A 72,089-nucleotide genomic window follows, 5' to 3' on the forward strand; every position below is an offset into this window, starting at 1 on the left:
TTGTCTTCTGTGTTGTACTGTACTGTACTGTACTGTAGCAGTTATTTCTATGTATGGTCCAAGTTTCACCGAGCTGTGTTAGTTGGCAGTAACGCATGACACGCGAGTTACTTTCGCCCTTAAGTTTTGCTTACAAGTGTATAATTTCCGACCGCGGTCTAGACTCCAGGCTGCCACCAACAATGGAGGAAGAAGCTCTGTCAATGCCAGCCACTCTTACGGGTGAAACGTCAGAAAAATCGTCAGACATCGGCCGAAGAACCCGAGACAGAACACAAAAGCCAATATGTCAACAAGTGGCCAGGAAAAGCTCAATAATTATACTGAATGCTTGCAGAGAGTTCATCCCAGCGACTCCCCTGCGTTCTTCGAAAATATACGAGAATAAGCGAGCGTCGAAGGTCATCCTTACGCTTCTCTCGTTTAGCAGTAATAATAACAGTGGACACTTCACACACTCTAACCACAGTCATCCAGACTGAACTAATAAGAGATGTAACACCGCACATGGACTGGGCACTTATTGCCTTTCAGTCTGATGAAAATGACTGCATTATAATTTGCAGCACGTAACACTGAGACCTTTCCGCGACTACACACAGGTTTCTGCCCTGTAATCACGATAGGCGGCACACCACCGTACTCCAGGGAAACAACGCTTTTTTACTGTTCCCAAACCAATATCAAATACTATTTGCCTTGTGTAAAGTGAAATCTGCTACAAAGAATGTCGCAAGTCTTTTCTTCATTTTGGTCAGCAGTCTTTCTTTTCTTTATAAAGCCTCATAATTTCATGAAATCAGCTCAGTTATTATAGTCAGGTTCCTCAGTAATCTGCGTCTGGCACTCCCGTCTCCATCTGCCCTACAATTTCGTCTTTTCCTCTTCCTGTTCCTCTCATTATCAAATTAACTGCTCGTTATAGATTCAGAACGTATATCAACATCCTGTCTCTTATTCCGCCAATTTTTTTATTCCTGTTTCTTATTTTGCACAGCCTTCTAAACCAGATTTCTTGATATCAGGTATCTAGATTACAGTGACTTTGCGCGAAACTGTGTGGTTAGATAAAAAAAGGCGTTTAGTGATGTTATAAGAAATTTTTTTATTTGGCTCTTTCTAGAGAAAGAGATGCAAACCGATTTGGACGAAGTTAGCGCCGACAGTGTACTAGCAATAAGGATTATTTATTGCTGACGTCAAAGTTCATTTCAGTTAGACAACAGAAAGCAGAAATTCAAGAAGCAGAAGAGAGGAAAGTGAACGACGTAACACATACTGCAAGCATTTCAACAGTACGCAAAGCCTGCACGTGATTTGGCTAAGAAGGCATCCACAAAATGAAGATGGTTATGTTTAGGTGCAAATAATTGGACGTTAACGACTACTGATTATCATATCCGAAACATCCGGTCAGACACTTGACTTCAAGCATACATCAAAACCACAGCGCGAACTTTGAGAGCCCGCATCTCGTGGTCGTGCGGTAGCGTTCTGGCTTCCCACGCCCGGGTTCCCGGGTTCGATTCCCGGCGGGGTCAGGGATTTCCTCTGCCTCGTGATGGCTGGGTGTTGTGTGATGTCCTTAGGTTAGTTAGGTTTAAGTAGTTCTAAGTTCTAGGGGACTGATGGCCTAAGATGTTAAGTCCCATAGTCCTCAGAGCCATTTGAACCATTTGAACTGTGAGAGAGTTCACCAAACAGTGCAACGACGGTTGCGTCTTGGAGCTGATTGTCTAATTCTTCTTCGTCAATACACTACGTTGTCACAAAACTGAGATACCTCAAATCTTCTCAGCTTGATTGATCAATAGAGTGCTTCCTGGTGTTCAGCCGCAATATTTCCATTTTATGCACAATATTTCAATGACTAGTAGAAATCCTCGGGTAACAGAAGAAATATTGAATTTAATTGATGAAAGGAGAAAATATAAAAACGCAGTAAATGAAGCAGACAAAAGGAATACAAACGTCTCTAAAATGAGATCGACAGGAAGTGCAAAATGGCTAAGCAGGGATGGCTACAGGACAAATGTAAGGATGTAGAGGATTATCTCACCAGGGGTAAGATAGATACTGCCTACAGTAAAATTAAAGAGACCTTTGGAGAAAAGAGAGCCACTTGTATGAATATCAAGAGCTCAGATGGAAATCCAGTTCTAAGCATGAAGGGAAAGCAGAAAGGTGGAAGGAGTATATAGATGGTCTATACAAGGGCGATGTACTTGAGGACAATATTATGGTAATGGAAGAGGATGTATATGAAGATGAAATGGGAGATACGATACTGCGTGAAGAGTTTGACAGAGCACTGAAAGACCTGAGTCGAAACAAGCCCCCTTGAGCAGACAACATTCCATTGGAACTACTGACGGCCTTGGGAGAGCCAGTCCTGACAAAAGTCTACCATCTGGTGAGCAAGATGTATGAAACAGGCGAAATACCCTCAAACTTCAAGAAGAATTTAATAATTCCAATCCCAAAGAAAGTATGCATTGACAGATGTGAAAATTACCGAACTATCAGTTACATAAGTCACAGCTGCAAAATACTAACGCAAATTCTTTACAGACGAATGGAAAAACTGGTAGAAACCGACCTGGGGGATCAGTTTGGATTCCGTAGAAATGTTGGAATACGTGAGGCAATTCTGACCCTACGACTTATCTTAGAAGAAAGATTAAGGAAAGGCAAACCTACGTTTCTAGCATATGTAGACTTAGAGAAAGCTTTTGACAATGTTGACTGGAATACTCTCTTTCAAATTCTAAAAGTGGCAGGGGTAAAACACAGGGAGCGAAAGGCTATTTACAATTTGTACATAAATCAGATGGCAGTTATAAGAATCGAGGGGCATGAAAGGGAAGCAGTGGTTCGGAAGAGAGTGAGACAGGGTTGTAGCCTATCCCCGATGTTATTCACTCTGTATATTGAGCAAGCAGTAAAGGAAACAAAAGAAAAATTCGTAGTAGGTATTAAAATCCATGGAGAAGAAATAAAAACTCTACGGTTCGCCGATGACATTGTAATACTGTCAGAGACAGCAAAGGGCTTGGAAGAGCAGTTGAACGGAATGGACAGTGTCTTGAAGGGAGGATGTAAGATGAACATCAACAAAAGCAAAACGAGGATAATGGAAAGTAGTCGAATTAAGTCGGGTGATGCTGAGGGAATTAGATTAGGAAATGAGACACTTAAAGTAGTAAAGGAGTTTTGCTATTTGGGGAGCAAGATGTAGGGAGGATATAAAATGTAGACTGGCAATGGCAAGGAAAGCGTTTCTGAACAAGAGAATTTTGTTAACATCGAGTATAGATTTAAGTGTCAGGAAGTCGTTTCTGAAAGTATTTGTATGGAGTGTAGCCATGTATGGAAGTGAAACATGGACGATAAATAGTTTAGACAAGAAGAGAATAGAAGCTTTCGAAATGTGGTGGTACAAAAGAATGCTGAAGATTAGATGGGTAGATCACGTAACTAATGATGAGGTATTGAATAGAATTGGGAAGAAGAGGAGTTTGTGGCACAGCTTGACTAGAAGAAGGGATCGATTGGTAGGACATGTGCTGAGGCATCAAGGGCTCACCAATTTAGTATTGGAGGGCAGCGTGGAGGGTAAAAATCGTAGAGGGAGACCAAGAGATGAATACACTAAGAAGAATGTAGTTTGCAGTAAGTACTGGGAGATCAAGAAGCTTGCACAGGATAGAGTAGCATGGAGAGCTGCATCAAACCAGTCTCAGGCCCGAAGACTACAACAACAACAACAACGTTTCGATGACCGATCCAGCTGTCTTCCTTAGGTGCTGAGAGCTCTTTTCTTGTTACCACTCAGTTTATTAATATCGCGGCAGCCATACCATCCAAAAGTCGATACAATGTGCCTTCCATGCAATAACAATGCGGTCTCTGAAAAAGAGCTGAGCATCAAATAGCGTAGCAGCCGCCGGGAGTCGACCTCGGCTAGAAATAGCAGCACGTTTCAAACAGTGCAAAAACCTAACGAAGACATCAAATTACGAAACATAACTGGATACCGGACCAAGAGACAACAAGGATATGACGGAGGCACACCAACCTTCGAACGGAAATCACTCACAACCAGCAAATAATTCAACCAGCCGAACACACTAAAGCACCATCGACCTCGGCACGTTACCTTCATCACTGCCTACTTGAGCCCAAACTAGCCCCTTCTAGAAGTAGTCCCACAAACAATAGCTTCATTCGGGAAAATTCTTATGGGAGCAAATTAAACACAAGGACAGCTTGGAACTATGGACTAACAAATCCAAAACACAAATTACTCAAAGTAAAAGACATGTTATCAACATCAGTCTATGAGCTCAAACACCTAAGCACATTCCAGAAACCCAAATTTCTGTTCTAATACCACTTAGATTCTTCTAGCAGCAGCGTAGCTTAAGTCTCTTGACGAGCGAAGCGTTCACAGTGATTGGAAAGAAGCACAGGTCATTTCTATTTTCAACAAGGTTCGTCGAGCAGACGCACAAAATTATAGGCCTGTATCTCTGAAGTTGATCTGTTACCGTATTTTAGAACATGTTTTACGCTCGCGTATTATGGCATTTCTGCAGACCGAGAATCTCCTCTGTGTAGAAAGTAACATGGATTTCGAAAACAACGATGGTGTGAAACCCAGATCGCTCTGTTTGTCTACGAGACAAAGAAAGTAGTAAATACATGCGCCCTGGTAGATGCTGTGTTCCTTGACTTCCGAAAGGCATTAGATACAGTTCCACTCTGCCACCTAATAAACGAAATGCGAGAGTATGGAATATCAGGCCAACTATACAACTAGACTGAAGTGCTTCTATCTAACAGATGTCATTCTCAACGGAGAGAAGCCTTCAGACTTCAGGAGTGCCCAGGGGAGCGTTATAGGACCATTACTTGTCACAATATACACACACCATAAAAGTTTTGCATCACCCCGGTTCCCAGAACTCCTGAAAATAGACGTTGACTGTGGATAGTGTATCACAAACACAGTCCCTTTGACAGCTCAGAGATGTCACTCAACCCGCCCAAAGATGTAAACAACCAAGCATGAGCAACGCCTGTTAGACGGAGGGGTTCCGACAGCCGATCAGTTCCAGTCATTCCACCAGGAAGGAGGTACAGGCCTCGTGTTGCCTATAGTTCAACCATGCCTAGACGGTCAATACCGCGGTTCGATCGCGTCCGCATTGTTACTTTGTGCCATTAAGGGCTCCCGACAAGGGAAGTGTCCAGACGCCTTGGAGTGAACCAAAGCGATGTTGTTCGGACATAGAGGAGATACAGAGAGACAGGAACTGTCGATGATATGCCTCGCTCAGGCCGCCAAGGACTACTACTGCAGTGAATGACCGCTACCCACGGATTATGGCTCGGAGGAACCCTGACAGCAACGCCACCAAGTTCAATAATACTTTTCTTGCAGCCACAGGACGCCGTGTTACGACTCAAACAGTGCGCAATAGGCTGCATGATGCGCAACTTCACTCCCGGTGTCCGTGGCGAGGTCCATCTTTGTGACCTTGACACCATGCGGCGCGGTACAGATGGGCCCAACAACAAGCCGAATGGACTGCTCAGGATTGGATCACGTTCTCTTCACCGATGAGTGTCGTATATGCCTTCAACCAGACAATCGTCTGAGACGTATTTGGAGACAACCCCGTCAGCCGGAACGCCTTAGACGCTCTGTCCAGCGAGTGCATCAAGGTGAAGGTTCCCTGGTGTTTTGGGGTGGCATTATGTGGGGCCGACGTACGCCACTGGTGGTCATGGAAGGCGCTGTAGCGGCTGTAACGCTGTACGATACGTGAATGCCATCCTCCGGCCAATAGTGCAACCATATCGGCAGCATATTCGCGAGGCAATCGCCTTCATGGACGACAATTCGCGCCCCAATCGTGCACATCGTGTGAATGACTTCCTTCAAGATAACGACATCACTCGTCTAGAGTGGCGAGCGTGTTCTGCAGACATGAACCCTATCGAACATACCTGGGTAGATTGAAAAGGGCTGTTTATGGACGACGTGAAGCCCGCCGCTGTGGCCGAGCGGTTCTAGGCGATTCAGTCCGGAACCACGCGGCTACTACGGTCGCAGGTTCGAATCCTGCCTCGGGCTTGGATGTGTGTGATGTCCTTAGTTAGGTTTAAGTAGTTCTAAGTCTAGCGGACTGATGACCTCAGATGTTAAGTCCCATAGTGCGTGGAGCCATTTGAAACGTTTTTTGACGACGTGACGCACCAACCACTCTGAGGGATATACGAGGAATCGACGTTGAGGAGTGGGACAATCTGGACCAACAGTGCCTTGGTGAACTTGTGGATAGTATGCTACGACGAATACAGGCATGCATCAATGAAAGAGGACGTGTTACTGGATATTAGAGGTACCGGTGCGTACAGCGATCTGGACCACCACTTTTGAAGGTCTCGCTGTATGGTGGTACAACATGCAATGTGTGGCTTTCAAGAACAGTAAAAAGGGCGGAAATGATGTTTATGTTGATCTCTATTCCAATTTTCTGTACAGATTCGGGAACCCTCGGATGCAAAACTTTTTTGATGTCTGTATATATAAATTACCTAGTGGATAACGTCGAAAGTTCCATGAGGCATTTCTCGGATGATGCTATTGAATACAGAGAAGGCGCGACGCTAGAAAATGATAGTGAAATGCAGGAAGAGCTGCAGAGGATCGGCGCTTGGTGCAGAGAGTGGCAATTGACGCTCAACATGAACAGATGTAAGGTATTGCGAACCCATACACAGAGAGCCCCTATAATACACGATTACAAAATTGCAGAACAGTCACTGGATAAAATATCTAAAGGTATGCGAACGGAGCGATCTGAAGCGGACCGCCGACATAAAGTTAGCCGCGAGTAAGGCAGATGGCAGACACAGGTTTATTGGAAGAACCCTCGGGAACAGTAGTCTATCATCAAAGGAAGTAGCTTACAAAACACTAGTTCGACCAGTACACTAGTTCGACCAGTACTTCAATACTGCTCGTTAATGTGGGATCCATACCAGATAGGACTGGTAGAGGAAATACAGAATATCCAAAGAAAGGCAGCACCTTCCTTTACAGGTGTATTTAAAAGAGCGGAAGTGTCACGGAAATCCTCAGTCAACTCCAGTGGCAGACGCTACACGAGAGGCGTTCTGGATTATGTTATGGTCTACTGTTAAAGTTCCGAGAGCGTACATTCCTAGAAGTGTCAACCAACACACTGCTTCAACCAACTGGAATGGAGACAGCATCAGCAGGGACCACCTCACGATAATAATAAAATACATTTTGTGTAACAAAGTTCAGCTTAAAGAACGATCAAAATCATATACGACCAAAAGAACACGGACATAAAAAAAAAAATACCAGCAGACACAGACCAGACAACATCACATCTGAACCGTCAATTAGGGCGGATCACAAACAACAACTCAAGTACACATGTTATTCAAAAAACGTTATCGTGGAAGTAGGCGCCAGGAGGTGCTGGTGAAATAACACACACTGCTAAGGTTATCTTTTTATTTTAAAAGGCTTTCTCAATAATAAATTTTTAAGTCTGGCATTTAAAAAAAAACTGAAAAACAATTTCGAATAGCTGACAAATTTTCTTTATGAAAAGGAGATTGCCAGGTAAGACGTTAACAACTTCCCAATAATAAGATTTTAAACTTTTTATACCTATAAGAGAAAAATTCCTTAAAAAAACACCTTGAAGTAGCTAGTTTGTACTAAAGCTAAAATAGTTGTCTCTCGGCAGTTAAATAAGTTATATTACACCTGTCAGTTGTTACGAGATAAACGTGAGTAGGCCAGCACACAAACCTTCACATTTAAGGCAGTTCCCAAAAAAAAAAAATTCCTTAGTTCGGTGAGGGAGTGACACCTCTAAAGGGGCCCAGATCACAATAGTAGGAATAGTTATTGGTGCTCTACAGGGCCACAGCAGATCAGCCCCAAAATTTCCATTACAAGCCGCCACCTCCCCGAGTTACTCAAAACCAGAAGATGTAGCAAGCGCGGTGCCTGCACAGACTCCGAACCACAGAGACCCGCGACACCGACCCTAAATCACCCAATCGGGGTGTGAATGAAAACGGCCTGACCAAGGAGCAATTATCACATTCCCGCGGACAGGCAAACGAAAACTGTGGTGGGACGACCCCAAAAAACCCAATGGTGAAGAAACTCATACACTTCATTAGAACCCCGCTCGCGCCGCCACCTCTCTCGGTCACCGCCCAGTACGTACTCCTCGATCGTCACGAAACCGTACACTTGCTCCACCTCCCGCCAGAGGGCGGTAGCGACCCAAACAGCGCGCCTAACCGAAAGCGCCACTGCAAACGCTAGACTCGAAGCGAAAGCACTTCGCCTGGCGCGCTTTTCGAAGAGCCGGACACAACTACGGCTCAACATCAATAAAAGAATGGAAACAGCACAAATAAAGATCGTCACAGCAATAAAACATGCAGAAACAGAGAGCACCCCAATAAACAGATTCAAATAAGGCTCAATCAGGCAACTAGCTGAATGCCGAGCCCAAAAATGGACACAATTACGCGAAACGCTGGACCGTAAACAATCTACCAGATTCTGGAACACCTTCAAACACACAGCGGCTCCAATATAAAAACAGAATCACTATTACAACATAGGGGCAATATTATCACTGACAGACAAACAGAAGCTCAAATCTTTCGCAAAGTTCTCTAGGAAAACCCACAAACTACCAGACGACCCACTTTTCAACAACGAACTGACGAAATGACGAACAACCTGGAATGAATCTTAATAGAACTAGAAGTCCTCAACGACGAACAAACCACACTCATAAAAAGCATTCGAGAGGAAGAAGTAGATCAAGCCCTTGACACCGGGAAAACTCTGCCCCAGGCGTCAAGACCGGAGATCAACAGGGCACTCTACTGCCTATTCAACGCTACACTGACACTGTGGCAAATACCGATTCAATGGCAACTGGTTAAGTAATAATGCTACCAAAACCGGGGAAACCCCTAAACAACCCCACGTCATATAGACCCATCGCACTTCTTCCAGTAAGAGGCAAATGCTTTGAAACCATTCTTAACAGACGCGTACAACAATACACAGAAGACCAGAAAATTATTTCCAATATTCAAGCTGGATTAACTACCACAGCAGTCGACCACGGACCAAATCCTAAGGATTTGCAGCAGCGTAACGAGAGCAATAAACATCATACAATCAGCATCACACAAGTTCCATTAAGTTCATCATGACCTTCTTCTTCGACTGTAGGAGCCCTATGCTCGTCGAGTTCCTCGAGCTTTGAACTACAGTCAATGCGGAGCGCTACGGAGAAACTTTGCAGAAACTGCGACCCGCAGTATGTGTCTGACAACTATTCTCGGTGGCACTATCCACACAGCCTATAGCCTTGCAAGTTCCGGAGGAACCTCAACATAAACGGGGCAAGTAAAGAGTTCAAAACTATGTAACATCGCAAGTGTCCTCAGAGACGAATGCGGTTTATTTATCTTAATTAACCCTCAGCAATCCTTCTTACCGATCATCGTAGGTCGTACCACTCGTTCCTTCCGGCTTCTGGATTTCTCCCTTACCGTCTTGGCCCGTCCTGTCCGCCTCTCCCCCCCACCCACCCTCACCGACCTTGACCTCACCATTGACCGTCACACCTGAATCCCTCATCTCTGCTCCATCCAATCCAAAGCCCACAACCGCCTCCGACTCCTCAAACTCCTCTCTGGCCGGATTTGGGGGTTGCACCCCTCTACCATCCTCCACACCTACAAATCCTTAATCTGTCCCATCCTCTGTTATGCCAGTCCCGCCTGGGTATCTGCCCCCCCCCCCAAATTCTATAAGTCTGTCCACATCCTTGAGCGTCATGCACTCCGCCTCGCCTTCCGTATACGCCTACCGTCCCCAACGCGGATCCTCTATGACCTCATTCCTTTCCCCCATCTGCTCCTGTTCCTCAATCATATCCGCATACTCTACACCTCCCACCGCCTTGATCCCCCTCACCCCGTGGTTGCTCCTCTCCTCTCCCATCCCCGCCCACTGCCACGTCTTCACTGTTGTGTCCCACCTACCCTCCATCTCTGCACCCTTCATCTCCTTTCCCAAGGTGGCTTCCATCAACTCCCCCTCCTGGATGATGCCCTCTCTCCCTCCATTTATCCCTCCTATCAACTCTGATCCTCACCCCCCCTCCTTTTCTCCGTCCTTTTCCTGGGCTCCCTCTGCCCCCTTCCATCCTCTTTTTTTTCCCCACCTGCCCTCTCTCTGTCCCCCTTCTCTCCCCAGAGTCCTTTTGCATTTCCCTCCTCTGACTTTTCCCATTCCTTTCGTGTCTGCCCTGCCCCTCCCCCCCTTATGAGTGCTCTCCCTCCTTTGGTTCCCCCCTTTCGGTTTTCCTCTCCTCCCTCCTTGTTCCCCCCCCCCCCCCATCTGCCCAGGTCCCTGTCCCCCATCTGCCCTCGGCTATGGTGTGTTATCTTTGTGCCGACATTTTAGTACAGTGTTTACAGTGGGTGTTCAGTATTGCGTGTCTTCTCCGAAGTGTTGCGAACGGACATCATACTGTCGCTGGGTGTGATTTTTATATTTCTTGCGAACAGAAACCAGACTGTCGCCATGTTTTTTTAATTGTCTGTCTACTATGTTCCCTGTCTGCTTCCTGTGTATTTTATTAGCTTTGCCACCCCTTTGCTTTATGTTTTAACTTTCCACAATTTTCTGCCGTTTTTACAATTTCAGTCACCGTTTTATCGCCTGCTTTTATTGTTTCTTATCATCTTTCTTACGTTTTAAAAAGTCTGTAGGCTGCAGAGCAGCGTAATAAGCTGCTGCCAGCCCGCACCCTTCGGGGGGAATCGAAATACAATAAAGAAAAAAAAAACTTCTTACAGAAACTTGCTGGCGGAATGAAACCGTGCTGTGCCGGACGCGGACTTGAACCTTGGACTTTTGCCTTTCCCGGGCACGTGCTCTACCGACCGAGGTATCCATGACCCGCCTTCACAGCTTCTGAATTCGTCTTAAGGTCAATAGCTTCTCCAGCTAGATAGCCCCCCACGATCTAACACAACCCCTGACAATCACGCTCGTATGTTCTAAGAATTGGCTATATAAATGAGAAAGCATCTGATCCGAATTCCACGACTACATCCGCAAACGGACTTGCAGATTCTTAAAACACAGAACAGAATGTGAGACTCTGCGTAGAATAGTTCATGGATACTGTTTCAAGATACATCAACCAAATCTATAAGCTCCAGCAAGCAGGGGAAAGATCACTATCTTAAATCAGAGTGAAAGGAAAAAAAATTGCTAAGAAAACAAGACTTAGCATCGCAAGTTTGAGCGCGTAAATATAATGGTGAAGTGCCTGGGAGACTGAAATAACGGCCCGACAAAATAACAGCGATACGAATCAAGCTGGCAAGCCGACGAGCAGAATTGCTTCCTGAAGCGGCGCAGCCAGTTCGCAACTTTGCCGGCATCGTTCCGTGACCTGCTTGCCGATGCAGCCATCCCGTGTACACACAGCGGCTACGCCGACAGATACATCGCCTGCTTGAGTAACGGTAATGCCGGACGTACGTAGCCTGCAGCCCAGTTTACATAGCGGCGCGGCGCTGAGGTAGACGGAGTAGCTTTATGTATCTCCCTTTTGATATAGTGAAGGCTTTTTTCCATTACAGTTTTTTTACTGTGTGCAGTATACTTCCTTGTTCAAAAAACTCTTTTTATCAATTGCGCTTTTTTTATTTACGTGCATTATTTACACCGTCGGCCCCCGGTAGCTGAGTGGTCAGCGCGTTAGAATGTCAATCCTGATTGCCTGGGTTCGATTCCCTGCTGGGTCGGAGATTTTCTTCGCTCGGGGACTGGCTATTGTGAAAGGTCTCGGTTGGATTCCTTTCATGTTAATCTCTTAAATATGTTGTCATTTACGGCATAAATTCCTCTTCTAATTTTACTGTGGTGTTTGACTATCTGGGAGGAGACTGAGCAGTGAAACGTGTTACTTTACACATAAACAAGAACGCTCTGTCACACTACTACACTTTAAAGCACAGTTTATATGTAATTCATGTCACACAGTCTCATACGGAACCTACATCCGCGTTCTTTTATATACTGTATATGATAAGATACTGTCATCCCCCTTCCCTTCTGTGTGAGAGGATGAATAAGCAAATGTATTTGTAGTTGCATGCTGGATGGTAGCAGACAAGCCTGTCTGCTAGAGAACAGTAGGACCAACGTCGGAACAGGTAGCTACGCTTTCTAAAAGCAGAGAGGTTTCTATGTTTAGTATAATCCTGTCCGTCCCTTGTCATGTTGGTATAGGAAGCTGCCCCTCTGGCCACTTCCGTTTGTATTTGTGAGCCACCCTCAAGGAGGGACCTGGTCAGTCGGTCCGTGGCGAGCGTCTGAAGTGGTAAGCTCTCCGGCTAAGCGCGTGTCTGCTAAGTCCGTTGGACAATGGATTTCTTAAATTCAGCCTAACTGAAAATTTAATCACCTTTATTTCTGGTTTAGTTCTAAAACATCTAATGTTATCTTAAATTGCAACGCAGTGTAATTCGAGTGTGAAGTTCAGAATATATTCCGGTAGTTGCTTTGTAACTACTTTGTGAGTAAAGTGCAACCACGTGTTGATCAGTAACTCTAACTAAGTTCATCAATCTTAAATGCGAATGTGCGTGAGATTATAACGTCTCGTCTTGAAAATATTTTTCAATATAGCAACTTTTCTTTATGTTCAACCCACGTGGGGTGTACTTTGTGAGATCAGTACCACGAGCTTATACAATTGTTTGACCCATCAGGTTAATAGTAAGACGATAGTAACCAGTTCGAGGTTTTTCTTTTGTAAATTGCTTTTCGATCTAATTTATTTTAACTATCAAAATTATTGTGGAGTTACACTCTTTGTGTAAATCAAGGTGACCACGTGAAGCATGTGGTGTAATCATCAAAGTAGCCCTCAGCTATTCTTTTCGGGAAGATTTCACAGAGAGTTAGTATCAATTTAGTATACCAGTGTGTGGTAATTACATGACGGACAGGATTGTGCTACGAACGTAACTTCTTTGGGTGAAAATTGAATCGGTTGGTTGTGGTTAATTTCCTCTTGCACATGTTTCAACGTTCCTCGTGTGTTATTTTATGAATGCAGTGTTGTATGCCGTCTCCCAATCTTGGCTCCATATTTGATGTGTTCCGTAAGATTACAATCTCACATTTTCACAATCCTAAATAAGGCACCAGTTTAGTTATGAATCTAGTTTAAGATGCTGAAATTTCAATGATCAATGTTAAAATAAATTTCCAAATACAAACTGATTTATTTCTTTTTATTTAAATTCTCTTTTTTTATGTATATATCACCGGTTGTCATATGACTATTAAAAGATTATAATTAATGTTACTCTGGTTGGGAATTTGGTAAGCTGGACTGGATACAGAGGTGAAACAGTTGCGCAGTAATGCAAGGTTAACTTCTCCAGACAGCTCACAGCTTTTAACCCGCTTATATTGTCCATCAGCACCGCTTACACCACAAATTAAACAAACAACATTACAATTGTGTTGTCCTAATCATCATCATCATTTCATCATCATCGACGCGCAAGTCGCCGAAGTGGCATCAAATCGAAAGACTTGCACCAGGCGAACGGTTTACCCGACGGGATAGTTCTTCGCAATGTTAATACCATAGCAAATCAGGAAACTACAATAAATCATTTTTAATGTACTAAAACATAAATAAAAGGCTTGGGGTTAGACTTTCGGTCAGTCCTTGCACCTTATTTCCCACTAGTCATTCCTTTGACTTCTGGAACTCCTTGCGAATGTAAATAACGCGCATTTGTACACCATGGTTCACAGACCACACTCAACTGTAAGTCCCCTTTAGTTGGTCGGGTGCGTCAGTTCAGAGAGCGGAGGAAGGCAAATAACATAATACCTTCAATAGGACAATGCCTAGTAAAGCACTGAGATGTTCAAAACAGTCTTTTGGATAGTATTGGGCAGCAGACTGAATCAGACAAGAATTGTTTCTAAACTCAAGCGCTTGGGAAAACATCCTTTCCTCACATACTTGTCTACGGCTACACGACATGATGTTGTAGACTCTTTATCTCATAGTTATTTGTTGTATGGTATTCCAATCTCTGTCTTCCTCAACTTACATCTCCTTCCCTCTAGTACCATGGAAGTTAACGCTTGATGTCTTAACACGTGTCCTATCAACCTGTCCCGTATTCTTACCAGTATTTACATACGTTCCTTTCTTAGCTAATTTTACGGAGAACCTCCTCATTCCATACCTTATCAGCCCACCTAATTTTCTGCATTCTTCTGTAGTATCACACCTCAAATGCTTCGATTCTCTTCTGTTCCGGCTTTCCCACAATCCATGGTTTGCTACCGTACGGTGCTGTGCCCCAAATGTACATTCCCAGAAATTTTTTCCTCAAATTAAGGCATATGTTTGGTACTAGTAGACTTCTATTGCCAAGGAATGCCCTGTCTGCCAGTGCTGGTCTGCTTTCTACGTCTGTCATTGGTTATTTCTGATCGAAGATTGCAAAATTCCTTAACTGCATCTACTTCTTGATCAACAATTTTGATGTTCGGTTTCTCACTGTTGTCATTTCTGCTACTCCTTAGTACTTTCATCTTCCTTCGGTTTACTCTTAGTCCATATCCTGTACTCGTCAAAATATTCCACTCAACACATGCCGTAATTCTTCACGTTCAGTGAGTGTAACAATGTCACGTACAGTTCCTACTGTGGTTCTTGAGCAGAGTATTCGCTTTCCTAAGTGAAATTTATTACACAATTCTCCTCTCTCTTTCCTGCTATGAAGCCTATATTTTCCCGTAACCTTTTCTTCCATGCAACAGCATTCTACTCACCCATGCGTATCAGATTTTCGTCTCCTTTTACGTGCTGAACTACCAGTTCAACGTCCTCATATAGATTCTTTATTTCTTCATCTTCTGCCTACGATGTCGGCATGTGTACCTGAACTATTGTTGCCAGTGTTGGTTTGCTGTTGATTCGACAAGAGCAACTCTATCACCGAACTGTTCACAGTAACTGACTCTCTGCCTTTCCTACTAATAAAGAAGCCTGCTCCTGTTATACCATTTTCTGCTGCTGTTGATATTGCTGGAAAGGTAAAGCAAAGGAAAGACTAAACATAGGAAGACTCAAAGAGGTAGGAAAGGCATCAGATTTGGAGAACAGATTTATGGATAAATGGTAATGAGTTAGTGTTGATGAAAGTGTTAATGATAAATGGATAAAAATGAGGGAAGAACTCACGGACTCTGGCAAGGAAGTACTAGGAATTAAAGTATCCCAAAGCACCAGGAAAGAATGGATAACAGAAAATATGTTGAAAAATGTGGAAGGGCGGAGAAAGTGAAAAAGTGTAGAGACTGAAGAAGGCAAAAACAGGTACGGGGAACTGAATAATGAATTAACAAGAGAAACTGAAGAAGCAAGGGAAAAATAGATAAAACAGAAATGCGACGAAATAGAGAAAATGGAGAAAGAGGGAAAGTATAAAATGAGGTATAGACTGGCTAGTGAGATAGTTTTTGAACGTAAAAGAAAGAGGAATAACAAAAATAGAAAGAGCGGATGGTACTCTAGCAGAAGAACTACAGGAGGTTTTGAACAGATGGCAAGAATATATTGAATGTCTGTATAAGGGGGATGAAATGCACAGCGAAATTAAGGTTGAAAAGGAGAAATATGTGCCGGAACATGGAAAGGAATTCACCATCTTGGAAGCAGAAGTAGCAAAGGCGCTGAAGGAGATGAAGAATAGGAAGGCATGTGGAATTGATGATTTGCCAGCAGAACTGTTGAAGAGTCTGGGAAACAAGGCAAGAAAAGAAATAGTCTACCTCTGTAACGAGATATATGACAAAGGGGAATGGCCTGAGGACTTCCTTGCAACAGTTATGATACCAATAGAGAAAAAGAGAAACACTTAAAAATGTGAAGAGCATCGGACCATCAGTCTAATTTCACATGCAGCTGAAGTCTTGTTGAGAGTGTTGAATAGAAGGCTATATGGCAAGCTGGATAGAGGGATTGCAAAGGAGCAGTTCGGATCTAGTAGAGGAAAAGGAACAAGAGATGCTATTGGCTTCTTAAGAACTATAGGGGAAAGATGTATGGAAAGGGGTAGAGAAATCTTTGCTGGTTTTATAGATTTAGAAATGGCTTTTGACAGAGTTCAGTGGAACAAGCTGATGGATATTTTGAAGAGGAAAGGAGTAAATTGGAAAGAGAGACGACTGATACAGAATCTATATTTACGCCAGAAAGTAAGGATAAGGACTGGAAAGAAGTAGCATTGGACGAGGTGTTAGACAAGGTTGTTGCCTTTCCCCACTGTTGTTTAACGCATACCTTGAAGAGATTATTGCGAAAGGCTTAGATGGGAAAAGAGGAATATGTATTGGTGGAAAGAGAACAGAATGTATAAGATTTGCTGATGACATGGTATTAGTGGCAGAAAGTGAGCGGACAGTGAATAACATGCTGAAAGATCTGAATGAAGCTTGTGTTTAATATGGGATGCTAATAAACGCAGCAAAAACAAAGAGTATGGTCATCATACAAGACGCAGACTGTCCAATATTAAAATAGGACAATCTACCATTAGCCAAGTAAGTGAATTTAAATATCTTGGAAGCACAATAACTGAAGACTTGAGATGTCACCAGGAGGTGAAAACTCGAATTGTCATAGCGAAGGAGGCATTCAACAGAAAGAGGAGACTCTTATGTGGCAAATTAGATAAAGGTCTAAGGAAAAGGCTTGGCAAATGTTTTGTCTGGGGCAGAAACATGGACGCTAAGACGAGAGGATGAAAAAGGGTTAGAAGCATTTGAGACGTGGATGTGGAGGAGAATTGAGAGAATAAGCTGGATGGAAAGAGTGAGTAATGAAAGAGTATTGGAAAGGGTTGGTGAGAGAAGATGTCTGCTAAAGGTTGTAAGACAAAGGAAAAAGAACTGGTTGGGACATTCATTGAGAAGGGAGTGCTTGCTACAGATGCTTTTGAAGGATTGGTTTGTGGGAGAAGACTGCGAGGGAGAAGGAGATACAAGATGATAGATGACATAAAGGGAAGAGGAAATTATGCAGGCCTGAAGAGGATGGCACAAGACCGGACAACCTGGAGAACTGCCATGTGAAAACCTGTGTTTTGGCAGAAAACTGATGATGATGAGGTTGATATTGTCGCACACTCATCCGACCAGAAATCATTGTCGTCTTTCCATTTCACTTCACTGACTCCACTATATCTAGATTGAGATTAAGCATTTTCCTTTTCAGATTTTCTAGCTTCCGTACCACGTTCGAACTTCTGACATTCCACGCCCCGACTTGCAGAACAATTGGTTATTCAGCCTTTTTCTCATCGTAACATCTCTTGGCAGTCCCCTTCCGTATCTCCGAATGCGGGAGTATATGGGAACCTTTTGCCAATGGAGAAATCATCATGACACTTTTTCGGTTACAGGCCACCTGTCCTGTGGATACACTTTACGTGTCTCTAATGCAGTGGTTTCCATTGCGTTCTGCATCCTCATGTCATTGATCATTGCCGATTTTTGCGCCTTTTAGGGGCAGTTTACCACCCAAGGACAAGAGAGTGCCCTGATCCTCTGTCCGCTCCTTCGCCCTTTTCGAAAAGGCCGTTGGCGAAACAAACGTGACTTCTTTTGGTGGAAGTTTGCTGTTGATTTTCGTTCAAAATTTAAGCACTGGCCGGAATCGAACGCGGCACATTTAACGGTTTGATCACTAATCAAAGACGCTACCTAGAGACCAACGATCTATATTTCGACCAAAGAAATTGAAATTATTGGATGTGAGGTCCGCCAGTTATGCAAAACACCGTTTAACTCAGTACCCAAACATCAGTGGGTGGACAGGGAAGATGTGAGGCAGCTTCAGTGGAAGGAACTCCCTCCAGCAATATAAAAAACACCAAGCCACGATCCGACGAACAAAAGACACGAACGGGACATCAAACGCTATATAAAGTAGCTCCCGTAACGTGCGCGCACAGACTGAATTATTCAACAGTTCGCAACACTGGAGCGAGCCTCCGTGTGTCAAGGAGCTGCAAATCAAAATAAAAGAAATTTAAGTTCGAGGATGACTGTTCAGATAATATGTGGTCTGTCTGTAGTTAAACTACAGTGGAAACATAGAACGCTTGTTAATCAGAATTGCAGCACTTTGAAGACGGCAAGCAAGAAATATCAAACTGGCGTGTAGTGTACTGCATGATTGGATATGCAAATGATTAGCAATACAGCGCAACCGCACGGAGTAGATAGGGATAACGTTATGTACATATTTTATATAAAACAAGATCACGCAGCGGGTTTCTCAATCAGAAACCGTGAGTGAGTGTTGTTTTATTGTCAGAAAATCGTGCTGTACCTCGTGTAAGGCGGAATTACACGTGTCGGAGTTTCGACGAGGACAGGATTATTGTCCTATCGAGACTGCGGTTTATTGTTCCACGATATTGCCGACTGCAGCCGCGCGGGATTAGCCGAGTGATCTTAGGCGCTGCAGTCATGGAATGTGCGGATGGTCCCGGCGGAGGTTCGAGTCCTCTCTCGGACATGGGTGTGTGTGTTTGTCCTTAGGGTAATTTAGGTTAAGTAGTGTGTAAGCTTAGGGACTGATGACCTTAGCAGTTAAGTCCCATAGGATTTCACACACATTTGAACATTTTTGCCGGCTGCATTGATCGGGATCCCACGACTCTCTTGAAAACTGGAATCGGTGCGTTCAGGAGGCCATGCTTAGTGCCAACGCGTGATCCCAGCTGAGGTGAAGAGGTGAGACTGCCTGATATTTCCGTATCTGCCATTCAGGTTGGATCGACTTGATGCCATGCCGGGTTCGAATAATTGTTGCTGCCGCAGGTGGCAGCTCGGTATACTAAATTTCGCCAGATCACCTTTAAATTTAATCACGTATTCTTCCTAATATGCTGTGTACCAACAGAAAAAGTAAAATTTCGTTGCATGCTATCCTCATTGGTGTTGCAGTGTTTAGCCGTCGGCACACGGACCGTGCTGCCGAACGTTAACGCTGAGCGTGCCAAGTTCAACGTGCTGCTGAACGCTCAGGAATGATGCGACTTGTGCATACGGTACGTGGACCGCAACGTGGTATACGCGATCGCAACGCACTCCAGTGACAGTTGAGGGATGTTTCTAGTTCGTTAATCACACTGTTTACTCAACGGGCGCGCGTAGAGTTCCCACGTTAGCTCTATTAAAATGCACATTTCTACCATCGTCCACGAAAAGGAAAGTACCATGCCCAATCAATAAGGACACAGGCATATAAAAGTTCCATTACGAACAGGGCGTTACAAATTTGGAATACCGCTCCGCATAAGATAAACATTATTTTCATCATTGCCACATTTTAGTAAAATTCCAAGGTCAGTCTTACTTGATCACTGTTGCTACCCGGTAGCAGAATCTTTGCAACATGTGAATTACGAAGCGTAAAAGAAGGAGCAAAATCTCTTTATGCTAGTAGCGTAAGCTGTCCTTTAGATTAAGCCATTCGAACAAAGTCATCCCTCAAAAAAAGGTGAACTTGTATTTACATAACATCAAATATTATAGTCTATACTTATATTAAACTAATAATGAAGTATCAGAACCTAATAAAAATGCGAATGTTAGGAAAAATATTGGTTGTGTCAGGATGCGAACCACCGCCCCAACAGAAGAAACTCATTGCTTGACAGTGATGCTATTGATTACGCTTTTTCTTATCTCGTTTTGTTCACTTTTGTTCGTTCCATCTGCTCGGGGCGGACGTCGTAAGACATCCGTTCAGGTTCGTTGTTGATGGATTAATTCAGTTTTTTTTTATTACAGAGGGCTGCTAACCCTCTGACCGAACACGCTGAGCTACCGTGCCAGCAACCAACATCACACTTTTCTCATCTAATCATAGTATCTTACTTCTCGCTAAAAACCTTAATCGTATATATGTTACTAACTGAAATTTAATTATAACACATCGTACCAAGAGCAATGCGTTTTGGGTGGATCTTCAGTGTGCAGCTGCCTTCAAATAGCCTACTGTTATTATACGCAAGTTATAATAATTCTTTTGCTACGAATATAATGTTTCTCATTATTTTATTGGAACGAATCACACAGTTAACAACTGGTTTTGCAGTGATTCTCAATTTGCTGGTGCTCGGAAAGGCATATATAGGGTGTTACAAAAAGGTACGGCCAAACTTTCAGGAAACATTCCTCACACACAAATAAAGAAAAGATGTTATGTGGACATGTGTCCGGAAACGCTTAATTTCCATGTTAGAGCTCATTTTAGTATCGTCAGTATGTGATCAAATTGTAAATTTTCACAATGAACATGTGTGGGCTGATGAGAATCCGCACGCAATTGTGCAATCACGTCATCAACACAGATTTTCTGTGAACGTTTGGGCATGCATTGTTGGTGATGTCTTGATTGGGCCCCATGTTCTTCCACCTACGCTCAATGGAGTACGTTATTATGATTTCATACGGGATACTCCACCTGTGCTGCTAGAACATGTGCCTTTACAAGTACGACACAGCATGTGGTTCATGCACCATGGAGCTCCTGCACATTTCAGTCGAAGTGTTCGTACGCTTCTCAACAACAGATTCGGTGACCGATGGATTGGTAGAGGCGGACCAATTCCATGGCCTCCACGCTCTCCTGACCTCAACCCTCTTGACTTTCATTTATGGGGGCATTTGAAAGCTCTTGTCTACGCAACGCCGGTACCAAATGTAGAGACTGTTCGTGCTCGTATTGTGGACGGCTGTGATACAATAGGCCATTCTCCAGGGCTGCATCAGCGCATCAGGGATTCCATGCGACGGAGGGTGGATGCGTGTATCCTCGCTAACGGAGGACATTTTGAACATTTCCTGTAACAAAGTGTTTGAAGTTACGCTGGTACGTTCTGTTGCTGTGTGTTTCCATTCCATGATTAATGTGATTTGAAGAGAAGTAATAAAATGAGCTCTAACATGGAAAGTAAGCGTTTCCGGACACATGTTCACATAACATATTTTCTTTCTTTGTGTGTGAGGAATGTTTCCTGAAAGTTTGGCCGTACCTTTTTGTAACACCCTGTATACATATAGGCTTGAAATGAATGCCAATATGGCCCTTAACAACTCTGTACTGAAGGGAGACGGTGTGTCATCTCATTGGTCAACGCTCAGACTCACGCTCAAAATATCTGACATGCCAGATATTGCTCTGCACGTTCGGAAAGACTCCCGAGCGTGCTATTCCGTACTGTGACGTCAGAAACTCGGCACGCTCAACGCCCAACGTTCGAACGCGAGGTCCGTGTGCCGACGAGCTTAATGCCCAGCGGTGTAGGATAGCAGGGTATACAGCAAGCGGCGGCACCTGTGACGGCAGCACGCACGTAGCCGCGGCATCTGATGGCTTAAGCCCCTAAGGCGGGCGACAAGATCAGAGGCAGGCCCGTGAGGTGAGGCAGGGGAGCTCACGCCAAATTCCTCACGACAGCGTGAGTCACGGCGACAATCATCGCAATTTGGATCGCAATTTCAATACGCAGTTTGCTGAGGAACTTTTGCTCTGGCAGAGATGGCGACTACTTCTGCTATGTTAATAGGTATAAGTTCAGAATCGGATTCCGATTCTGAGTTTGAGTTCGAAACGGTGTGTTTTATTTATATATATAACACGTTTCGAACTCAAACTCAGAATCAATGTACTCAGACGACAGTTTAGATTCTATATCGATATTAAAGGCGTGATTAAACCCATCTATTCCGTTTTCAATGATAGTTATGGAGGGCTTCACGCTAGTAAGGAATGATATTGTAAGGAACCTAGGCATCTTTTTGATAAACATTCAACCAGGACAGAGCACATGACGAAAATTTGCTACAGAGTTTTAACAATGTCAACAACGAATTACAATGCAACTTACCATTTCGTATGTCCGTTTCCTTGGCCACTTCCTGCCGGCCGCTGTGGCCGAGCGGTTCTAGGCACGTCAGTCTGGAACCGCGTGACCGCTGCGGTCGCAGGTTCGAATCCTGCCTCGGGCATGAATGTGTGTGATGTCCTTAGGTTAGTTAGGTTCAAGTAGTTCTACGTTCTAGGGGACTGATGACCTCACATGTTAAGTCCCATAGTGCTCAGAGCCATTTGAACCTTGGCCACTTCCTCGCACTTCTCAGCTTTCAGCTTCGTTTTCAAAAAAATGGTTAAAATGTCTCTGAGCACTATGGGACTTAACATCTGTGGTCATCAGTCCCCTAAAACTTAGAACTACTTAAACCTAACTAAACTAAGGACGTCACACACATCCATGCCCAAGGCAGGATTCGAACCTGCGAGCTTAGCGGTCACGCGGTTCCAGACTGAAGCGCATAGAACCGCTTCGTTTTCAAGTAATCTTCATGGCTTGTATCATACAGAACTTTGCGAACACGTACGACTTCAATTAGCTTTTTCTCCATTTCGACCTACCAACAGTGAGAACCACCGTGAGCCTCGCAGTAAAGTGAGGGCAGGCCGCGCAGCCCCTATGGCCTGTCATCGCAGTCCGCCTGTGTGCCGTCGAGCCGGCTCGGCGTCGCGGCCGCCGCGTGCCCGCATGTGCGCGCCGTTCCCACGGCCGGCGCCGATAGCGGGCCGGCGCCGGCTTCCGCAAGATGCTATCTGCCCGCTTCCGGCGGCCGCGACCGCGGCCGCGACTACGACCGCTCAGCCGGCACGCGCTCGCCCACGCACGGCCCTCCGTTCCCACACCGAGGGCCCGTCCATCACGCTGGCTGCAGCCTAAAAGCCGATTCGCTCTCGACGTCAACTCAGCGGCACCTCACGGCACGGAACGTCCAGTGAGAACCTACACTATCTGATCAAAAATACCAGGACTCCTATTACACTGCAGCGCCAAAGAAACTGGTATAGACATGCGTATTCAGATACAGAGATATGTAAACAGGCAGAATACGGCGCTGCGGTCGGCAACGCCAACAAGTGTCTGGCGCAGTTGTTCTACATATACATCTACATACATACTCCGCAATCCACCATACGGTGTGTGGCGGAGGGTACCTCGTACCACAACTAGCATTTTCTCTCCCTGTTCCACTCCCAAACAGAACGAGGGAAAAATGACTGCCTATATGCCTCTGTACGAGCCCTAATCTCTCTTATCCTTGTGGTCTTTCCGCGAGATGTAAGTTGGCGGCAGTAAAATTGTACTGCAGTCAGCCCCAAATACTGGTTCTCTAAATTTCCTCAGTAGTGATTCACGAAAAGAACGCCTCCTTTTTTCCAGAGACTCCCACCCGAGTTCCTGAAGCATTTCCGTAACACTCGCGTGATGATCAAACCTACCAGTAAAAAATCTAGCAGCTCGCCTCTGAATTGCTTCTATGTCCTCCCTCAATCCGACCTGATAGGGATCCCAAACGCTCGAGCAGTACTCAAGAATAGGTCGTATTAGTGTTTTACAAGCGGTCTCCTTTAAGTTGAACCACATCTTCCCAAAATTCTACCAATGAACCGAAGACGACTATCCGCCTTCCCCACAACTGCCATTACATGCTTGTCCCACTTCATATCGCTGTGCTATGTTACGCCCAAATATTCATCGACGTGACTGTGTCAAGCGCTACACTACTAATGGAGTATTCAAACATTACAGGATTCTTTTTCCTGTTCATCTGCATTAATTTACATTTATCTATATTTAGAGTTAGCTGCCATACTTTACACAAATCACAAATCCTGTCCAAGTCATCTTGTATCCTCCTACAGTCACTTAACGACGACACCTTCTCGTACACCACAGCATCATCAGCAAACAGCCGCACATTGCTGTCCACCCTATCCAAAAGATCATTTATGTACATAGAAAACAACAGCGGACCTACCACACTTCTCTGGGGCACTCTAGATGATACCCTCAGCCCCGATGAACACTCACCATCGAGGACAACGTACTGAGTTCTATTACTTAAGAAGTCTTCGAGCCCTCACATACTTGGGAACCAGTCCCATATGCTCGTACCTTAGTTAGGAGTCTGCAGTGGGGCACCGAGTCAAACGCTTTCCGGAAGTCAAAGAATATGGCATCCGTCTGATACCCTTCATCCATGGTTCGCAAGATATCATGTGAAAAAAGGGCGAGTTGCGTTTCGCAGGAGCGATGCTTTTTAAAGCAGTGCTGATGCATGGACAGCATCTTCTCTGTCTCAAGGAAATACATTATATTCTAACTGAGAATATGTTCGAGAATCCTGCAACAAACCGATGTTAAGGATATTGGTCAGTAATTTTGAGGATCCGTCCTTCTACCCTTCATATATACAGGCGTCACCTGCGCTTTTTTCCAGTACTTAACTGATGCTACACTGGCGTGTTATAGAGATGGACTCGTTCACGAACTAACGGGTCCAAAGGAACGGTTCTCCAAGATGAACGGAACGAGCGAGGAACGAATTCTAAGGAACGGTCTTTCATAGCTCACTTCGGTCGCGGCTTTCTACTTAAAGTTCCCGCGAACGGCAAACGGTCGGTCTCGTTCCCGAACGGCACGTCGGCCTGTCTCGTTCCAGCCTCGGTCGCGTTCCCCCCTGTCTCGGTCTCGGTCTTGCTCGGCCGGGCTCGTCCTTCTCCGCGTGGTCGCTCGTCGCAGTTCCACTGCCGACTGCTCACAGTTCAGTATCGAGGTGTTGTGTTTGTTTCGTTCCATTCGGACGCCCATTCTAGATCTGTTTCAAACCTTTTTCGAACTCTGAACTTTCGGTTCTTTTCGGTTTCTATTCAGCGTCCACGACCGGTAAATAAAATGTATTTTATAATTACGTCAGGTACGTAAAAATTACGTGGTATGTAATACATAGTCCGCAGCTCGTGGTCGTGCGGTAGCGTTCTCGCTTCCCACGCCCGGGTTCCCGGGTTCGATTCCCCGCGGGGTTAGGGATTTTCCCTGCCTCGTGATGACTGGGTGTTGTGTGCTGTCCTTAGGTTAGTTAGGTTTAAGTGGTTCTAAGTTCTAGGGGGGTACTGATGACCATAGATTTTAAGTCCCATAGTGCTCAGAGCCATTTTTGTAATACATAAATCTTTTCAGGAAACAAGACGGCGTATCAGCTTACTTCACTATTTCGATAAACAGCAGAAGAAATACTTGTAAAAAGGACCTCGTCACGGCACACACGAGTGGCCATTTTCCATCTTTTTTTTATCCAAGTTAAAAGTGCATGTTAATTTTTATGGAAGGCAGACGGACTTACAACCGCATGAAGCCCGCGCTTCGTGATCGAGTGCATGGGGTTACATTCTGTAAAGAGAATGTGATAACCCCTACAATATTATTTCAGTGGTACAGGATCGCGCACGAAAAATCGGCCCCGAGTACTAGACTGCTCATTGTCACTTACCAATCGTCATCTATTGTTTCGAAGTTGTTTGCATTAGCTTATTTGTTATTCCTTCACTGCCTAATGATTACATGTTTATCTATTCTGCTCGCAGCAGTCTGTACACGGGGCCGGCTTTTCGTGCGCCACCTTACCTTATTTCACTGCGATCAGCCACATAACGCTGCAGTTGGCTAAACGAATTGTTTTACAGAATCACGAAAATTACAAGTGTTTGAGAATTCTGCAATGAATAAAAACTCTGTAATCCGGGGGTGGGGGGGCAGGTGCCTCCTCTTGGCGCCTTCCATCTTCAGTCACCTATGCTACTAATTTTCAGTTTTTCTTAAGAACCATATACCAAGCACAATGAACGTCAACCAGTAAAAATTAACGGTTCTCAAAAAAGAACAACCACCAGTGAACTAGTTCCCAAGGATGAACGACTTTGCCCATCTCTAGCGTGTTACCAAGATTTTAATGTGTTTGAACGTGGTGTTATAGTCAGCGCACGAGCGATGGGACACAGCATCTTCTTGGTAACGATGAAGCGCGGATTTTCCCGTACGACCATTTCACAAGTGTACCGTGAATATCAGGAATCCGGTAAAACATCAAATGTCCGACATCGCTACGGCCGAAAAAAGATTCTCCAAGAGCGGGAGCAACGACGATTGAAGAGATCTTTCAACGTGACAGACCTGCAACCCTTCCGCAAATTGATGCTGATTTCAGTGCTGGGCCATTAATAAGAGTCAGCGTGCGAATCATTCAACGAAACACTGTCGATATGGGCTTTCGTAGCCGAAGGCCCACTCGTGTATCCTTGATGACTGCACGACACAAAGCTTTACGCCTCGCCTCGGCCCGTCAACACCGACATGGGACTGTTGATGACTGGAACGGACTGGTCGGACGAGTCTCGTTTCAAATTGTATCGAGCGGATGGATGTGTACGGATATGGAGACAATCTTATGAATCCATGGACCGGAATATCAGCTGTGGACTGTTCAAGCTGGTGGAGGTTCTGGCCCACCAGTGGCCCAGCGGTTCTAGGCGCTACAGTCTGGAACCGCGAGACCACTACGGTTGCAGGTTCGAATCCTGCCTCGGGCATGGATGTGTGTGATGTCCTTAGGTTACTTAGGTTTAAGTAGTTCTACGTTCTAGGGGACTGATGACCTCAGATGTTAAGTCCCATAGTGCTCAGAGCCATTTGAACCATTTTTTTGGAGGCTCTGTAATGGTGTTCGGCGTATGCAGCTGGCGTGATATGGGACCCCAGATACGTCTAGATACGACTCTGACAGGTTACACGCACGCAAGCATCCTGTCCGACTGCCTGCACCCATTCATGTCCATTGTGCATTCCGACGGACTTAGGCAATTCCAGCAGGACAATGCCACGACCCACGTGTCCAGAATTGCTACAGAATATCTCCAGGAACACTCTTCTCAGTTTAAACACTGCCGTTGGCCACCTGACTAGCCACTCATGAACATTATTTAGCATATCTGGGATGCCACGCAACGTGCTGTTCAGAAGAGATCTCCACCCCTCGTACTCTTACGGATTTACTGACAGCCCTGCAGGATTCATGGTGTCACCTCCCTCCAGCACTACTTCAGACATTAGTGGAGTCCATGCCACGTCGTGTTGTGGCACGTCTAGGCGCTCTCGGGGGCGCTACACGATATTAGGCACTTCCTGGCAGATTAAAACTGTGTGCCGGACCGAGACTCGAACTCGGGACCTTTGCCTTTCGCGGCCAAGTGCTATACCAACTGAGCTACCCAAGCACGACTCACGCCCCGTCCTCACAGCTTTACTTCTGCCAGTACCTCGTCTCCTACCTTACGTAGCTCAGTTGGTAGAGCACTTGCCCGCGAAAGGCAAAGGTCCCGAGTTCGAGTCTCGGTCCGGCACACAGGTTTAATCTGCCAGGAAGTTTCATATCAGCGCACACTCCGCTGCAGAGTGAAAATCTCATTCTGGATATTAGGCACGTTTATCTGTTTCTTTGGTTCTTCAGTGTTGTTAGATGTTAGTAACGGGTCTGTCCACGCTTCGACTTTGTGACTTCTTGAACTCGGCTCGGGACGCTTTCAGTGAGGTGTGGAGGAATTGCAGCCCATTCTTTCTCAAGAGCTGAAACCAGAGGAAGTTGTCACGCTATTGGATGATGGGTCTGGAGCGAAGTCGACGTTCTAGCTCATCGCAAATGTCTTCCATTGGGTTCAGGCCGAGACTCTGGACAGGCCAGTCCATTTCAGGAATTTTATTGTCCACATACAGTTGCCTCACAGATGCTGCCTTGTGACAAGGTGCATTGTCATATGGATACAAACATACATCGTCTCCGACCTCTTCCTCTAAAGAACACAATACACAATACTGTAAAATATGTACACATCCTTCTGTATTTGGCGTTTTCTTTTAAGCTCAATAAGTGAACCACACCCTAACTTCGAAAAGCACCTCCACACTTTAACGCCACGTCCTCCCTACTTAGCCGGCCGAAGTGAGCGAGCGGTTCTAGGCGCTACAGTCTGGTACCGCGCGACCGCTACGGTCGCAGGTTCGAATCCTACCTCGGGCATGGATGTGTGTGACGTCCTTAGGTTAGTTAGGTTTAAGTAGTTCTAAGTTCTAGGGGACTGATGACCTCAGCAGTTGAGTCCCATAGTGCTCAGAGCCATTTGAACCATTTGAACCTCCCTACTTCGCTACTGGCATAATAATGTCCTCCAAGCAACTGTCAAACCCAGATATTTCCTTTGGATTGCCACAGCGTGCATCACGTGGTCCCGGGGTCGATTTCCAGCCCGGTCGGGGATTCTCTCCGCCCGGGGAGTGGGTGTTTGTGTTGTAATCATCATCTCACCATCATTTGAGCCGTGGCGAGACTGGAAATGGAAAGATTTGGAACTTGTAGGGCGCTAATGACCACCATGTTGAGCGCAGTGTGATCCATCATTCCGAATCACTTGCTTCTAGTCATGCACTGTCCATTGACGTCGCTGTTTACACCACCTGTAGCGTTGGTTAGCATTGATTACAGAAATGTGTGGCTTGTGGGGAGCTGCGCTACCATTCTCTCCCATAATTTTTAACTGCCTGCACACAATATAGTCCTAGCTGGACTGCTGGTGGCACTTTGGAACTTAAGAGTGATTCCTTCCCTGATTTCATGCGATTTTAACCACTCTCCACAATGCTCGACGATTGCTTTTCACCTGTACGTGAGCTTTGGCTGGTCTTTATTTTGCTATGGTGGTTCCTTCGCATTTTCAATTCACAGCCACATCTCCAACAGTCGACTTTGGCAGCATTAGAAGCGCTGAAATGATCCTCAAGTGACATTCATTAACTAATCCGGAATAACCACTTTTATAAACTGAGATGACAAAAGTCATGGGACAGCATTTTGCACATACACTGATGGCGGTAGTATCGCGTACACAAGGTACAGAAGGGTAACGCATTGGCGGAGCTGTTATTTGTACTCCAATGATCCATGTGAAAAGGTTTCCGAGGTGATTATAAAATCAACAGACTTTGAAGGCGGATTGGTTGTTGGAACTAGACGCTTGGGACATTCCATTTCGTAAATCGTTAGGGAATTCAATATTCCGAAATACATTGTGTCAAGTGTGTGCTGAGAATGCAAGATATCAGGCATTAACCCTCACCACGGACAACGCAGTGGCCGTCGGCGTTCACTTAACGACTGAGAGCAGCGGCATTTGCTTTGTGTTGACAGTGCTAGCAACTCTGCGTGAAATAACGACACATATCAAATTGGGAAGTACGACGAACGTATCCGTTAGGAGAGGTCGGCGAAATTTGGCGTTAATGGGCTATGACAGCAGACGGCCGACTCGAGTGCCTTTGCTAACAGCACGACATACTACGTAGAACATATTCTGAAAGACATAATGAGATATCTTGAACAGAATGATCTCTTCAATGCCAACCAACATGTATTTGCGAAAACACCTACCATATGAAACCCAACTCGCATGACATACTGAAAGCTTTGAATCGAGGCAACCAGGTAGATGCAGTGTTTCTTGATTTCCGAAAAGCAATTTACTCAGTATCGTACCTACGCTTATTGTCAAGAGTACGATCAGAAGGGGTACCAAGTGAAATTTGTGACTCGATTGAGGGCTTTTTGGCAGGGACGACACAGCGTGGTATCTTGGATGGAGAGTCATCGTCAGATGTAGAAGTAACTTCGGGTGTGGCTGAGGGAATTATGTTGGGGCTCTTGCTGTTCATGTTTTATATTAATGACCTTGCGGACAACATTAACAGTAAAATCAGGTTTTTTGTAGATGATACAGTTATCTATAATGAAGTACTACATGAAAGAAGATGCATAAATATTCAGTCAGATCTTGATAAGATTTTAACGTGTTGTAGAGATTGGCAATTTGCTCTAAATGTTCATAAATGTAAAATTGTGCCTTTCAGAAAACGAAAGAACATAGTTTCCTATGACTATAATATCAGTGAGTCACTGTTGGAGTCGACCAACCCATACAAATACCTAGGTGCAACGCGTTGTAGGAATATGAAATGGAATGATTGCATGGATTCAGTCGTGTTAAAGCAGGTGGTACACTTCGGTTTATTGGTAGAAAACTGGGGAAGCGCAATCACTCTACAAAGGAGACTGCTTACAAGTCACTCGGGCCGGCTCTAGAATACGAGGTGCATTCAAGTTCTAAGGCCTCCGATTTTTTTTCTCCGGATTGGACAGAGATAGAAACATGCGCATTGTTTTAAAATGAGGCCGCGTTCATTGTCAATACGTCCCAGAGATGGCAGCACCGTACGACAGATGGAATTTTACCGCCAGCGGCGAGAATGAGAACTGTTTTAAATACTTAAAATGGCGACGTTTTCCTTACTTGAACAGCGTGCAATCATTCGTTTTCTGAATTTGCGTGGTGTGAAACCAATTGAAATTCATCGACAGTTGAAGGAGACATGTGGTGATGGAGTTATGGATGTGTCGAAAGTGCGTTCGTGGGTGCGACAGTTTAATGAAGGCAGAACATCGTGTGACAACAAACCGAAACAACCTTGGGCTCGCACAAGCCGGTCTGACGACATGATCGAGAAAGTGGAGAGAATTGTTTTGGGGGATCGCCGAATCACTGTTGAACAGATCGCCTCCAGAGTTGGCATTTCTGTGGGTTCTATGCACACAATCCTGCATGACGACCTGAAAAGGCGAAAAGTGTCATCCAGGTGGGTGCCACGAATGCTGACGGACGACCACATGGCTGCCCATGAGATATGTTGCCAAGCAATGTTGACGCGCAACGACAGCATGAATGGGACTTTCTTTTCGTCGGTTGTGACAATGGCTGAGACGTGGATGCCATTTGTCAATCCAGAAACAAAGCGCCAGTCAGCTCAATGGAAGCACACAGATTCACCGCCACCAAAAAAATTTCGGGTAACCGCCAGTGCTGAAAAAATGATGGTGTCCATGTTCTGGGACAGCGAGGGCGTAATCCTTAGCCATTGCGTTCCAAAGGGCACTACGGTAACAGGTGCATCCTACGAAAATGTTTTGAAGAACAAATTCCTTCCTGCACTGCAACAAAAACGTCCGGGAAGGGCTGCGCGTGTGCTGTTTCACCAAGTCAACGCATCCGCACATCGAGCTAACGTTACGCAACAGTTTCTTCGTGATAACAACTCTGAAGTGATTCCTCATGCTCCCTGCTCACCTGACCTGGCTCCTAGTGACTTTTGGCTTTTTCCAACAATGAAAGACACTCTCCGTGGCCGCACATTCGCCAGCCGTGCTGCTATTGCCTCAGCGATTTTCCAGTGGTCAAAACAGACTCCTAAAGAAGCCTTCGCCGCTGCCGTGGAATCATGGCGTCAGCGTTGTGAAAAATGTGTACGTCTGCAGGGCGATTACGTCGAGAAGTAACGCCAGTTTCCTCGATTTCGGGTGAGTAGTTAATTAGAAAAAAAATCGGAGGCCTTAGAACTTTCGCAAGTGTGTGGAACCCATACCAGGTACAACTAACAAGGGATATTGAACGTATACAGAGAACGGCATTACGAATGGTCAGAGGTTTGTTTAATCCTTGGGAGAGCGTCACAGAGATACTGACGGAAATGAATTCAAAGACTCTTGTAGATAGACATAAACTATCCCGAAGAAATCTATTAATAAACTTTCAACAATCAAATTTAATTGATTACTCTATGATTGTACTACAACAACCTACGTATCGCTCACATAGGGATCGTGAGGATAAGATTAGAATAAATACTGCACGCACAGAGACATTCAAACACTCATTCTTCCCGCGCTTCATACGTGATTGGAACAGGAAAAACCACTAACAGTGGGACGTACTCCCTGCGATACACCTCACGGTGGTTTGCAGAGTACAGATGTAGATGTACATGTAGACGGAGACATAGCCTACAGCGCCTCTCCTGGACTTCATATCGATTGGACCCTAGATGACTGGAAAACCGTGACCTGTCAGTTGGTAAGAGGTGCTGGTATGGTTCGAGTGTGGCGCAGTCCCCACGAAGATATGGACGCAAGTCTTCAACAAAGAACTATTCAAACTGGTGGTGACTCCATAACGGTGTGAGGGTCCTCTGGTCCAACTGAACTAGCCATTGACTGGAAATGGTTATGCTCGTCTACTTGGACACCAGCTGCACCCATTCATGGACTTCATGTTCCCAAACAACGATCTCATGTTACCGAGCCTCGATTTTCGGGATTGGTTACAAGAACATTCTGAACAATTAGAGTGAATGATTCGGCCACCCAAATCGCCCGACATGAACCCCATCGAACATTTATGGGGCGTAACGGGAGGTCAGTTCGTGCACAAAATTCTGCACAGGCAACAGTTTCCAGTTATGGACAGCCACAGAGGTAGCATGGCTCATTATTTCTGCAGAGGACTTCCAACGATTTGTTAAGTCCATGCGATGTCGAGTTGCTACATGACTTTTGTGACCTCAATGTATAAGCAGTCCGTGACATTTCCGCATTAGGTATTGTTGTCCGGATTGTTTCTGTCAGATATTGTATCTTATTGGGCAATGTTTGGCAGTTGACGGTTTATTCTTTCTCTGCATTTGATGGAAGATTTAGCATATAAAAAAGTAAAAAAAGAATTTATGGTAAATATTCAGAGTGCAAGAGGAATTTCACTGTTAACCACAGACAGAATGGACAAGTGTAAAGAGTGCATTGAAAGCCTCTATGTGAGAGAGGAGCTCTCTGATTATAGATGACGGAAGAAATGAGAGTCTATATGGGAGATAAAGGACACCCAGTATTACAGTTTAACAGTGTTTTGGAAGAGTTGATATCAAATAAGACTGAAGGAATAGATACCATTCCTTCGGAATTTCTGACATCAATAGGTGAAGTGATAAGTAAATGGCTATTCAGTTGGTTTGTAGAATCTGTGAGTCTGAAAACGTGCCGTCGGCAAAATGTCGTCCACACATCGGGAAGATGTAAGGGCAAATATGGCTCTGAGCTCTATGGGACTTAACATCTATGGTCATCAGTCCCCTAGAACTTAGAACTACTTAAACCTAACTAACCTAAGGACAGCACACAACACCCAGTCATCACGAGGCAGAGAAAATCGTAAGGGCAAATAGTGCGAGAACCATCGTATAACCAGCTTTAGGAATGGTCTTGGCAAAAGTGTGGCAGTCCTGATGTTCATAAAGGAAGCAAGACTTAAGAAAAAGCAAGTGACGTTCCCGAGATTCGTTTATCCAGAAAAAGCATTCGACAATATAATACGGTACAAGACATTATAAATTCTTAAGTAAATGGGTGTAACCTATACGGAAACACAAATGTGCAACGGGAAAAATAAGAATGAAAAGCCGGCCGCTGTCGCTGAGCGGTTCTAGGCGCTTCAATCCGGAAGTGCCGCCTGCTACGGTCGCAGGTTCGAATCCTGCCTCGGGCATGGATGTGTGTGATATCCTCAGGTTAGTTAGTTAGTAGTTTAAGTAGTTTCTAAGTCTAGGGGACTGATGACCTCAGATGTTGAGTCCCATAGTGCTTGGAGCCATTTGAACCATTTTTAAGAATTAAAAGGCAGAGCGATGTGCTCGGTTGAGAAAGGTTATAAGACAAAGATGTAGCCTTCTCACCTATTCTTCAATCTATACATCGAAGAACGAAGGATGAAAATAAAAGGAAGGTTCAAGAGTTCGAATAAAATTCGTCTTAAGTTTATCTATTTCTATCAGCGTTTCTTTCATGAACAGAACAACACCCTTCAGTCATAAAATTGATTTTATTCCAATGCACGATGCATTTCGAGCCCTGGGAGCTCATTTTCAGGTGCTTTGACAGTCTACATCGATTATTTTTCTAGATTTTGGTTACTTCTGGTTTGTTTCCAGTGGCAGACACATGATTTCTGAATCACAGTATGAGTAAACATGTTTATGTACATGTATCAGCTACTGGAAACACACAAGAACAAACCTAAATCTGGAAAATAATCGTCTGTCAAAGCACCTGAAGATGAGCCTCCATGGCTCCAAAAGCATAGTGCATTAAAATAAAATCACGACTGTGATTGAAAGCGGCTGTTATTCATTTTACGAAAATAGAATTCGTGGTGATACGATTCGCTGATGGCATCACTATAGCCAGTGAAGGACAGCTGGAGGGTGCTTTGAATGGAGTGATCAGTCTAACGAGCACACACCATGTACTGAAAGCAAGTCGAAGAAAGACTAAAATGAAGAAAAGTAGCAGGAATGAAATTAGCAGTAAATCGAAAATCGAAATTAGGGATGGATAAATGAAAGAACTCGAGTGCCAAGGAGCAAAATAATATACGATAGGCGAAGCAAGGACATGACAAGTAGGCAAAGACGTCTGGTAGTACCAAACAACAGTCTTAATTTGAGGAAGACATTTCTTAGAATGTACGTTTGAAGTACAACACTGTATGGAAGAGAATCATGGCCTGTGGGAAACGCGGAAAAGAAAATAATCAAGTATCTAAAGTGTGGAGCTAAGGAAGGATGTTGAAAATTAAGTGCAATGATAAGTAACAAGAACCGAAAGAACAGATAATATCTTAGTATAGTTAAGGTTAACCGGCCATTGACCCTTTTCTTCTGTGCTGGATGCACACGCATTGTCTACGGGACTCGGTAAGATTGTCTGCCCCGAGTAATGAGTGTAATGGGCAGGGGCACTACGAATGTAGTGTGTGGACATTAAGTTGGGAGTGTGGGTCTCACGGGAAGAGTGCAAGGGATAAACCCCTCCAGTCGCACTATCCTCTGTGCCCTCGGTGGCTCAGATGGATAGAGCGTCTGCCGTGTAAGCAGGAGATCCCGGGTTTGAGTCTAGGTCGGAGCACACTTTTTCAACTGTCCCCGCTGATGTATATCAACGCCTGTCGACAGCTTGGGGACTTGATTTAATTATCATTAAATTCTAAGAGAGCCGCATGGTCACCGATGGTATCTGTTCTTTCGGACATTTTCGAAAGAATAGATACCATCTTTCCAGAATGAGATTTTCACTCTGCAGCGAGAACAAACCTAAATCTTCATATCAGCGCACACTCCGCTGCAGAGTGAAAATCTCATTCTGGAAACATCCCCCAGGCTGTGGCTAAGCCATGTCTCCGCAGTATCCTTTCTTTCAGGAGTGCTAGTTCTGCAAGGTTCGCAGGAGAGCTTCTGTAAAGTTTGGAAGGTAGGAGACGAGATACTGGCAGAAGTAAAGCTGTGAGGACCGGGCGTGAGTCATGCTTCGGTAGCTCAGATGGTAGAACACTTGCCCGCGAAAGGCAAAGGTCCCGAGTTCGAGTCTCGGTCGGGCACACAGTTTTAATCTGCCAGGAAGTTTCAGATACCATCTTCAATACTGAGATGAAGAGGTTGGCACAGGAGCGAAATCCATGGCGGGCTGCATCAGTTTCCGTCACAACACTGATGACTCAAAACTGAAGGAACCACTTCACGGCATTCGCTCCAGAACTGCTACAAATTCGTCGGGCAATAGACCGCGCCGCTCGAACTGTCGACACAACTGGCACTCCCAAGTGTATCCTACGACTTCCACATCGCTGGCAACGGGTTATACACAATGCAGGTGACTACTTTGAAGGTCAATAAAACTTTGAAACAATTATCTGTTTTGTACTAGCTGTAAATAAATAGTTGCCGCTATTAAAGTTCCAACCCTCGAATTACGCCATCAGTTCCGTCCACCCGTTAATAGTAGTGTGCATGAACAACTTTTTGTCGCGCCTCGCTGAGTCGCTAGTGGTTGCCCTTACCTTTGCAACCAGCGGCACCCGCTGCGCTGGCCCAACCTAGTCTAGACAACGAGAGAATCAACCAGAATATTATTTCCTCTCTTCTTGTCCAGACGATGGAGCGGCGCATGTGACGTTCCGGACAGCACTTTCCGGCTACAGCAGTTCGAATGTCGGACATTTGCCACGCCGGACATTTGCCACACTTGCCCCTTCGCCAGGTAGCGATCCCTCAGGTAAGGGACGCCCTTCCTCGTACTACTTCTGTCCGCTTTCAAACCGTCGTCTCCACATCTTACTCGATACAATCAGTACGTAAGGGACCTTCTTATTCGACATCTTGGCCAAATACAGAGCTTCTTTTCCGAAATCGAAATATTTATAACTTTTGCGAAACGAAAGCAATACCGACGATTATGTCAGCATGTAATCAGTGCTGCCAAGTATAAATATAGATCCCTCTGTCTGTACGGTAGCTTCCTTGTACGCTTACTGATTGCGATAGAAACAGTCCATCGCCATGGGAGCAACAAGAATGGAACGATGCAAAGAGAATGCGAATGTACGCTAATCATTTGTTTTTGGTTCAAATGGCTCTGAGCACTATGCGACTTAACTTCTAAGGTCATCAGTCGCCTAGAATTTAGAACTAATTAAACCTAACTAACCTAAGGACATCATACACATCCCTGCCCGAGGCAGGATTCGAACCTGCGACCGTAGCGGTCACGCGGTTCCAGACTGAAGCGCCTTTAACCGCACGGCCACACCGGCAGGCATTTGTTTTTGATAACTGCATTTGTGCCTACTTTAATTACTACAACTGCATGCACAACAGACAACAAGGAAAGAAGAAATGGGTATGTGAATGTGTGAAAAGAAGAACGACATACTCGATATTAATTTACTCTATAAAATGCGATATCCCTTGCGGCGAAACATTAGTTAATAAAGTGTAGACGGACAATGTTCAAAACATGACTGAAAATACGTTCACTAAATAGAGATAAGAACATCTATGATTGACATGTCATCTAAAGTCGACGTACAATTTTAAAATGTTAGAAATAAGGAAGTGAAGTAATACAGAATGCTATGTTTGTAACGTACGTTGTTGTTCTACATTGTTTAGCTCTGGTATTTACAGGGTTACAGAGGAAGCATCCTAGGTTTTGGAGGGAAAAGCCGTAATTGTAATGATCTGCAATACAACAGAAACAAGAAGCACAACTTAAGGAAAAATAATGTAATGTGTGTTCCAGCTCACAAGCGACATTGAAGCAGATAGTTCCTGTGACTTAGTATGGGCAGAGGTTATATTCGACAACTGGGATAAATTAATAACTGGCTCCTTTTATCGATCCCCGGTCTCAGATGAAACAGTTGCTGAACAGTTCAAAGAAAACTGAAGTCTCATCTCAAATAGTTACCCTACTCATACAATTATGGTTGGCAGTGACTTCAATCTACCTTCCGTATGTTGACAAAAATACATTTTCAGACCCTATTGTAGATAGAAAACAACTTCCGTAATTGTTCTAAATGCTTTTTTAAAATTATTTTGAACAATTAGTTCACGAGGCCATTCAAATTGTAAATGGTTACGAAAACACACTTGACCTCTTAGCCACAAATAATGCTGAGCATCACGACGGATACAGGGATTAGTGAGCACACAGTCGTAACGAGGCTCAATTCCGTAACAAAGAAATTCACCAAAACTAAACGCGAAATACATCTATTTATAAAAGCAGCTAAAAATTCGGTTGACGTCTTTCTAAGAGACAGTGTCCAATCCTTCCAAACTATGTATGTGAAGACCATATGTGGCTTAAGTTCAAAGAAATGGTATCAACAGCACTCGAGAGATTCATACCAAATAAATTAATAAGAGACAGAACTGATCTCCCATGGTACACAAAACACGACAGAAAGCTGCTGCAGGAGCACCGAAAAAGGCACGTATAATTAGACGAACGCAAAATCTCCAAGATTGACGAAGTTTTACTGAGGCTCGAAATTTGATGCGGATTTCAATGCAAGATGCATTTAATAGTTTCCACAACGAAACTTGCTCTACAGACGTAGCGGAAAGGCCAAAGAGATTCTGGTTCTATGTTAAGTAAACCAGCAGAAAGGCTCAGTAAGTGATGAGGAGGAGGGGGAGACAAGGGACCCGATCCTTCGGAGCAGGTAAAATCGTGGCAAATGTCCGGCGTGGCAAATGTCGGCAGACCCAGCAGTTCGCCGCTCTTCGGCGCGTGCCGCTCAGCGCCGGGTAGCGGAGGTGTGCGTGGTGAGCGCCACTCACGCGCCGACCTTGAGCGGCGCGGCACGGCGGGCCTTTGATCCGCAGACAATGCAGCGGCGACAAGCGCTTCGCACGTCCTTCACGCCGTGCCAGGCTCGCGGGCCGCGCACACGTTCCGCGCAGCGCCGCACGTGAACGAGCCAAGGCCCTTCGCGTTGCCGGTGCGGAACGTGGCCGCCCGACGCCCGAGTGCGTGACGCGGCTGGTACGACAGATTTCCTGGAGTCGCACCGTAGCCGACGTGCCTCCGTGTCAGTGGGAAACAGCCCGTGCTAAACTGCTATTTGACGGCACTTGGGCGGTGTTTTCGTGGTAAACAAGATAAGCTCGTGGCAGCGGCTGTGGCTATTCATAAATACCGAGATAGCGAAGTAAATGGAAGCAAATGTCGTAACAGTACAATACAGATATTAACCACAATACACTGAAGAGCCAAGAAAACTGGTATACTTATCTAACATTGTTTAGGGTTCCCGCGAGCACGCAGAAGTGCCCCAACACAACGTCGCATGGACTCGATCATGTCCGAGGTAGTGCTGGAGGGAATTGACACCATGAATCCTGCAGGGCTGTCCATAAATCCGTAAGCGTATGAGGGCTGAACAGCACGTTGAAAGGCATCCGAGATGTCTGGTGAGCTTGGTGGCCAGCGGAAGTGTTTAAACTCGGAAGAGTGCTCCTGGAGGAACTCTGCAGCAATTCTGGGCGTATGGAGTGTCGCAAGTCCTGCTGGAATTGCCCAAGTCCGTCGCGATGCGCAACGGAAATGAATGGATACAGGTGATCAGACAGGATGCTTACGTACGTGTCACCTGTCAGAGTCGTATCTAGACATATCAGGGGTCCAAATTGGTTCAAATGGCTCTGAGCACTATGGGACTTAACATCTATGGTCATCAGTCCCCTAGAACTTAGAACTACTTAAACCTAACTAACCTAAGGACATCACACAACACCCAGTCATCACGAGGCAGAGAATATCAGGGGTCCCATATCACTCCAACTGCACACCCCCCACACCATTACAGAACCTCCATCACCCTCATGAGGTTGTCTCCATACCCGTACATGTCCACCCACCAGTTACAATTTGAAACGAGACTCGTCCACCAGGCAACATGTTTCCATGACGAGATACTGGCAGAAGTAAAGCTGTGAGTACCGGACGTGAGTCGTGCTTCGGTAGCTCAGATGGTAGAGCACTTGCCCGCGAAAGGCAAAGGTCCCGAGTTCGAGTCTCGGTCGGGCACACAGTTTTAATCTGCCAGGAAGTTTCATATCAGCGCACACTCCGCTGCAGAGTGAAAATTTCATTATGTTTCCATTGTCTCCATACATGTACACGTCCATCCGCTAGCCATCAACAGTCCAGTCTCGGTGCTGACGGGCCCGGGCGAGGAGTAAAGTTGTGAAGTTACCAAGGGCACACGAGTGGGCCTGCGGCTCCGAAAGCCCATATCGATAGTATTTCGTTGAATGATTCGCACACTGACACTTGTTAATGGCCCAGCTTTGAAATCTGCAGCAATCTGTGGAAGGGTTCAACTTCTGTCACCTTGAATGATTCTCTTCAGTCATCGTTGGTCCCGTTCTTGCAGGATCTTTTTCCGGCTGCGGCGATGTCGGAGATTTGTAGTTATACCGTGTTCCTGATAGTCACGGTACACTCGTGAAATGGTCGTACGGGAAAGTCCCCACTTCATCGCTACCTCAGAGATGCTGTGTCCCATCGCTCGTGCACCGACTATAACACCACGTTCAAACTCACGTAAATCTTGATAACCGCCCATTATAGGAGCAGAAACCGATCTAACAACTGTGCCAGACACTTCTTGTCTTACATAGTCGTTGCCGACCGCAGTGCCGAATTCTGTCTGTTTACCTATCTCTATATTCGAATACGCAGCCGTCCTTACTATGTTATTTATTATATGACCACCAGTTTCGCTGTCACAGTGCACCATCTTCAGGCAGTAAGTGACGCTGAGGGGATCAACCGTATCCAAATACACGATTAATCTGTTGTCAACATCTATGAACTTGTTTTCGTAGGCTATCTGTAACAACGATGTTGCGTCTCCAATCATCAGCTACCAACACACTCACTGGTAGCCATGTGTGTAAGGACGGCCACACATGTTCCATTTTAACTACATGCGAGTAAATGAGCGGCCGAAGTCCCTCAAATCTCCAATCACAAGACTGGACATACAAAAGCATAATAGTTGGTGGTTGGTTTTAGTAACTGTTATTCAACCTACTATGTCCTGACAGGCGAACAACGCACCTAATTTTATCCTATGACCATGCTAGCCCAGGTAACATACGATACTACGAATTTAAGTCTTGCATATATATAACATCCTGCTAAACCGATAGAGATCCACAACGTTTTTGTAGTAGGCTTCCAGACGGTATTTTAGAAATTCGAAAGGGTACGACATTTCTGTACCCTTCGGAATTAAATGTAATCCTTTTTAATCGTACGGTTTCGATTTGGGGCAAAAACACAAGATCATGCATGAGTGTGACACGTACATTGCCACTATAAATATTTATTTATGCAAGGTGTAAACTAAATGACAGAATTATCAGACGCTAACCAGCGTTCGTAAATATGACAATACTACAGCATAACTATTTCCTAACTACGACTGTTTGAAATTTTTAACACATGGGCATTATTAATCTCACGACCGGAAGAGGTCAAGGAAGTTGTTGACACATTATTAATAAGTAATACAAAAAATTGTTCAAATGGCTCTGAGCACTATGGGACTTAACATCTACGGTCATCAGTCCCCTAGAACTTAGAACTACTTAAACCTAACTAACCTAAGGACAGCACACAACGCCCAGTCATCACGAGGCAGAGAACATCCCTGACCGGACCGGGAATCGAACCCGGGAACCCGGGCGTGGGAAGCGAGAACGCTACCGCACGACCACGATCTGCGGACTTATGTAATACAACTGCAAATGTTTTTTTTATTCCAGTCTTTTATCACAAATCAATTCTTTTGACAAACCGGTTTCAGCCCGTGATGACCATCCTCAAATCTTTTCTACACCATGTCCTAAAGTGATGTAGAAAAGATCTGAGGATGGTCATCACAGACTGAAACCGGTCATCGTCAAAAGAAACGATATTGTGATCAAATACTGGAATAAAAAAACATTTGATAGTATTGGATCACTGTTCGTGTACGCAACTATGTCGCAGCTGGTAATACAACTGCATTATGCATTCCTGGCTTATTGGTATTTTAAGTCTTTAACGTGAACAGGTATACATGAAGATGATGTTGCTATTCTATCGTCTATACACAATACAAAATAAAATCGTCCGCCCAGTTTTTCTTTCTGTATGTGAAGGCTAACCTCAGGAACTACTGTAGGGTTTCTGATACAGTTTTCACCAATAGACTGATCCACGAGAAAGATTTATTTACTTGCGCAAGTAAGGTTGAATAGCATTCCCCGTTGAAATTCAGTAACTGCCATTACTTTTCTCTATTCTGAAGGGAAAGGCACTGCAACTAAGAAATGAGGAATTTTCAAGATTTTAGAGTTAGGAATCCTGAGGCGTGACTGTTTAGGGACGCCCCATGTGTGTGACGACGCGTGACATTGGAACACTGTGGCCAACGACCTCACCGGGAGAAATACTCTTTCAGTTTAATAGCCATGTAAGGTGATCTTTAACTGCTGATGAAATGACCGATATTGTCTTTGTCTCTCGTCTAAAGGCATTGACAAGCATCTCTTTCATTCGAAGGCGATGCTTTGTTTCGCGGCGTCGCCCTGTCACGTTTAGCGGAAGCGTGATACAATTTGTGAATGGAAGCGGTAGTAAGCATGTAATCTGTGTACACGTACGCCACATTTTTTCCAGTGCATGGGCGTGTGAGTGAAGAAATGTATGTATGAGTGTGTGTGTGTGTGTGTGTGTGGTGTGTGTGTGTGTGTGTGTGTGTGTGTGTGTGTAAATGATAAAAGAAAGAACAAAAGTTTATCTCAGCTTCACGCAGCTGTTTGTAAAAGAAGTTGCAGTATGCAGCTTTTTTATAAACCGCTACATGAAGCTGAGAAAAACATTTACTGTTTAATTTATCAGGTTGTTTTCAATTGTTTCGTGAGAGACGCCTGTAGTAGAGGAACATTTTTTTTTCAATTTTCCAAGAGATTTTCATTTTTGGTGCGTTACTGCGATTGCTATCCCGAGACCAACTACAGTAACTTACTTATTACTGATGATTCGCGCTCGGGATAGGAGGCAAATATTAAAACTATTTTAAATAATTCAAGCCTGATCATTAAGAAAGAGGGCCGTCATACGCGGTAACAACTTAAGAGTACAGTTTGTCACGTTTTCTGAAATATTTACGTTGTCTGCCGTGGTAAGGCAGCTACGAGTCTACCAAACCGTAGTGAGCGAGGTGGCGCAGTGGCTAGCAATTTGGACTCGTATTCGGGAGGACGACTGTACAAATCCGCGTCCGACCACCCAGATACAGTTTTTCGGTGATTTACCAAAATCACTCCAGGCAAATGAAAGTATAGTTCCTTTGTAAGGGCACGGCCGATTTCCTTCTCCGTCCTTAAAGAATTGGAGCCAGTGCTCCGTCTCTAATGACCTTTTAATCGACGGGCATTCAAACGTTAATCTTCCTTCCTTCTGCCAGACAGTGCTCTTCAGTTACTGCTGAAGTTTCATGCACCAGCGACTTCTCGTACCTTGCTACAGTCAGTCTTTTCAGTATGTGTCTCTATACGTCTACTGAAATAGGTAAATCTACTAACAAGGGAACCTCCCCATCGCACGCCCCTCAGATTTAGTTATAAGTTGGCACAGTGGATAGTCCTTGAAAAACTGAACACAGATCAATCGAGAAAACAGGAAGAAGTTGTGTTTAACTATGAAAAAAATTAGTAAAATTTACAAACTGAGTAGTCCATGTGCAACATAGGCAACATCAAGGAGAAAATGAGCTTAGGAGCGCCGCGGTCCCGTGGTTAGCGTGAGTAGCTGGGAAACGAGAAGTCCGTGGTGCAAGTCTTCCCTCGACTGAAAATTTTACTTTCTTTATTTTCGCAAAGTTATGATCTGTCCGTTCGTTCACTGATGTCTCTGTTCACTGTAATAAGTTTAGTGTCTGTGTTTTGCGACCGCACCGCAAAACCGTGCGATTAGTAGACGAAAGGACGTGCCTCTCCAATCGGAACCGAAAACATTTGATCGCAAGGTCATAGGTCAACCGATTCCTCCACAGGAAAACACGTGTGATATATTCTATACGACACTGGTGACGGCATGTGCGTCACATGACAGGAATATGTTGTCGACCCACCTAACTTGTACTCTTAGCGAATGGGTAAAAAGATTCTTCTACCTTGCCCGATTTAGCTTTTCTTGTGGATGTGATAATCACTCCCAAAAAAGTGATGAAAACTTAAAGAGTTTGTCACATAAACAGAAAATAAAAAATTAAAATTTTCTCTCGAGGAGAGACTTGAAACGAGGACCTCGGGTTCCGTAGCTGCTCTCGCTAACCACGGGACCACGATGCTCCCCGACTGCTGATCTCCTTGATGTTTCCTATCTTCATATGGACTACTCAGTTTGTATATTTTACTATTTTTTCATAGTTCCACACAACTTCTTCCTGTTTTCTCAATTGATCTGTAATCAGTTTTTCAAGGCCTATCCACTGTGCCAACTTATAACTAAATCTGAGGGGGGTGCGATGGGGAGGTTCCCTTGTAAGGACGAAGGTGGTGATTGCCTGTTTCCTGTAAATCGCAAATAACAACCCGAAAGAACTGATTCATATCATCACAGTACAAAGATTTCCTCTAAGCGAAGCACGTTAATCGAAAAGTACACGCCAAGAAGTGAACTAAATGACAGAGGGTTGTAATCGTGGGAATACATCCTCTAGGCTTGTCGGTGAATATTGTCCCGCGATGTAGCAACTGCCTGATGCACGATGTAGCAAGTTAGCTAGTGCCTGATGCAATATCGGCGCTCAGCTACCTCTCCCGGCTGCAGCTGCAGCTTTCCGATATGATAGGTATGAAAAACAGTTCCGATGTTAAGCTTTTACTACTCAGTGTGGCAAATAAAACAAACGAATCGTAGTTTGCAAATTATCTGTACTTTCTGTAAGCAATATTTCCTGAGAGTACTTGGGCACCGGATTCCGCTCGTAATAAAAATTACGGAATTAGGGGGTGGCCAAGACAAAAGGGCCCTGTGGTATGCTAAACGTGATCTTTGAAACTGTCTGATTGTTGTTATTTCTTAACGCTGGGGCGGCGTTCGAGCGGGGTCATGTCATGTCGAGTGGCGATTTAGTGGAAATCTGGACATTCGTGGTAAGGTCTTAATTCAGTGTGCGATTTGCAGGGGGGGATGGGGGGGATTTCCCCCCCTCTGCATCAGACCATCCCCTCCTCTGGGTTTAGTTTATGCATCCTAACCTGGGATGTTTATTTCCCACGCACTGGAGTAAAACTTCACATATAATTTAAATTTGTGGAGCCGAACACTGAAAGTTTTTAATACAGTCTTACTATTAATACTATTAATATGTATGCTTATTAATTTTGAAAAAGTGTTATGTAGTAGACAAGCATTTCAAAACATTTAGAACTAAACGACAAGACGACGCACGCCACATTTCCGTAGCATGCCATAATGTTGCAAGACGTCGCCCCAGCGTAAACGAGGCTTTAGAGCCAGGTCTGTACTGTGTGGTGGATGTGATGTGTTGCGTACGAAACTGAAACCTGCAATCAGATCCAAACGTCGTGGAAAACTGTGAAGAGGTGTCATCCTGCAGCAAGATAACGCTCGCCCACGTTCTGCCAAACGGACATCCGACGCAATAAAGGAGTTGAAATTCGAGGTGCTGGAACATCCACAGTCCAGACCTGGCTCCAAGCGATTTTCACATGTTTGGACCCTTAACGGAAGTACTACAGGGAAGAAGATTTGAAAGTGATGAAGACGTCATTGCTGCGGTGCAAAATTGGTTACAGATGCAACCGATAAACGTATTTTCTGATGAAGTAAAAAAACTCGTAAAACGTCGAGAAAACTCCATTGAAGTCCAGGGAGGTTACGTAGAAATATAACGCATTTTTCAGTTTTCTATCATCAGAATAAGTACAGCTTTTCACAAATGTGCCTTTACTTTTTGAATTCCCCTCGTATATCTGTATGTAGATGATTTTGTAAATAAGCTTTACCTATAGTGTACTTTTAAAGATATAACAAGGGATGGCTTTTCTGATAGTGCTTACGCGTGAATAGTGAGTTTCGGCGTTAACATCTATTTATAAATAACTGTTTAACCATGGGTAACGCCACGGTCCAAGCTAGTAACATATATAATTATACTAACCCCCTAAGACATCCCCCCCACTGGTAAAAGCACAAATCGAACACTGGGTCTTATGGGACCAAACTGCTGAGGTCATCGACTGCTGAAACTCTCTATGGATGTAAATCGTTTAAAACGTTAAATGAAAGGTTCATGGAAAATATCCTGAGACAGCTGCTCCTGCAGAAAGTGTTATGCAGAAATTGATCTCTAAATTTAGAGTAACAGTTACAGTCGCTAACGGCTAACGTAAATGTGTAAAGAAAGTTTGTTCGCCGAATAATAATGACCGTCCAAGGTAGGGTAAGAAGTCCACACGTCTATCTTCCCAACTAAACATTAAACGAACGTCATGCTAGAACATATTGAAGCTGTTACATATGCGAGCACGCAAAGTAAGTGATACAACAATTAAACCCTCCGAACGACGCACAACTACAACAGGAACGTGCTGTTATCGCAGGTTTATGGCCTTCCAGACCACCCTATCTGTCTGCCTGTGATTTTTATTTATGGGGTAATTTAAATGGTATTGTCTACAAGTAACAACAGCATAAATTGAAGAGTTGAAGCCGGCCGCGGTGGTCTAGCGGTTCTAGGCGCTCAGTCCGGAACCGCACGACTGCTACGGTCGCAGGTTCGAATCCTATCTCGGGCATCGATGTGTGTGATGTCCTTAGGTTAGTTAGGGTTAAGTAGTTCTAAGTTCTAGGGGACTGATGACCACAGATGTTAAGTCCCATAGTGCCCAGAGAAATTTGAACCATTTCGAAGAGTTGAAAACAAACTAGCCGGACGCTGTGGCCGAGCGGTTCTAGGCGCTCCAGTCTGGAGCTGCTCGACCGCTACGGTCGCAGGTTCGAATCCCGTCTCGGGCATGGATGTGTGTTATGTCATTAGGTTGGTTGGGTTTAAGTAGTTATAAGTTCTAGGGGACTGATGATCTCAAATGTTAAGTCCCATAGTGCTCAGAGTCATTTCAACCATTTGAAAACAAACATTCTCAATTCCATTGCGGAAATCCAACCAATTGAACCGGCAAAAATTTCCAGAAAAATTGCGAACGGTTACTCAAGCATGTCGCTGATGGTTATCTGGTTACAAATCTTTTCTTCAACTCAGATGAATCATGGTTTCACCTTAGAGGTCATGTGAACATTCAAAACACACGCTATTGGTCAACAGACAATCCAAGGACACGCTTTGAGATGCCTCTGCATGATTTGGAAGAAGGCGTTCAGTGTGCAGTTTCAAGCCAACGGATTGTAGGCCCCATTTTCTTTAACAACAACGTGAACTCTGAAGTGTATGTAACGGAATTGCTGCAGCCACTCAAAGCGCAGTTAACGGACGAAGACCAACAATATTCGTTTCTCCACAAATATGTATCTACGGCGCATACTAAAAAGTTTTCAGTTCATATGTCCATGAAGCTTTCGCAGAAGAACGTACAGTTTCCACAAGTTTATGTCATCCCAGATCGCCTGGTCGGTCTACCAGTGTTTTTCATTTGTGGGGTAATTTAAAGGTTAACGTCTACAGTAAAAAACAGCATACAACTGAAGGGCTGAAAACAAACAATCACATTGCAATTGCGGAAATCACACCAAATGAATTCGCAAGAGTTTCCAGAAATATGTTGTTGTTGTTGTGGTCTTCAGTCCTGGGACTGGTTTGATGCAGCTCTCCATGCTACTCTATCCTGTGCAAGCTTCTTCATCTCCCAGCACCTGCTGCAGCGTACATCCTTCTGAATCTCCTTAGTGTATTCATCTCTTGGTCTCCCTCTACGATTTTTACCCTCCACGCTGCCCTCCAATGCTAAATTGGTGATCCCTCGATGTCTCAGAACATGTCCTACCAACCGATCCCTTCTTCTAGTCAAGTTGTACCACAAGCTCCTCTTCTCCACAAATCTATTCAATACCTCCTCATTAGTTATGTGATCTACCCATCTAATCTTCAGCATTCTTCTGTAGTACCACTTTTCGAAAGCTTCTATTCTCTTCTTGTCTAAACTATTTATCGTCCACGTTTCACTTCCATACATGGCTACACTCCATACAAATACTTTCAGAAACGACTTCCTGACACTTAAATCTATACTCGATGTAAACAAATTTCTCTTCTTCAGAAACGCTTTCCTTGCCGTTGACAGTCTACATTTTATATCCTCTCTACTTCGACCATCATCAGTTATTTTGCTCCCCAACTAGCAAAACTCCTTTACTACTTTAAGTGTCTCATTTCCTAATCTAATTCCCTCAGCATCACCCGACTTAATTCGACTACATTCCATTATCCTCGTTTTGCTTTTGTTGATGTTCATCTTACATCCTCCTTTCAAGACACTGTCCATTCCGTTCAGCTGCTCTTCCAGGTCCTGTGCTGTCTCTGACAGAATTACAATGTCATCCGTGAACCTCAAAGTTTTTAATTTTTCTCCATGGATTTTAATTCCTACTCCGAATTTTTCTTTTGTTTCCTTTCCTGTTTGCTCAATATACAGATTGAATAATATCGGGGATAGGATACAATCCTATCTCACTTCCTACCCAACCACTGCTTCCCTTTCATACCCCTCGACTCTTATAACTGCCATCTGCTTTCTGTAAAAAGCGTAAATAGCTTTTCGCTCCCAGTATTTTACCCCTGTCACCTTCAGAATTTGAAAGAGAGTATTCCAATCGACATTGTCAAAAGCTCTCTCTAAGTCTACAAATGCTAGAAACGTAGGTTTGCCTTTCCTTAATCTTTCTTCTAAGATAAGTCGTAGGGTCAGTATTGCCTTACATGTACCAACATTTCTTTGGAATCCAAACAGATCTTCCCCGAGGTCGGCTTCTATCAGTTGTTCCATTCGTCTGAAAAGAATTCGCGTTAGTATTTTACAGCTGTGACTTATTAAACTGATAGTTCGGTAATTTTCACAACTGTCAACACCTGCTTTCTTTGGGATTGGAATTATTATATTTTTCTTGAAGTCTGAGGGTATTTCGCCTGTCTCATATATCCTGCTCACCAGATGGTAGAGTTTTGTCAGGACTTGCTCTCCCAAGGCTGTCAGTAGTTCTAATGGAATGTTGTCTACTCCGGGGGCCTTGTTTCGACTCAGGTCTTTCAGTGCTCTGTCAAACTCTTCACGCAGTATCATATCTCCCACTTCATCTATATCCTCTTCCATTTCCATAATATTGTCTTCAAGTACATCGCCCTTGTACAGACCCTCTAAATACTCCTTCCACCTTTCTGCTTTCCCTTCTTTGCTTAGAATTGGGTTTCCATCAAAGCTCTTGATATTCATGCAAGTGGTTCTCCTTTCTCCGAAGGTCTCTTTAATTTTCCTGAAGGCAGTATCTATCTTGCCCCTAGTGAGATAAGCCTCTACATCATTACATTTGTCCTCTAGTCATCTCTGCTTAGCCATTTTGCACTTCCTGTCGATCTCATTTTTGAGACGTTTGTATTCCTTTTTGCCTGCTTCATTTACTGCGTTTTTATATTTTTTCCTTTCATCAATTAAATTCAAAAAATGGTTCAAATGGCTCTGAGCACTATGGGACTTAACATCTATGGTCATCAGACCGCTAGAACTTAGAACTACTTAAACCTAACTAACCTAAGGACAGCACACAACACCCAGTCATCACGAGGCAGAGAAAATCCCTGACCCCGCCGGGAATCGAACCCGGGAACCCGGGCGTGGAATTAAATTCAATATTGCTTCTGTTACCCAAGGGTTTCTACTAGCCCTCGTCTTTTTATCTATTTGATCCTGTGCTGCCTTCACTATTTCGTCCCCCAAAGCTACCCATTCTTCTTCCACTGTATTTCTTTCCCCCATTCCTGTCAATTGTTCCTTTATGCTCTCCCTGAAACTCTGTACAACCTCTGGTTCTTTCAGTTTATCCAGGTCCCATCTCCTTAAATTCCCACCTTTTTGCAGTTTCTTCAGTTTTAATCTACAGTTTATAACCAATAGATTGTGGTCGGAGTCCATATCTGCCCCTGCAAATCTCTTACAATTTATAACCTGGTTCCTAAATCTCTGTCTTACCATTATATAATCTATCTGATATCTTCTAGTATCACCAGGATTCTTCCATGTATACAACCTTCTTTCATGATTCTTGAACCAAGTGTTAGCTAAGATTAAGTTATGCTCTGCGCAAAATTCTACAAGGCGGCTTCCTCTTTCATTTCTTAGCCCCAATCCATATTCACCTACTATGTTTCCTCCTCTCCCTCTTCCTACTCTCGAATTCCAGTCACCCATGACCATTAAATTTTCGTCTCCCTTCACTACCTGAATAATTTCTTTTATCTCATCATACATTTCATCAATTTCTTGGTCATCTGCAGAGGTAGTTGGCATATAAACTTGTACTACTGTAGTAGGCGTGGGCTTCGTGTCTATCTTGGCCACAATAATGCGTTCACTATGCTTTTTGTAGTAGCTTACCCGTACTCCTATTTTTTTATTCATTATTCTACTCCTGCGTTACCCCTATTTGATTTTGTATTTATAACCCTGTATTCACCTGACCAGAAGTCTTGTTCCTCGTGCCACCGAACTTCACTAATTCCCACTATATCTAACTTCAACCTATCCATTTCGCTTTTTAAATTTTCTAACCTACCTGCCCGATTAAGGGATCTGACATTCCACGCTCCGATCCGTAGAACGCCAGTTTTCTTTCTCCTGATAACGACGTCCTCTTGAGTAGTCCCCGCCCGGAGATCCGAATGGGGGACTATTTTACCTCCGGAATATTTTACCCAAGAGGACGCCATCGTACAGTAAAGCTGCATGCTCTCGGGAAAAATTACGGCTGTAGTTCCCCTTGCTTTCAGCCGTTCGCAGTACCAGAACAGCAAGGCCATTTTGGTTAGTGTTACAAGGCCAGATCAGTCATCATCCAGACTGTTGCCCCTGCAACTACTGAAAAGGCTGCTGCCCCTCTTCAGGAACTACACGTTTGTCTGGCCTCTCAACAGCTACCCCTCCGTTGTGGTTGCACCTACGGTACGGCCATCTGTATCGCTGAGGCACGCAAGCCTCCCCACCAACGGCAAGGTCCATGGTTCATGGGGGTAGGACCTTTTCATTAAAATACTGATTTCCCGCCAGGCCTCGGTGTGGCCGAGCGTTCACCATGTATATCAGGCAAGGGAACTAACACCCCATGAAGGCCCAAAGGTACCAACGGGCCACCGTGTCATCCTCAGCCCACAGGCGTCACTGGATGCGGATATGGAGGGGCATGTAGTCAGCACACGGGTCTCCCGTCCGTAGGTCAGTTTCTGAGACCGGAGCCGCTACTTCTCATCAAGAAGCTGCTCAGTCTGCCTCACAAGGTCTGAGTGCACCCGTCTTGCCAACAGCGCTCGGCAGACCGGATGGTCACCAACCCAAGTGCTAGCCCAGCCCGACAGCGCTTAACTTCGGTGATCTGACGGGAACCGGTGTTACCATTGCGGCAAGGCCGTTGGCCCTATGAACTACTGCCCTACTGAATATTCAGTATGTTGTTTTTCTTTACAATAATTTACTACTCTGTATTCTTGTCTTTGTGTTGTTTATAAGACATGGGGCCTCTTTTATTTTGGCCACCCAGGAACACGGACACTGCGAAGGAGAGGGGAGAAATGAGATGTGGATTTGGAGACGAATGGAAAGTGTGAAATGGACAGATAAAATAAGGAATGACTGTTTTACACGGAGTGAATGACATAAAACAAATACTGTAAATAATTGCGAGGAGGACAAAGAATTTGGTTAGGGCACTGAATGAGAAGCGATTAAATAATAGAGGAAGGACTTGAAGAGGTACTGCGTAATAGTCGACATTATACGCAGCCACGAAAAGGATGGCGGAAAACTAGGAGAAATGGGGGAAACCTTAACATGCAGTTACGGACCTGCCTTAAGGAGAGAATACACCATCATGGTACGAGGAGGATTAGCCGTACCAGAGCCATCCGTCCTTTTGACCCCGCGCATAAAGAGTGACGTCAAGCGCGACTAGCTAGTGAGGGATGCTGCAAGCAGATATTCTGAGCGCAACTGTCACATGAAGACGGATGCGACGGCCGTGCAGCGCAGGCAGCAAGTAATTTGGCCGGGCCAGCCACTTGAAGCAATTCGTCGCGTGTCAGCGCGGGCGCTGCGGTGCCGGCGCAGCTTACAGCTGTCAGCGGCGATTGCCTGTCAGCAGCTGACGTCACCACCGCCCGAGCGCGTGCTCCGCACACTTTGCCTTAAGCCTAGTTTACACGACGACATTGGGTTGCGCCACTCGTTGCGTGGAACGAGTTGCACGCAAGTGGTTTCATATTTGACTGTAATAATTATAATGCCGTGTGGCTAGGGCCTCCCGTCGGGTAGACCGTTCGCCTGGTGCAAGTCTTGACTGTAGACACGCCGCCACCAATATACAGGGTGATCAAAAAGTCAGTATAAATTTGAAAACTTAATATCTAACATTCTGCGTGGTGTCTGTTTGTTCTAAGTCGTGTCTCGCTACCTCTTTCGCGCAACGACGCTCTGAGCGTGTTTTTTTTTTTTTTTTTAGGGAATTGACTAGTTTGAACCTGGGACCTGTTGCTGGTAAGGAGACGCCAGACCACACATGGCATGTAGAGTTCAGAAGAGTTCAGTGAGACTAGCGATGATATAATCAAATGCTTAATGATTTTCGCTTCAGCTCCACTGCACTCCCTGTAAAAGAATCTGAATACTAACTAAATTTAGTGGAAGGGGTTCAAGGCTTTCCTATCTTTAGTTAGCTGGTAAAATAACGTCGAGAAAATAGTTAAGTTTACCACTGGAATTTTTATTCTACTCACAAAACATTGTTCATAAATTGCACTATTGATAAAAGGAAATATTTTAATACAGAATGATAAAAACCAACTGCGTTCAACAAAAATGTGAACGAATATTCCCTGAATGGGTTTCCAAGTTCTACAATGGATCGAAGGATGACCTATGCCATATCACATCTATAATCTACGTTTAAATTAAATTTCATAAAAGAGAAAACTATCAAAAATGGTCTACAGTGACCCTCAATTATCTTTAATTACTTATTTAACTTGTCGTAAATTACAGTGGCTGATGTGGCTTCTCAGTAACTATATAACAGAAAAATCATCACGTTTCAGATTTTAACTTCAAGTAGCAAATGTGAATACCATGAGCTTTAATTGATGATCGACATTAGTATTATGCAAAAAGGGGGTGTAACAGATGAGACTTCTGCAGTTCTGAGTGAAGCCTTATGCGGCATCGCGTGCGTTCATTACCTTGTTGTTGGTTAGGCAGCGTCAGGGGGCGGCGGGCGGCGCAGCTCCACACACTTCGCCGTCTCGGAAGCAACTCTTTCTAACTCCTCCTTACTGCAATTTACCAAAGTTGGTTTAAGAAAAGCTGTCTGGCTGTGTTTTCAACTGACCAATCAGTGTCTCAACGTTAACCTTAAGCTCTGCCTACAAAAATTCTGCCTATCCAATGAGAAACGTTATACTTTTCGTGGTGGGGCAATGTTTTTAATGTTTGCAACGTAACAGAGACGCGAAAAAATCTCACGCCCAAACTTGCAGCTGGTGTGGCACTTTTAGTGTTATCGTAACATCTATAATGTTCTTCGGGAGGGCTCTATCTTTCAACATGGGCTGGGGGGTGGTTTTGGCGGTTGGCCGGCGATGTGGGTGTCCGTCCCTTATCGTAGGGCCTTCTAGCTTAACACGGTTCTGCTCTCGGCTTCTGTTCTCGTTCCTCCCCTCGGATCTGCGTCTGTATCACGGTGGGAAGGTATGACATGCATTTAGGCGTTCTTGTGTTAGTCTGTGGTATTCCATTTGCTCACTCGTTGATCGTATTACTTTGGTTAATTTAATGTCAGGATTTATTCGGAGCTATGTGACATACTGCCGGATTTGCTATCATGTCAGGGTTTTCATGGAAGGTGTTGGATTTGCCTGACACCTTACAAATAAACCACGGAATAATGTAGATATAGAGGTAAAAACTGACGCACATGCTTGGAATGACATGGGGTTTTATTAGAACAAAAAAAAAACAAAGTTCACAAAATGTCCGACAGATGGCGCTGGACAGCAAAAAGTCAGTGACTGCGCATGACAATCGTGTATAAAAGGAGCTGTAATGAGAGAGAGAATCAGATGCGCCAGCAGTCGCAGCATGTTGACGTTACCTGAAAACGCGCTTTTAGTGAAGCTGTATTATCAGAATGGGGAATGTGCTACTTCAGCGTTACGATCCTATTGCCATAGCAACGGGTAAAGGTCCGTTGACAAATGCAGCTGTGGCGAGAATGATTTCGAAGTTCGAAGCCACGGGTTGTTTAGACGATAGATCCCGTAGTGGCCGACCGAGCACAAGGCGTAATGCTGCTGAGACAGTTCAGGAAGAAATGGAGACTGTAGCGGGTTCGTCAATGCACAGGGAAGTCAGTGCTCGTGCAGTCGCACGTCGCACCGGCATTCCATACACTACTGTTTGGTTGGCACTGAGGCGTACCCTCCGATGCTATCCGTACAAAATCCATCGGCATCATGAACTGTTACCTGTCGATTTAGTGAAGCGGGGGGCATTTGCTGTGTGGGCGTTTCAAAAGATGGCGGAAGATGACGATTGGTTGAGTAAAGTGTTGTGGACCGACGAAGCTCCTTTCACGCTCCGAGGGTCTGTCAACGCTCTCAACTGCAGAATTTGGGCTACCGAAAATCCTAGAACTGTCGTGGAAACTCCATTGCACGACGAGAAAGTCACGGTATGGATTGGATTTATCACATCTACCGTTATCGGGCCTTTTTTCTTCGAGGAAATGCGTGATTCTGGTTTTGTAACTGCTACCGTGACGGGTGAGAGGTACGCCGATATGTTACAGAATCGCATCATCCACAGCTTGGCTTATAAACACGTGCTGGAACGTACTATGTTTACGCAGGATGGCGCTCCACCCCATATTGCTAGACGCGTGAAAGATATCTTGCGCGCGTCGTTTGGTGATGATCGTGTGTTCAACCGCCACTTGGGTGTCATGCTGGGCTTCCCAGGTCCCCAGACCTCAGTCTGTGGGATTATTGGCTTTGGGGTTACCTGAAGTCGCAAGTGTATCGTGATCGACCGACATCTCTGGGGATGCTGAAAGACAACATCCGACGCCAGTGCCTCACCATAACTCCAGACATGCTTTAGAGTGCTGTTCACAACATTATTCCTCGACTACAGCTGTTGTTGAGGAATGATGGTGGACATATTGCGCATTTCCTGTGAAGAACATCATCTTTGGTTTGTCTTACTTTGTTATGCTAATTATTGCTGTTCTGATCAGTTGAAGCGCCATCTGTCGGACATTTTTTTGAACTTTTGTATTTTTTTGGTTCTAATACAACCCCGTGTCATTCCAAGCATGTGTGTCAATTTGCACCTCTCTATCTACATTTTCCGTGATTTATTCAGTTTTCAAATTTATACTGACTTTTTGATCACCTGGTACACTTCAGTTTCGTCGTTTTGTGGGTCCCTGAGTCGTGTCTGAAATGAAAGTTTTGGCAGCTGCATGTCACACGAGATGTGATGGAGTTAAAGCTTGTCGCGTGGAATAGCTGCATAAAAAAAAGTAAGAAACGTGTTTCGATTCGTGGCTGGATGAAGAAAAGATGTCAGCTCGGTTGCTCAGCATCCTTGGTGAAATAATTTATAATGGAAGACCCAAGAAGTTCTTTCAGTTATCTTAGAATGTCACCAGAACTGTTCTCATTTCTTCTAAGAAGAGTTAATTATGCGATAAGGAGTAAAGATACTGTAATGCACGAAGCACTGTTGCTAGAACTGGAATTACATATCATATTGCGTGCATTACAATCGAGAACAATCGGCATGTTAAAAGATAGTTGGTAATGACGCTTTTTCATTAACACCAACAAATATTACCATTAGCAGCAATAATTATTAGAAGCAGGCCGCATTAAGAAGAGAATGGTTTGCAAACTACTCTCTTGAAGATAGATCTGTACAGTGGCAATATTTCAAAATTCTAACTTGTGAATGGGGATCACTGCTGCAACGTTTTAAATAGATGATTATTGAATAAAGAATGCAGCTTCTTGATTTGCGTAGCCTTCCCTCCTGTTAACAATATTCCTTAACAAAGAGTTGGCCATCTCGAACGATGGGATTTTAGTCTTGTAGACGAGAGCATTGCCACATCTAGAATTACTCGCTTGTATTTTGCCTTATTCAGTTGTGTATGTGGTCCTAACCCAATAAATCTTGCCCTGCGGCTCAAATACTATCAAACCATCTATGTTCTGATCGCACATGACGGTATCAGGAGCAGCAATATGTTGCTTATTTTTGTAATTAGGATCAGTGAAATCCCACAAACACCTACACAAAGCATAGATATCCTAAAAGCGAACATTATTCTCCGTACTCCACTCCATATTTCAGTTTGTCTACACTCTACGAACACACGTAACCTCAAAACTCAGGCAACTAGTGTCGCCAAAGTTGGAACACGCCGAAAGTGTTTAATTTCACCTGCCGACCGCAGTGGCCGAGCGGTTCTAGGCGCTACAGTCCTTAGGTTAGTTAGGTTTAAATAGTTCTAAGTTCTAGGGGACTGGTGACCTCAGGTGTTAAGTCCCATAGTGCTCAGAGCCATTTGGACCATTTTTTAATTTCACCAACGAGTTGTTGAAACGCAAGGCGCGCATGCGCAGTGGCCGGCGGCGCAGTTGCCTGCAACCTAGTGTCGTCGTGTAAACTAGGTATTATGCACAGTACTCTGTGCGTGCAGCAGCGCCGAATGATTTTACGTTTTGGCAGGCGCCGCCAAAAGTGTTTCAAATCTCAGCGCACCTTTCTCAAAGGAATCACACTCCCACCACGTCATCGGCTTTGCTCGTCTTTCGTTACAATGAAGTGCATATTTGGATGTAACTAAAGCCATTGGCACACGGACCGTGCATCCGAATGTTGAGCGTCTAGCGTCCCGAGTTCTGACGTCACACAGTGGAATAAAATATTGCACTTTCCAAAAGTGCAGAGCATAATCTAGCACGTCAGATATTTTGAAAGTGCTTCTGAGCGTTGACCAATGAGGTGGCAGAACGCCACCTACGTCACAAGCACACCATCTCCCTCAGTAAGAGTTGTGGGCGCCATATTGGCATCCATCTGAGGCATACATGTATATATGGTATTTCTGAGCAACAGCAAATTGGGAGTCTCTCGAAAAACCTTCGATAATTGTATCATTCGCTGGAATAAAATTACGAGAAACATCATATTTCTGGTAAGAGAATTCTTGTAACTAGCATATTATGAGAGTATGCCATTTAAAAGCACGGCATGTTGAGGATCCATCAAAAATGCATTGTTCCTGGTACAATTTGTTATAATTAAATATTAGTTAGTAACATAGCTACGATTAAAGCTTTCAGGAGGTGGTAACCAAGATAAGGTTGGCAATCAAAGATTTGTAATCGGTTTAGCGTACTGAGTCGCGTTGCAGATTCGTTATGATGTCGTGCTGGTTCGTGTCCCACTCCATCTAAAAATTATTTTTGTAACGTTCGCGTTTTTGATAGGTTCTGATACTTTCTTATTAGTGTAACATAAGTATGTACTATAATATTCGATGTTATGTAAATATAAGTGCACCCTTCTCAAGGAGTGAGTTTCTTTGATTGGCTTAACCTGCTGGACATCTTGCACTGCTTGCATTAAGATATTTTGCCCCTTTCTCTTTCAAGTTCCGCAATTCACGTGTTGTAAACATTCTGCTACTGAACAGTGATCAAGTACGAATGACCTTAGTGTTTTACTAAAAAGTGAGACAGATGAAATAATTTTTATCTTATGTGGAAAACTATTGTAAATTTGTATCGCACCATTTGTAATGGGATTCTTAGAAGCCGGTGTTCTTATTGACTGGATATTGTACTTACCTTTTTGCCTTCAAACATGTCCGTGGGTATTGAAGTTTTCATTTATATACACTACAGACAGAACAATGTGACTAGCATATGGACAGTGGAGGAAATGTTCGTTTTATTAGACCTAACGTAAGAATTTTATGCGTGCCCATTTCGTAAACAGTGTGATTTACGACCTAGAAACATCCCACAACTGCCGCTGGAGCGCGTTGCAGTCGCGTGTACCACGTTGGGGAACACGTACCGTATGCACAAGTCGCATCGTTTCTGAGCCGCCGTTGGATAAGCAGCTGCAGCAGCAAGTCGTATACTCCTAGCTCACTCATTTGTTGCATAGTTTAATTCTTAATTTCTTTGCGTGTTTTTGGTACTTGCATTGTTTAATTCATAAATTTCGGGCGTATTATAGTATTTGAGAGTTGTAGCATCGCGCTTTAGTACCTGAATAGTGTAAATTCGCGTAGTCGTCTGTCTTCTGTTTTTGTTTTGAACGGCCAGTGTCGGTTGGTCACAGTCAGTGTGCTCCCTGCCGCCGTTGGATAAGCAGCTGCAGCAGCAAGTCGTATACTCCTAGCTCACTCATTTGTTACATAGTTTAATTCTTAATTTCTTTGCGTGTTTTTGGTACTTGCATTGTTTAATTCATAAATTTCGGGCGTATTATAGTATTTGAGAGTTGTAGCATCGCGTTTTAGTACCTGAATAGTGTAAAATCGCGTAGTCTCCTTCCGCCGCCGAGCAATGTATCAGCAGTGCACAAGTGGCAGCATTACTGCATTTACTAGGCAATCTTGTATTTTAACAACCGTTTAAATTTTGTGTCGTTTTGTTTGCGCTCTCTGTAGATTAGTTCAGACGTTCTTTGCACAACAGTTTGTAGCATGGATAGGGACTGCAACTGCTGTGTTCGGATGCAGGCTCAGTTGGCATCCCTTCGCTCCCAGCTTCAGGCAGTGTTGGCTTCGGTTACACAGCTTGAGGCTGTTACCAATGGGCATCACTGTGGGGGTCCGGATGGGGGTTTGTCGGGGACGGCCAGCTCGTCCCACGCATCCCCCGATCGGACTACGACTGTGGTTACCCAGGATACTGCCCGCATTGCGGCTGATCCCTCACCTGTGGTAGAGTGGGAGGTCGTCTCAAGGTGTGGCAGGGGGCGAAAGACATTCCGGAGGGCTGAACGGAAGGCCTCTCCAGTTTGTCTGACGAACCGGTTTCAGGCTCTGTCTCAGGCTGATACTGATCTTCGGCCTGACATGGCTGCTTGTCCTGTTCCAGAGGTTGCCCCTCAGTCTGCAAGATCCGGGCAGTCGCAGAGGGTGGGCTTACTGGTAGTTGGGAGCTCCAACGTCAGGCGCGTAATGGGGCCCCTTAGGGATATGGCAGCAAGGGAGGGGAAGAAAACCAAAGTGCACTCCGTGTGCATACCGGGAGGAGTCATTCCAGATGTGGAAAGGGTCCTTCCGGATGCCATGAAGGGTACAGGGTGCACCCATCTGCAGGTGGTCGCTCATATCGGCACCAATGATGTGTGTCGCTATGGATCGGAGGAAATCCTCTCTGGCTTCCGGCGGCTATCTGATTTGGCGAAGACTGCCAGTCTCGCTAGCGGGATGAAAGCAGAGATCACCATCTGCAGCATCGTCGACAGGACTGACTGCGGACCTTCGGTACAGAGCCGAGTGGAGGGTCTGAATCAGAGGCTGAGACGGTTCTGCGACCGTGTGGGCTGCAGATTCCTCGACTTGCGCCATAGGGTGGTGGGGTTTCGGGTTCCGCTGGATAGGTCAGGAGTCCACTACACGCAACAAGCGGCTACACGGGTGGCAGGGGTTGTGTGGCGTGGGCTGGGCGGTTTTTTAGGTTAGATGGCCTCGGGCAAGTACAGAAAGGGCAACAGCCACAACGGGTGCGGGGCAAAGTCAGGACATGCGGGGACCAAGCAGCAATCGGTATTGTAATTGTAAACTGTCGAAGCTGCGTTGGTAAAGTACCGGAACTTCAAGCGCAGATAGAAAGCACAGAAGCTGAAATCGTTATAGGTACAGAAAGCTGGCTGAAGCCAGAGATAAATTCTGCCGAAATTTTTACAAAGGTACAGACGGTGTTTAGAAAGGATAGATTGCATGCAACCGGTGGTGGAGTGTTCGTCGCTGCTAGTAGTAGTTTATCCTGTAGTGAAGTAGAAGTAGATAGTTCCTGTGAATTATTATGGGTGGAGGTTACACTCAACAACCGAGCTAGGTTAATAATTGGCTCCTTTTACCGACCCCCGACTCAGCAGCATTAGTGGCAGAACAACTGAGAGAAAATTTGGAATACATTTCACATAAATTTTCTCAGCATGTTATAGTCTTAGGTGGAGATTTCAATTTACCAGATATAGACTGGGACACTCAGATGTTTAGGACGGGTGGTAGGGACAGAGCATCGAGTGACATTATACTGAGTGCACTATCCGAAAATTACCTCGAGCAATTAAACAGAGAGGGCATGGATGTGTGTGATGTCCTTAGGTTAGTTAGGTTTAAGTAGTTCTATGTTGTAGGGGACTGATGACCACAGCAGTTAAGTCCAAAAAAAAAAAAAAAAAAAAAAAAAAAAACAAATAAAAAAAAATTAAATTAAATTAAACAGAGAACCGACTCGTGGAGATAACATCTTGGACCTACTGATAACAAACAGACCCGATCTTTTCGACTCTTTATGTGCAGAACAGGGAATCAGTGATCATAAGGCCGTTGCAGCATCCCTGAATATGGAAGTTAATAGGAATATAAAAAAAGGGAGGAAGGTTTATCTGTTTAGCAAGAGTAATAGAAGGCAGGTTTCAGACTACCAAACAGATCAAAACGAAAATTTCTGTTCCGACCCTGACAATGTTGAGTGTTTATGGAAAAAGTTCAAGGCAATCGTAAAATGCGTTTTAGACAGGTAAGTGCCGAGTAAAACTGTGAGGGACGGGAAAAACCCACCGTGGTACAACAACAAAGTTAGGAAACTACTGCGAAAGCAAAGAGAGCTTCATTCAAAGTTTAAACGCAGCCAAAACCTGTCAGACAAACAGAAGCTAAACGATGTCAAAGTTAGCGTAAGGAGGGCTATGCCTGAAGCGTTCAGTGAATTCGAAAGTAAAATTCTATGTACCGACTTGACAGAAAATCCTAGGAAGTTCTGGTCTTACGTTAAATCAGTAAGTGGATCGAAACAGCATATCCAGACACTCCGGGATGATGAAGGAATTGAAACAGAGGATGACACGCGTAAAGCTGAAATACTAAACACCTTTTTCCAAAGCTGTTTCACAGAGGAAGACCGCACTGCAGTTCCTTCTCTAAATCCTGGCACAAACGAAAAAATGGCTGACATCGAAATAAGTGTCCAAGGAATAGAAAAGCAACTGGAATCACTCAACAGAGGAAAGTCCACTGGACCTGACGGGATACCAATTCGATTCTACACAGAGTACACGAAAGAACTTGCCCCTCTTCTAACAGCCGTGTACCGCAAGTCTCTAGAGGAACGGAAGGTTCCAAATGATTGGAAAAGAGCACAGGTAGTCCCAGTCTTCAAGAAGGGTCGTCGAGCAGATGCGCCAAACTATAGACCTATATCTCTGACGTCGATCTGTTGTAGAATTTTAGAACATGTTTTTTGCTCGAGTATCGTGTCGTTTTTGGAAACTCAGAATCTACTATGTAGGAATCAACATGGATTCCGGAAACAGCGATCGTGTGAAACCCAACTCGCTTTATTTGTTCATGAGACCCAGAAAATATTAGATACAGGCTCCCTGGTAGATGCTATTTTTCTTGACTTCCGGAAGGCTTCGATACAGTTCCGCACTGTCGCCTGATAAACAAAGTAAGAGCCTACGGAATATCAGACCAGCTGTGTGGCTGGATTGAAGAGTTTTTAGCAAACAGAACACAGCATGTTGTTATCAACGGAGAGACGTCTACAGACATTAAAGTAACCTCTAGCGTGCCACAGGGGAGTGTTATGGGACCATTGCTTTTCACAATACATATAAATGACCTAGTAGATAGTGTCGGAAGTTCCATGCGGCTTTTCGCGGATGATGCTGTAGTATACAGAGAAGTTGCAGCATTAGAAAATTGTAGCGAAATGCAGGAAGATCTGCAGCGGATAGGCACTTGGTGCAGGGAGTGGCAACTGACCCTTAACATAGACAAATGTAACGTATTGCGAATACATAGAAAGAAGGATCCTTTATTGTATGATTATATGATAGCTGAGCAAACACTGGTAGCAGTTACTTCTGTAAAATATCTGGGAGTATGCGTGCGGAACGATTTGAAGTGGAATGATCATATAAAATTAATTGTTGGTAAGGCGGGTACCAGGTTGAGATTCATTGGGAGAGTCCTTAGAAAATGTAGTCCATCAACAAAGGAGGTGGCTTACAAAACACTCGTCCGACCCATACTTGAGTATTGCTCATCAGTGTGGGATCCGTACCAGATCGGGTTGACGGTGGAGATAGAGAAGATCCAAAGAAGAGCGGCGCGTTTCGTCACAGGGTTATTTGGTAACCGTGATAGCGTTACGGAGATGTTTAACAAACTCAAGTGGCAGACTCTGCAAGAGAGGCGCTCTGCATCGCGGTGTAGCTTGCTCGCCAGGTTTCGAGAGGGTGCGTTTCTGGATGAGGTATCGAATATATTGCTTCCCCCTACTTATACCTCCCGAGGAGATCACGAACGTAAAATTAGAGAGATTAGAGCGCGCACAGAGGCTTTCAGACAGTCGTTCTTCCCGCGAACCATACGCGACTGGAACAGGAAAGGGAGATAATGACAGTGGCACGTAAAGTGCCCTCCGCCACACACCGTTGGGTGGCTTGCGGAGTATAAATGTAGATGTAGATGTAGATGTAGATGTAGAACTCGGCACGCTCAACGTTGACATTCGAAGGCACGGTCCGTGTGCCGACGGCTTAAGATTGCTCTAGTAGGAAGCGGTTCTCAAGAGTTTTCGAGGCTGAAGAATTTACGAGGTTGTTGAATACCATTCGAGAGTCGTGAAGTACGTCGTTAGCACAAACGTCTAATGGACTGTTCACTTCAGACGTCAGCACTGGGAGGAACGTCAACACAACGTCACTTTGCTTAGCCCAGCCTTAACGGGGCAAGTGAGGTAACATGATAGCAGTGTCACGAAACTGTTGACACTGACATTCATATTCCTTCCGCTAGCGCAGAGGCAATGTCAAATTTAGCTACGCTTTGCAATTCAGTTATCTTACGGAGGGCATATTGTCTTTTGATGTCTGTCCAGGGTTCCTCCGTAGACATTTGTCTGACGATTTTCTTGACGTTTCGCCAGCACGAGTGGTATAGCACCGTCAAAGCTTCACCTGCCATTGCTGGTGACGGGCTGAAGGCTATCCCGAAACTCAAATAATATACACTCCTGGAAATTGAAATAAGAACACCGTGAATTCATTGTCCCAGGAAGGGGAAACTTTATTGACACATTCCTGGGGTCAGATACATCACATGATCACACTGACAGAACCACAGGCACATAGACACAGGCAACAGAGCATGCACAATGTCGGCACTAGTACAGTGTATATCCACCTTTCGCAGCAATGCAGGCTGCTATTCTCCCATGGAGACGATCGTAGAGATGCTGGATGTAGTCCTGTGGAACGGCTTGCCATGCCGTTTCCACCTGGCGCCTCAGTTGGACCAGCGTTCGTGCTGGACGTGCAGACCGCGTGAGACGACGCTTCATCCAGTCCCAAACATGCTCAATGGGGGACAGATCCGGAGATCTTGCTGGCCAGGGTAGTTGACTTACACCTTCTAGAGCACGTTGGGTGGCACGGGATACATGCGGACGTGCATTGTCCTGTTGGAACAGCAAGTTCCCTTGCCGGTCTAGGAATGGTAGAACGATGGGTTCGATGACGGTTTGGATGTACCGTGCACTATTCAGTGTCCCCTCGACGATCACCAGTGGTGTACGGCCAGTGTAGGAGATCGCTCCCCACGCCATGATGCCGGGTGTTGGCCCTGTGTGCCTCGGTCGTATGCAGTCCTGATTGTGGCGCTCACCTGCACGGCGCCAAACACGCATACGACCATCATTGGCACCAAGGCAGAAGCGACTCTCATCGCTGAAGACGACACGTCTCCATTCGTCCCTCCATTCACGCCTGTCGCGACACCACTGGAGGCGGGCTGCACGATGTTGGGGCGTGAGCGGAAGACCGCCTAACGGTGTGCGGGACCGTAGCCCAGCTTCATGGAGACGGTTGCGAATGGTCCTCGCCGATACCCCAGGAGCAACAGTGTCCCTAATTTGCTGGGAAGTGGCGGTGCGGTCCCCTACGGCACTGCGTAGGATCCTACGGTCTTGGCGTGCATCCGTGCGTCCCTGCGGTCCGGTCCCAGGTCGACGGGCACGTGCACCTTCCGCCGACCACTGGCGACAACGTCGATGTACTGTGGAGACCTCACGCCCCACGTGTTGAGCAATTCGGCGGTACGTCCACCCGGCCTCACGTATGCCCATATACGCCCTCGCTCAAAGTCCGTCAACTGCACATACGGTTCACGTCCACGCTGTCGCGGCATGCTACCAGTGTTAAAGACTGCGATGGAGCTCCGTATGCCACGGTAAACTGGCTGACACTGACGGCGGCGGTGCACAAATGCTGCGCAGCTAGCGCCATTCGACGGCCAACACCGCGGTTCCTGGTGTGTCCGCTGTGCCGTGCGTGTGATCATTGCTTGTACAGCCCTCTCGCAGTGTCCGGAGCAAGTATGGTAGGTCTGACACAACGGTGTCAATGTGTTCTTTTTTCCATTTCCAGGAGTGTATATACCCTTCGCGCAGACGTCGGAGGCTTTTCCCTGTTCATTACCGCTGTGGTTCTCCCTTTACTACTAGCAACGATCGTTCGCTGCAGCACAGTGACAACCACTCATGCTAGACAGATACCACTAGGCAACATGTCGAACAAGTGGCCATGAAAAAGCCTCATTAATTCTATATCTTAAAATGATACAAATGCCTTTTTTTTTTAGCACACCGGCCGACTGGAATTCTTCCTTTCTGGTCTCTGGATCGTAAATTGTCATTATTACCTCTGCCGCACAGGCCAAAGAAATTAAGAAAACTATATACAATATACTTTCCTGGATGAATATTCTTTGTCAAGTAGTTGAAAACTTAATTTCTTAACGCCAACCTCCACTCGTCGAGTATTGTGTACATCGCTGCAAAACAACCCACTCTTTTCTTCTTATTTTAATTGAGATCGAAGAGCAGCACTGCAACATGTACACTTCAATGTTACTCACCAATGTGGCAGAGGAAGGTTTCACTTTTTCGGCATAAGGGCATCTGTTGTATTCTAACCTCCATATTACTATGCCACGTTGGCACTGTTCTTTGTTTTTACTTTCTTAATACATACTCAAAAAATGGCTCAAATGGCTCTGAGCACTATGGGACTTAACTTCTAAGGTCATCAGTCCCCTAGAACTTAGAACTACTTAAACCTAACTAACCTAAGGACATCACACACATCCATGCCCGAGGCAGGATTCGAGCCTTCGACCGTAGCAGTCGCGCGGCTCCAGACTGTAGCGCCTAGAACCGGTCGGCCACCTTGGCCGGCTTAATACATACTGTTAATTGCTTTGTTAGTTTAACTGAAAAAGTTTGCGAGTGAACGAATGTATTCATGTTAATTAACTCCACTGAACAGAATTAAACATCAGTGGAAAAAAAAACGGATTCATATAGTAGCAAAAGTAGCTGGACTGCGTTTATCGACAGAGAGATGAAAAAATCATAACTGAATTTTTTCCGAGTTAGTTATAAAAAACGGTCTCCGAAGATGCAATTTGAGAAAAATTATAGAGAGAGAACCACTGCAAGATACCACTTGTGATACAAAAAGTTATAATATAGCATCATATTCAAGAAAGTGATAATGATACAGTTCATTAATACTCAAAGCGAAATAACATCTTTATGGACAAAGTTTGCATACTAAACTGCTCAGAAATGAAAGAATAACAGAAGTGTCATCCAAACATTTTAAAACATTACAATTATTTGATAGAAAAATTATATGCATTCAAATACTTCAAACAATATTCAAAACACAATACATAGAGTCTCTTTACCCCATCCACTGTGTTTGTTTCTTCTCTGTATGTACCAAATATCTTCAAATGCAAATGAATTTTTCTTCTTCAATGAAACTGGCTTCTTCAATGTTAAAAAAGGGTTTTTAATGTTTATCGTTCTACAAGTTTATGTTTTTATTTTTGCACAGAGTAACCTCTTTCTTTGTCTGGGTATTGTAAGATCGAAGTCATTTTTCGCTTTCATGTGTTTGGCAACACTCATAGGAGAAATGTCCAAGTCCACGTGGAATTTTCGAAAAGTCACGAAAACGAAGCAGACAATACGTTAAAGATTAAGAAGAGACAAAAGCACAAAATGCGCTGCTATAATATGAGAGTGCGCATCGAAAAGAGGTTAACTACCTTTGTTAGCAGCGTGTGCCCCCCCTTCCTTGCTAACATTAATGAAAAATCTTTCTTTCCGAGAAACCTCGACAGTGATTCCTGTTCTTTGACGGCCTATGTGGCTGAAGCCATTTCAAATGCAATGTTCCGTAACATCGAGCGTCTATTGATCTTAAGGCGGCAGAGAATAAGTATGCATGTACTACGTTCGAGTCTCATTATTCTATTTTCATAATTTTACATTAAACGCTTGTATCCCTGCAACGAACCGTGTTTCTTCGGAAAGTAACAATAATGATACTGATGATCACTGTAGTACATTCGTCGAGAAGTGTAATCGAGGTATAATAAAGAATGGTAATGAAATGAACATTCGCTCATCGATACATTCGTTCACCTATCACACTGAAGTGATACCGGGCTATATCTGCATCGAACAACGTACATTGTATTTGTATTGCTTTTGGAGAATCAGTAGCTGCTGCGTCCCCTGTTCAAAGAATGAAACGGGATTGCGTACGTTCTTACTGGTGTGTGGGATAGCGCTTCATTTCGATATTAGAAGTGACAGTTGTCGGTCAAGAGCGACTCGTCTTGGCGAAACGTCAGAAAATACATTAAACAAACGTCTGCCGAAGATCGAAAGACTGAAGCCAACAGGCAATACGTGACTTAAATTTATATTAAATGTCAATATATCTCTCTTTTTCAGTAATGTTTATCTTTCTTCGCCCTGTCTGTATTTTATCTTCTCCTTACTCCGGAGATTTTAAGTTACGTTCTTGTCCAAATAGCAATACTCGCCTATTACTATTTTTGTAAGAGTTTCACAAAATTATCCGGAAAACGTATTAAATTTGACTTCGAAACCTGCCAGTTCGAAACACTTTTTTATATCAACGTCCATGTACGAGTATATACTCAGCAAACCACTGTACAGTGCTTGCTGGAGGGTCCCACTTTCTTTCCTATTCCATTCACGTAGAGAATGAGAGACAAATGTCCTAATCTATTCTATCACATTCTCCTCTACTCGAGATAAACGTGCGTGGCAGCATAATGGTGGCAAAAATTCTTCCAATACAGGTTCTCTGAGTTTACCGGACAGGATTTTCCATTTACGTTCCTCGACCATTTCTCTTACCCTTCCGTAGGAGCGATTCTAGCAGCGCGTCCTTGAATTCATTCGATGCCTGTTGTTCACACATACTTGATAGGGACTCTACACACCGGAAAAATATTCTAGAATTGTTCCCACTAGCTTCTTGTATGTGATTTCCTTTATAGATTCATTGCATTTTTCCAGAAGCCTTCCAACAAATGTGACCGCCATTCGCCTTTTCTAAGACTTATTTCACGGGATCGTTCTATTTCATATCGCTTCTTAGTATTGCCCCTAAATATCCATACGATATAACATACTCGTGACGTTCGCCACTAATCTTGCAATCAGATACCGTCGGGTTCTTTCACTCTGTCATACGAAAGCATATGCTCACTCTTATCCACATTTAAAAACCGCTACCACTCATTACACCAAGTGGAAATTTTGCCTGAGTCTTTCCGCTGTTCGTCACTGTTGTCCAACATCTTTTCTTTACACAATAGCTGCTGAAGCTGTCTGGTAAATGGTTGTGTGTTGGTAAGACCAGAGGTAGGCCTACTGTTTCTCTTCCTTGGGGTGCACCCTACGTTGCTTTCCTTTCTCTGGAACATTCAGGGTCAAGTACAACGTATTGTGTTATATCAGTCAGATATTCCTTGAGCCAGTCTCATATTTGCGAAGATATTCGGAACGATCTTATCTTTGATAGCAGTCAACGACTTGGTAGAGTGTCGAAACGCTTTTGGAAATGAATCTCTGTCCACCTGCATATAGTTCCTGCAAGATATCGTGAACGAATAAAGAATTTTTTTTTTTCTAAATACGTGCTGATTCTCTGTGGAATGCCTGTCTTCCTCCAGGAACGTCATAATGTTGTGATGTTTGCACAAACGTTTCATTGTAAGCATTATGGACGTCAAATCACTGTTTTTTTTTTTTTCCTCAGAGGCCGAAGGAACATTTTGCACAAACTTTAAATATCCTAGTTGTATCAGTACGTATGTAGGTAATGTTAGGAAATAGCAAAACACTAGTTTTTCGCGTTTATGTAGGGCGATCCTAAACTGCAGATATGAACGCTGCGAAATCTTTCTGTACGCAAAACGACGTAGGAAACATTATACGACGACGTGCTGAAAAGTAACGTCTCCAAATTTTTTGCGTGAAAACTCAGAGCTTTTAAAATAAAACAGGCATTATTAACACTCTACATCTTTCTTCTTCGTATCTACATATTTATTTATCAACATATTCACTCTGGCGACGAACACATTTCTCCCAACAGGTGACCAGTCTGTTGATACCGTCACCGTAGTACGGGGCTTAACAACTGGCCGGTTTTGAGCGCGAGTACTCGCGTCTGCTCAGGCACGTGCTCGCGAGCAGGTGCATGGTCGTGGAGTAGGGAGGGAGGGGAGGGAGGGGAAATGCGCGCGCACGTATGAATAGGACCACAGCGTGCCTATTGAATTCGCGCCAACTGTGTAACGTTAAAAGCACTACGATCAGCTCTAACAGTCACTTCGCTGGTTAAGAATCATGTCAAGTCGCCGTTGTGTAACCCCAACCATGCTTTCGCAGTTCAACCCCCATTGGGAGGAATTGTATCTGTTTACAGAAAAAGATGGTGTTGCAAAATGTTTAGTATGTCACAAAACGCTGAATTCTTTTAGGAAATTTAATTTGCAGCGACATTATATGTCGTACCACGCGAAAGACTACGGAAGTCAAAAATGTGATGGACCAGATCGTGCACAGGAAGTTATTAAACTTAAAAGGAAGCTATCCGAAGAAGATCTGGATGACGAAGAAAAATCAACTGAGGCAGCTCTCAGAGTGAGCTAAAAAATTGCTTTGTTTTTAGCAAAATCCCTGCGCCCCTTCACTGATGGCGATTTAATAAAAGCTGTTTAGTAGTTGCAGCGGAACATTTGTGTCCATCTCAAATTGAACAGTTTCGGATCGTGCCATTATCTGACATGGCCATTATGCGTCGCATACAGGACATGGCAGACGACGTCCAGAGCCAGCTTGCAAATATCTATTAAGATTTTATGGCGTATTCTCTAGCTCTGGACGAAAGTGTTGATATCACTGGAACAGCGCAGCTTTCCATATTTATTAGAGGTGTTAATAGAGATCTTCAGGTGAGGAAGGAGCTCCTCGATGTAGTAGCCATGAAGAACACTACAACCGGAGGTGATATTTTAAGTAGTGTTGAAGAAAGTGTTGAAAAAATAGGATTGTCGTGGAATTCTTTAGTTTCAGTGTCTACAGACGGTGCACCAGCGATGACAGGGAAAAAATTAGGTTTCGTTGCGCTGTTGAAGGAGAAAATGCAAAAACTGACAGTGCCAAATGAAATAAGGGGCGCTCACTGTGTGATCCACCAAGAAAACTTATGTGCAAAGAGTATCACTCTAAAAAATGTGATGAGTGTTGTTGTCCGTACAACCAATTATATAAGGAAGCATGGGCTACAACACAGACAATTTAAAAGCTTTCTTGAGGATGCAGAAAGCCAATATGGTAGCCTGTCTTATTACAGCGAGGTCCGCTGGCTTAGTCGTGGCGAATTATTAAATCGAATTTTTGCCTATTAGATGAGATAAATATGTTCATGGAAATAAATAACATGTGTGTTCCTGAATTGAAAGAGCTTTCATGGAAATGTGATCTCGCGTTCTTAGTAGATTTAACTAGCCATCTGAATGCTTTGAACATTTCACTACAAGGTAAAGATCTGCTAATTACTCATTTCATAGATCGAATACGAGCTTTTAAAATGAAAGTGACACTTTGGGTGAGTCAGCTGGAAACAAGTAATCTAGCTCATTTTCCTAAATTATCATCCATGCAAGATGTTCACAAAGACTCTTTCAAGGTCTGACAGCACTAGACAGTGATTCTGATCTGTTCTCCTCTCCATATTCAGCGAATATTGCAGAGATTCGTCCTGAGCTGCAACTAGAAATTATTGACCTGTAGTGTGACAGAGAATACAGAGACAAATTTCAGAACAAGAAAAACATTTTGGAATTTTACAGACACTTCCCTCAGGATAGATTTCCTCATTTGCACAAACTGGCGGCTACAATAATATCAATGTTCGGTTCCACGTATGTTTGTGAACAACTGTTCTCTGCAATGAAATGTAACAAGACGCGCCTCAGAAACGCATTCTCTTATCGAAATTTAAACTGCACGCTGCGCCTACGATGCACAAGAACAATTACTCCGAACATAGACGCAATTGTAAAGGGCAAAAAGTACAAGATAACAGAGAATCCCACACTTCAGTGACACCTTTTATTGTGTAATAATTCACGAATTAATACGAATGTAGAGGCATACACTAAGCTAATAACATTATGTGGCACGTGTACATTCTCCTTTATTTGTTTCATTTGTCACAGTAACAATTCGTGAGTGATATCCCTGCAAGTGGCCGCGGATTTACATTGACTGGCGGCAGCTGTTGTGTGCCCCACGTGACTCTCCCCTGGTCCGTTAGTGGGGGTAGCGTGCTCGCGCTGCTCCGTGCTCGCGCCTTGCTGCTCACAGCTTGCTCCGCGAGCACGTATGTTGTGAAGCCCTGCCGTAGTACGACTGAGTTGGCGGAGCCACAGCCTCTCTGGTTGCACCGCTTCATCACTGTCAAAGTAAAGTCCTCGAAGGTGTTAGTTTTAGAAACAGATGAAAATCGGATGGGGCCAAGTTAGGACTGTACGGAGGATGATCGATGAGTGTGAACGCGTAGCGTCGCCCTGTTGTAGATGTCGCACCGCTCGTGTGTGGTCTGCCATTGTCAAGCAGAAGTAGTAGCTCCATGTATGGACGAACTCTTCGAATTCGAAACTCGATTACAGCGCGCTGTTTCTCGCGCACCGACATAGTTGCGTTACACACCGCCGTGTTACACACTGCAGTTCAGTGCTCTGTAGCAGCAGAGGGCTGCAGGTAAGTACGTAGGTATTTGGTACAAATATGTAGAATGTTTTTATTTAAAAAGCTTTAAGAGCACTGAAAGACCTAAGTCGAAACAAGGCCCCTGGAGTAGACAACATTCCATTAGAACTACTGATAGCCTTGGGAGAGCCAGCCCTGACAAAACTCTACCATCTGGTGAGCAAGATGTATGAGGCAGGCGAAATACCCTCAGACTTCAAGAAGAATATAATTCCAATCCCAAAGAAAGTAGGTGTCGACAGACGTGAAAATTACCGAATGGGTAAAGCCAAGGCTGCAAAATAGTAACACGAATTCTTTACAGACGAATGGAAAAACTAGTAGAAGCCGACCACGGGGAAGATCAGTTTGGATTCCGTAGAAATGTTGGAACACGTGAGGCGATACTGACCCTACGACTTATCTTATAAAATAGATTAAGGAAAGGCAAGCCTACGTTTCTAGCATTTGTAGACTTAGAGAAAGCTTTCGACAATGTTGACTGGAATACTCACTTTCAAATTCTGTAGGTGGCAGGGGTAAAATACAGGGAGCGAAAGGCTATTTACAATTTGTACAGAAAACAGATGGCAGTTATACGAGTCGAGGGGCATGAAAGGGAAGCAGTGGTTGGGAAGGGAGTGAGATAGGATTGTATCCTATCCCCGATATTATTCAATCTGTATATTGAGCTAGCAGGAAAGGAAACAAAAGAAAAATTCGGAGTAGGAATTAAAATCCATGGAGAAAAATTAAAAACTTTGAGGTTCACCGATGACATTGTAATTCTGTCAGAGACAGCACAGGACCTGGAAGAGCAGCTGAACGGAATGGACAGTATCTTGAAAGGAGGATATAAGATGAACATCAACAAAAGCAAAACGAGGATAATGGCATGTAGTCGAATTAAGTCGGGTGATGCTGAGGGAATTAGATTAGGAAATGAGACAC

The 72,089-nt window shown here is 44.5% G+C and overlaps 1 pseudogene; it reads right to left on the reverse strand.

Moving 5' to 3' along the window:
• Window positions 1-50,969: 50,969 nt before the first annotated feature.
• Window positions 50,970-51,087, reverse strand: LOC126163556 (5S ribosomal RNA; annotated as a pseudogene).
• Between the last annotated feature and the right edge of the window lie 21,002 nt (window positions 51,088-72,089).

This window comes from Schistocerca cancellata, chromosome 2, assembly GCF_023864275.1.
Source record: "Schistocerca cancellata isolate TAMUIC-IGC-003103 chromosome 2, iqSchCanc2.1, whole genome shotgun sequence".
NCBI classification, from domain to species: Eukaryota; Metazoa; Arthropoda; class Insecta; order Orthoptera; family Acrididae; genus Schistocerca; species Schistocerca cancellata.